Below are 72,089 nucleotides of genomic sequence, written 5' to 3'. Positions count from 1 at the left end.
ACACAAGAACCTTAATGTTGGTGTCGCACAGGCCTCGTTCCTCGTGCAGCATTAAGGGGGTCATTCCGACCCCGGCGGGCGGCGGGCACCGCCCCCCGGGCGGAAACCGCCCAAACACCGCACCGCGGTCAAATGACCGCCGCGGTGATTCTAACTTTCCCGCTGGGCCGGCGGGCGATCTCAAGAAGATCGCCCGCCGGCCCAGCGGGAAAGCCCCTGCAAAGAGGAAGCCGGCTCCGAATGGAGCCGGCGGATTTGCAGGGGTGCGACGGGTGCAGTTGCAGCCGTCGCGATTTTCAGTGTCTGCAAAGCAGACACTGAAAATCATTATGGGGCCCTGTTAGGGGGCCCCTGCACTGCCCATGCCAGTGGCATGGGCATTGCAGGGGCCCCCAGGGGCCCCACGACACCCGTTCCCGCCAGCCTCTTCCTGGCGGTGTAAACCGCCAGGAACAGGCTGGCGGGAAGGGGGTCGGAATCCCCATGGCGGCGCTGCAAGCAGCGCCGCCATGGAGGATTCCCTGGGCCAGGGGCTTTACCGCCGCGGTCAGAATTGCCCATGAAGCACCGCCAGCCTGTTGGCGGTGCTTCCGCGGCCCTCTGCCCTGGCGGTTTCAAACCGCCAGGGTCAGAATGAGGGCCTAAATGTGTCCCACTAGGAAATGCTGCCATAATGTTGTTATTTGCCTCTCTAGGAACCCGCTGGTTGCGCTGTGAGGTACTCGCCTTGTTCTCTGAGAGGTGAGATTACTTTATTGCAAGAAGAGGTCATACCAGGGCCTGCTATTGTTGAAGGGGTTCAAAAGCCACGCCCGGGTTCCAGCGATAGATAACCGCAATTTATCCCTGCTGCCCTCCTCATGCTACTCTGAAACTATCCTTAAACAAAGGTTTTATTAATAGCATCAGTGCGTCATGCTGGAACAACATAAAGAGCATTTCACATATTCAAAATAGGGAGTCCGCTTTTAAACTTTGTTGCTGCAAACCCGTCCTAATGTGTTCAGGAGGTAGCCAATGCTTAATTTGAGCCAGTGGTTATGCCAGTCCCCCACATGGTGGCGCTGCCTGTCTAATTTGAGATGAGTACAGCACAGTGGTTACTAATTCAACATAATTAAAGAATAAAAACATTAAAAAACATGCCACCCACGCCATTCTTATAACTTTGAGTGGCCTGCATTGTCACACTGGCAGGAGTGTGATGGTTAGTAGTTGCGCTGGTTCTGTCATTCGCAGCGCTGGCAGCGGCAGTGGGGAGTGCAAGCTGCCGTGGCCTCCTGGCACTTACTTTTTTTCCTTTTTTTTTGTTTTTACAAATTAATCACTGGCAGGGCCATATGATTTAGGAGATGAAATATCAAATTGCTATGGACATAAAAACGTTTTCCCGTTGAAGTTTGTTTCATTTATTGCATGTTGACATCAGGGAGTTTACATGGCACTCCTTTATAGAGACAATACACAATTGCTGCCAGAACCCAATGCTTATGACTTTCTTGTCTAATGTAAATAGGTACATGCTCTGAAACTAAACTCGCGCTGACACAATCACCCCCCCCCCCCCCCCCCCCCCCGTCAACGAAGACCTCGCAATTGCTGGCAAAATGTGTAAAACTAACCAATAAAGACGGTGTGCTGATTTGTCATGTAATCGGAAATGTAACCTAATGAAAGCGTATGTTAAGTGTGCTTCTGCTTTTTATGTATAAAAAAGACACATTCTTTTGTGAGGTGCAAACATAGCTCTGTACAAAGCTTTGTTAAAAAAAAACTATTTCTAAAACGTACCTCAAGTTGCAATAGTCTTAAAGAGGAAGCTCTGCTTTACTGTAGAATGAAAGGATATTTTAGAGACCTGCAAGTACTGATTACGTATCCCTCAGGTAAATGGTATGTATTGTGTTGATGTATATGTTCTTTTGAAGTGCGCAGTCATGCTGGGGACAGCTTCCTTTCAACACGAGCAGTGTAGGCTTTCGAAGAATGCAAGCCTCGGGGGCAATAGACAGCCTTCACCCATGTAAAACGGAAAGTTCCAGACACATGATAACATTTAGAGAGCGCCCCTTTTAATTTTTTTTACGGATATAACTCCATTGGTGCAGAGCCAGTAGTTTGCTGCAACCCAGCTAATAACATTCTGATTGAGAGTCCCTGATTTGTCAATACGATAACTGTACGCTGGACAGAAAAAGAGCGAAACTAAAGTTAAATAGTCCCTCGGGCTACCTTTTCTATAAATTAGCAACCTGTCAGGGCAGATTTGATTTCAGAAACAATACGTTTTGAGGATGGTGTAACTAAAAAAAGAAGCAGCACCGTCAAAAAAAGCAGCGCAGTTCTATAGTTTCCTACAATTAAAGTGGTGCGGTTGTGTGATTGACTACAAAGATTTATAAAATCCCCCCTTTCCATATTCAAGCCTTTACAGTTTCAGATATGACGCAAATCATAGGTGTTACATTTCAATGATTGTGGTGTTTTCCAGTTTTCCTCTTGTGCTCAATAGTTGGTCCTCGCTCTATTGTGTAAGTCACATTTCTAGGATCACTTCACCCTGGTGAAACCAGTGATTGGATTGCGCTCTAACTTGTTTTTAGCAATAAGTTGTTATATTATAATGAGTTTGGAGCTGCAGTACATTAACGCATCTTAAATCTCTGTTAAAGGCGGATTTTCAGGTGTTAGCAAGTGAGATATACTTGTCTCGTTTGAAATCGCAAAGATTGGCTGCTGCACTTAATGCTTGTACTTTTTGTTTTATGGCGCTAATAGATACTTACAAAGCCTCAAAAATATAGATGGATCTACTTGTTGCAATGATTAGACAGCAATGAAGATCAGAAATAAAGGGCTATGAATTGGCTACAATGTGAGAATGTCAGGATTATATCAGATGTAAACGAGCCGTGTTATGTGAGGGGACCATCTCAAACCAGATGTGTTCTCTAACACGTTTTTTAGGTCGAGCGCACAAGCATTCTGGCCTGTTGTACTCTGTCAGTGGGATTTTAACAACGCCCACTGCACTCCCATCACTATCACACGTTCTTGGGCTTGCCTATCAAAAATCCTTTGTTGTCATTGGTAAATGCTTTACGTTTGTTCCTTCTTGGGGCAGTTTTGTTACCGCCTTGGCTATTGACCCTGTTACATGGATAATTGCATGTTTGCTGAGAAGTTTGATTGTGAGCAAACTTCTTTTTCCTTTTGTGTCTCTACTTCTTGCTCATGCTCATGGCGGCTGTGGCACTTTGAATCAGCTTGCTTACGTCAACTGTTTTACTTTTTCAATTTTCAATTTATGTGGCAAGAAAAGCCAAGTTATGAATTTACAACACTAATAACTCTAACTCGAGCAAATGCGAGATCCATTGCCTTGCAAATGCTTGTTTTACACTGTATTCATCTTAACCCTTACACCAGGCAGGATGTGTTTTACACTGCTTTCTTAACCCTTGCATCAGGCAGAATATAGCTTTGCAGTGTTTTATTTCACAGGTAGATGTATTTTAAAATGCCCTTTGTTAGCTCTGTACAATACTGTGTATTGTTTTTTTCCCTCTGTTGGACCTGGCCCTTTTTGCAGGGGTATCCTCAAAACTTTTGCATTCTTACTCCTATTTTTTCTGACCCGTTTTTGTTGGCTTTACGACTCTCTGCACTTTACCATTTCTAACCAGTGCTAAAGTGCCTATGCTCTCTGTTCAAAATTGTGTAGGTGATTGTCTTTATTCATGATTGGCATATTCGATTTACTAGTAAGTCTTTAGTATACTGCATCATATGTGCCCAGAGCCTGGAAATGAAATGCTACTAGTGGACCTACCACACTGATTGTGCCACCCACACGAGTAGCACTGTAAACATGTCTCAGACCAGTCACTGCAGTTTCTGTGTGTGCGGTATTAAACTGCCATCTCGACATGGCAAGTGCACCCACTTGCCAGGCCCAAACCTTCCATTTTGCTGCATGCAAGTCTCCCCTAAGTTAGGCACAAAGCAGCACCATGGGCAAGCTGCAGTGTGCTTAAAATGTACAACATGTACTGGTGTGTTTTACATGTCCTGATAGTGAAATACTGCTCAATTGTTTGTTTCACGATTGCAAGGCCTATCTGTTCCATAAAGTAACATGGGGATTGCCTTGAAATATCTTTTAAGTGTAATGTCCTATTGGGAGCAGGTAGAGATTTGGAGTTTGAGGTCTCTGAACTCACAATTTAAAAATACATTGTAGGAAAGTACCCTCTTTCTTGGCATGGTTACCCCCATTTTCTGCCTCTTGTCAGTGTGTTTGGCTGTGCCCACTGGGATCCTGCTAACCAAGGACCCAAGTGGTTGTGCTCTCTCCCTTAAAACTTGTTAACAGTTATTTATTTCTCCCCACATTTGGCATTCTTGTGTCCCCATGTAAATCCCTAGTATATGATACCCAGGTATCCAAGGCACTGGGGTGCCAGGGGATCCCCATGGGCGGCAGCATGCAGTATGCCACTCATGGGGAGCCCATGCAAAATGTTCTGCAGGCCTGCGCATGCAGTCTGCGTGAAAGGGTGCATGCACCCTTATCACTACACACCCCTATTGCAGGCCCTCCTAATCCAGAGGGCAGGGTGCAAGTATCTGTGTGTGAGGGCACCCCTGCACTAGCAGAGGTGCCCCCACAAACTCCAGTTCCATTTTGCTGGACTTTGTGAGTGGAGGGACACCATTTTATGTGTGTACTGGACATAGGTCACTTCCTATGTCCAGCTACATGATGGTAATTCAAAACCTAGGAATGTTTGGTATCATACATGTTGGTATGATAGAATCATACCCCAATACCGTTGCAAGTATTGGATGTATGATCCCATGCACTCTGGGGGCTCCTTAGAGGTCCCCCAGCATTGCTAGCACCAGTCTTACATGGTTTTCTGGGCAGCCCAAGCTAATGCCCCCCCCCCCCCGCTCCAGACAGGTTTCTGCCCTCCTCTGCTTGATCTAATGAAGCTTAGGAAGGCAGAACAAAGAATTTCCTTTGGGAGTGGCGCTGTAAAGATTTTCAGCCCTCGGCAGCCAGAATGGGCCCCAAAACAGAGGGGGCCTCAAAATCCCAGACAGGGGACTCAAGCAGGAGTTTGGTAGGATGACGGAAATCCCTCCCTAAACGGAGCGTCAACAGTTGCCATGCATTGACAAAAGGAGGTCCTTAAGGGGCAGACACCGCAAGGTCGGCAGTGGAGGATTTCTTTTGGAGATCCGACTAGGCATCAGGGTTGGCCTCAACTGGTAAAGAACCCTCTCAGCTCTTCCAGTCTTCTCACGTTTCTCAGACATCTGAAGGATCATCAGCCTCAAAGGACCAGGACCTAGATCTCGGCCAACAAGAGGTTACTGGCATGGACAAGGAAGTAGGGCAGGAGGCAACAACAGAAACTACAAGGGTGACTGCCACCACAACTGCGATTGCAACGACGGCAATAGATCTTTGCCACCTAACAGTGGAAAGACAATGTGCCTGAGACAGTTGATGCAGCTTTTTCAGGCTAAAGGAGCACATTGTTCTTGCTGAATCCTGCCAAGATAAAGGTCGTCTGGCAGTAGAAAAGTAACTTTTTTTCTTCCAAGATTAAGGCAAAATAATTTCTTGAGAGCCTTGGATAACTTAAGGCATGAGGGGCTTGAAGGGTTCTTCATCTCTTAAAAGGGGAAACTAGAGTGTTGGAGGGCGGTGATCCTGAGTAAAAGTTTTGGTAATAAAACTAACTCCGAGGGCTTGATGTCTTGGGACTGCTTAACGGTAAGGATAATGATGCTACAATGTCTGTTTATTACTCTGCTGGGTTACACAATTACTAGTCATTAGGTGGATTGTAGAAGCACTTTTTAAGGGGCAGGGAACAACTTTTTTAATGAGGGGAGTTTTCTCTCGAAGCACACATCTGGGGTGAGGGGCGCACATCCATCCACTGGCCATGGTAGGTAAAATGGCCTCAATAGGGTGGTTGGAGTTCCACCAGAGGGCTTGGGGGAGGGTCGGAGGGGTGGGTGGAGGCTGGGTTGAGGGAAGGGAGGGGGAAGAGGGGGGCAGGACATGAGTGTTCTTTACGGCAGGGGAAACTGTTTGGACAACTCAGATTGCATTTTTATGAATGGCAGGATGAGGCGCTTGAGGCCATTCTGGCAGCAGTAATAAAATTATGTATGTGGAGTAAGAATACTAAATGTCTCAGAGCAAGTTGAATAACCAGGTTAACATACGCATTTGCACAATTAATACTTGCGGTTTACATGAAAGGTGCAAGAGGGGCAAAATGGCACTGAGCCTGAGAGCAATGAAATCTGATATAATCCGTGTACAGGAGACTCACATTCCGTGGGGAACAAAGAAGATGTTGGGAACATGGGGTATTCGGTCCTTTGAAATACAACCCAGGGGATGACCTCTAGGGGAGTAGCGATCCTCACTGGTAAGACTACTTACAAAGTAACCAGATGCTTGGCTGATAAATCAGGGAGATAGGTCATGCTGGAACTATGGGTAGGCTGGGAGAAGTTCACCTTATGTTCTGTATCTGGTTCTAATTTTGATAAACCCACCCTCATTGATTATCTTAACCTGGAATTGTCATCTTGGCCAGTACCCTTCATCCTATGCAGCGATTTGAATATGCATATTCCTATTAGAGGGAAAGTTGGGGGTGCAGCATATATACCGACAGGAAGCCAGCGGTGTTTAGAGCAGTCCAGAGGCTAGTTAAAGATCATGGCCTGGTCTATGTATGGGACAAATTGAAGGATACGGACTCCGGGTGTACATTTTTATCCTTTCTCCAAAACAAACTGGTGTGGCTGGATTTTTTTCTGGTGTCTGCACCAGTGGCTGGACACTTAGAAATTGAAATGTTTCGTAGGATACTATCTGACCATAAACCTTGAGTGCTTGATTGTGCAATTAATTACTTAACTAAATCATGTGGTATAGATGTTTGACAGAAAACTTCTGTTAGAAGTGGCGTATTTAGAATCCATGCGCAAATGGCTAAGGGCGTTTCCGATAGTAAATATGGGGACTGTTACTAATTAGATGGTGTGGGACTCTCTCAAGGCAGGCGTCACTTAGCTACTTAGCTTGACTGGGGGTGAATGTTTGACAATGTTCAGCATTCCGTCCATCACTTGTTGTTTTTGCATTTTTCGCCCTAAGTGGGAAGGGTATGCCCAGACGTGGGTCCCGTGCTTCCCATGCCACTGGATTCAAGCTAGCCTGGCTGATGAGGGGTGAAACCCTGAAACCGGTCCCAGGATGCTTGTTTCCAGTCCAGAGAAGACCTGGCCTAGCAGTTCGGGCTGGACTGTTCCCATGGGGAACAGGGTCAAGACTGATTTGCATATGGCTGGGTCCAAACTGGAATGGCATGGGCAGCAAAAAAACGATGGATTAAACCCAGATCTGTGACTGGGGGTGAATGTTTGACAATGTTCAGCATTCCGTCCATCACTTGTTGTTTTTGCAAGTCACTTAGCTACTCCCTTTTTAAACAGAAGCAGAGGCGTAATCAGATCCAAGGACCACAAACTGATCTTTCACTCGTTGGAGCAACACTGTGCTGAAACATGTCCAAATATCACCATATGCAAGGCTAAAATCAATCAGTATTATAGTAATAAGATAGCTGTCAAGTCTCTGAGGTACCATTCAGAATGCTATGAGTACAGGAGCATACTGGTAGGCTACTGGCACATTGCTTAAGACAGAAGGAGACAGAGGAGGGAATAGGGACTATCATGGACAAGCAAGGACAGAAGGTGGAATCTCCTGCAGATATTGGTAGAGTTTTTAAAGAATTTTATGAAGAACTTCATGCAAAAGATATTTCGCCTCAGTCAGATAGGTACACCAATTTTCTTAGCACAGTTAGCGGGAACACCTTGAGTGAGGAAGAGAGGGCTGTCCTTGATTTGGCTATTACTCCTGAAGAGGTCACTGATGAGGTTAAGTCTTTGGCAAGGGGGAAGGCTACTGGACCGGATAGGATTCCTTTGGAATTCAATAGAACCTGCCTTCCGGAGCTTGGGGAAATGATGACGGCTACCTTCCTTAGTGTACAGATGGAAAGCTAAGCTCCCCCCAATGGGAATATACAAATATTGTGGTCTTTAGGAAAAAGGGTAAACCCACTTTGGGCCCAGGGTCCTTTAGGCCTATATCTTTAATAAATGCAGACACCAAAGTGTATTCTAAAATATTAACTACAAGATTGGGTAAGGTGATCGCCAAACTGGTATCTCCCCGTCAGCATGGCTTCATCCCAGGGCGGAGAACAACTGACCATATATGTAGAGTTATCACCATATTTGACATAGCTGCCATAACAAAGATACCTATGGGGCTAATATTATTGGATGCTGAGAAGGCATTCAACCTAGAGTCTTGGGGATTCCTCTGGGAGGTTCTTAGACGGAAGAGACTCGGCCCTGGCTTTATTAAAGACATTAGGTCTCTACATCAGGCTCCTAAAACCAGGCTCCATCTGATGGGAAGGGCTCAGAGAAGAATCTTATTATGAGAGAGTCAAGGGATGACTGCCGTGCTCACCTTTATTATTTGCATTGTATAGAGACCCACTTATCGCTGAATTGGAAGACAGTGAGGGGATCCAGCCAGTCTCAGAAAGGCAAATGGATTATAAAGTCTTGGCCTGTGCTGATTATATAGCGGTGGTGACAATGGATCCCAGAAAAGCACTGGTTGTGATCGAGAGTGAGGGCAAAAACTTTGGGTCACTTGCGGGATACCATCTTAATGAGGGAAAGACTCAAGTTGTCTGCACAGAGTGGATCAAATGAGGGGACCAGAGGGGAGTGGGGACGCAATGTACCTTGGAGTGAGGATTACACCCACGTTTGACAGGCTGGTGGAACTTAACTTAGCAAACGTTTTGAAGATGTTTATTCTCCCAAAAGGTTTATACATGTTTAGGGTTATACCCCTGGAAATGAATAAAAGCTGTCTGACCAAGCTGGATTGTCTATGCTCCAGCTTTATATGGCAGTTCAAGAAGCTGTGAGGAGCTGCAATATATATGATCCTTCCAAGGAACTGAGGAAGATGAGCGGCACCCAGTTTTATGCTGTATTATTGGTCCTGCATGCTGCACCGTATAGGGGTTTTAATCAAGTGCCATACATACAATGTGACCTACACGGAGAAGCCAACTATTTATGAGCTCATTCTAGGGTCTGATTCCAAGGGGTGTTTTTTGAGAAATGTGGAAATGAGCTGCTATTGGAGGACCTGGTTTAAGACATTGGAAGGGGCCTTCAAAGGTTGGCAACTCTCTAAAAAGAAAACTAACATAACAAGCTTTAATCAATATATGCCTCTATGGAGATCCTCTGATCTAACAGTTATATTTTATGATAGATGGATGGATAAGTCCAGATTCACCAACATTTGAAGAATGAAGGTCACGATTCTTAGCTATGTGCAATATGGAGAAGGACCTATATGAATATAAAGGCCGGAAGGCTAGGAAACGAGGTAAGTTAATCGGGTCACCAGTCTCAGAGTGGATGAGGAACCCTAACAAGGGTACGTCTCTTTCAGATAGAATGTGCCCCAGTGCATCTACGGTATTTGAGCACTTTAAGGTTTTTAAAAATTGATAATGCCCTTGATTATTATATGGATTGGGTAGTTTTAGACTACTGCTGTGTTCTGGGGATTTCAGAGCACCATTTAAACGCACTTCAACACTTAGAAGGCTCAAGGCTTAATGGGAGTTTCTTAATCGTACAGGTGTTTTAGGGATAAATATATTCAGTATATGGCACTTTATCCTTCGGGACTGCTTGCCATGAATTTGTACTGTATTAAATCATTCTCTATATGTATATATATATATATATGTGTGTGTGTGTGTGTGTATTACTACAGTACAGTGTAAATGACACTAGAAAACAGTGTTCCCATTCAGAAGACACCTGGTCTGGCACTTTTGGCTAAACTGTACCTAGCCCCTAGTGTAACCTTAGCATCATGTTTATGACATTAACGTGGTGTTAAGGTGGTCATTCCCTCACGCCATATTACAATGCATGCTTTGCTCCACTTTGCAACCCCATGCGCCACATTATGCCTGTGTCAGTGTTGCACCTGGCCCTTTTTGGAGGGTCATCCCCAAACTTTTTGTCTCCTTCCTCCTATTTTTTCTGACCTGTTTTTATTGTTTGTTTATTGGCTTTCGGACTCTGGGCACTTTACCACTGCTATCCAGTGCTAAAGTGCATATGATCTCTGTCTGAATTGTATTGGTGATGGGTTTATCCATGATTGACATATATGATTTACCAGTAAGTCCCTAGTAAAGTGCATCAGACGTGCCCAGGGCCTGAAAATCAAATGCTACTAGTGGGTCTGCAGCACTGATTGTGCCACCCACCTGAGTAGCCCGGTACTGCCATGTATTTTGCTTGAATCTTTTTATTTCAGGTATAAAAACAATCACAGTTTCTATACATTTACTGCAGTGAGGAAAATTAGAAGCACAACTTTCGTTGAAACTTATGTGGTTCAATCGCGCTTACTTACAGCGAACCATACATCAATTGGCTATAAGGATTCACAACCAGAGCCAATAGAGTGGTATATCATGATTAGGAGCTATTGCCTGTCTCCAGTCTTCGGAGTACTCATCGTTATGAGGTTTATAATACACTGGAACGTGGTCTTAATGGGCAGCTGTCTCATATAGCATAGTAAAGAAGTTAAGATCCAACATTAAAATTGCATACAACAATATAGCAACAGAACAGTAACCTTAACTGGAATCCATTGTCAAAGCCCCCAAACGTCCGCCCCACAGCTCCGCATTCCCGCCAGCTCCACCAGCCAGATCCCACAACGTGCAGCCGCAGGGCCCCACCTAACTTGCCTCACCAAACACCCGGGGGGAAGGGAGGTAAGTGAGCTGCCAGGGGTGCAGCCATAATCCATTGCGCATAACTGTTCAACAGGCCGGCGTAATTTCTACATTTGTAGCGACTGCATCTTTCCCATGCCCTAGTTCTCGAACCTCAAACAACATCTTGTCCCATCCAGAAGACAAGGGATATTTACGCAATCCCAAGTTGTCTTCCCTCTGCAGCGCCACCCCTCTGCTTCTGCCCATACCACAAATGACCTCCTCCACCGAAGGGGATTCCGTAGACTTCCATCTTCTGATAATAAGGCGTTTAGCCGTCAGAAGGCCCAAATCCAGGAATCTCGTGGACGCCTTGTGTTTTTTAGCTCTTTGGAAAAGGTCCAGAATACATGCTTCCCACATGATCAAGGGTGTGCGGACCGTGCAATCTGACAGCTATGCCAACACATCAGGCCAGTAAGAGCGCAAGGAGGGCAGGACCATAACATGTGAATCAAGTCCGCCGCCACCAATGCACAGAGGCGGCAGGCTGAATCTGTGCAATAAAAATACTGATTGATTTTAGCTGGAGGAAGATAGGCTCTATGGAATATATAGAATTGAATAAGACGGAATCAAACATTACGTGGAATGTTGGTATGGCTTTTCAGTGCCATGTCCTATTCTTTATCTGTGCAGGGCCTGACCAGTTCACCCTCCTAACTGGCTTGCAAGGCAGCGCAGGTATGAACTGTGTGGGTCCGGAGCGCTTTAGTGAATCAACGCAACAAATGTCTAACCTGCTCCGTAACACGCATGTATTGTACTAGTAGATGTATTGGTGGTTCGGCGGAATTGTCTCCCCAGTGTCGGGATAATGTTGCTATCAAGGAGTTGTGCTGCAAAAACTGCCCAGGTGGCAGGCTAGTCTCCACTGCTAGTGCAGCAAATGGGGTTAGCACACCCTCGTTATACAGATCTCCCAGTGTATGTAGCCCAGCAGCATGCCAAGTTTCCATTTCTGTCTTAGTCATGAGCCACGTACCACGTGGCGTGCCCAACAAAGCTAGAGCCGGTGCATAAGGAGGGACAATTTCATCAACGCCACTCTACAGTGGCCTTAGTTTCAAATAAATTCCCTAATTCTGGATTCAAGTTCCCTAAAACATTTAGCCAGAATCTATAATGGTAAATTGGAGAAATAGAATAGCATCCGTGGGAGGAGCACCATTTTCAGAAGAGCTACTCTTCCCATCACCGAGAGCGGTAGCACTTGCAAGAAATTCATTTGGGCACGGATAGATGTTACAGCGTGCTTGAAGTTCCCATCATGCAGATCTTCCATAGCGTGATATATATTAATGCCCAAGTATCGGAACGTCCTGGGCTGCCAGGGAATGAGTACCCCAGATAGGCTAAGACCTGGATCTGGCAAATCTGGGCTAAAGTGGAATAAGCATGATTTCGTCCAATTGACCTGCAATCCTGACAGCATAGCAAATCGTTGTAGTACATCCATAACTTAATTGGGATCATTGGAGATATTTCTAAAATATAGGAGAAGATCATCTGTGTAGAAAGACATAGGTGGTCATTACAACCCTGGCGGTCGGTGTTGAAGCGGCAGTAAGACCGCCAACAGGCTGTCGGGAAAAAAATTGAATCACGACCGTGGCGGAAACCGCCAACAAAGACAGCCACTTTAACACTCAGACCGCCACGGCGGTACAAACAAACAGCGCATCGGTCACCGCCAACAGACAGGCGGGAGACAATGTACCGCCCACAGTATCACAACCTACCAATCCGCCACCTTTTCCGGGGTGGATTCACCCAAACAAAAACACAACGTAAACAGGACTTCGAAGGGAAAACGCTCACCTCTACACACCCCACGAGGAACCAGGACGCCATGGAACCAGAGCTTCACATTTTCCCTGCCCTTATCTTCTTGCTCCTCTAGCAGGAGCACGAACGCTGGCGGCGAAGACCACGGTGAGTACTGCACCTACGACACAGGGGAGGGGGAGGGAAAAAACAGGGACACACACACGCAACATGCAACACCCCCACCCTCACCCACGACAACACACACACTAATGCAGCATGATACATTACAGTTACACCCCCCAAACCCCGAAAGAATGCAAAGACAAAAGGAACTGAGTGTAACCATTGTAATATATTAAAATCCAGTACGCAAAAAAAAAAATATATATAAATATATATATATATACACTATAAACAAATATATAAACACCAAGAATAGTAGTCCAGGTATTGCTCCATTGAAGTCCGTGGAACACTGGGCCCACACTGCATGGGCGAGGCCCACACTCAGTACCCAAACATGACGGAGAGAACACTGCAGGGGCATCAGATAGAAATAAAACAGACACCTCAGGGGGAAGGGAAAGGGGGGGTACCTCAGCCGGTTGAATGCACGACACCAAATCTACAAGGGGGCCCCATGCCCACTGTGCAATCCTGGGGAGTGCAAAGCCACAGTCTCTCAAGTCTCTACAGTGGGTGGTTTTCCCACTGTTCAATCCTGGGGAGTGCAAAGCCACAGTCTCTCAAGTCTCTACAGTGGGTGGTTTGCCCACTGTGCAATTCTGGGGAGTGCAAAGCCACAGTCTCTCAAGTGGATAACAGTATCCACTGGTTCTGGAGGGGGGCTTTGTGCCCAGAATGCTTCATCCTGCCAAGGACAGAGGTAGTGGATGTAAATCTCCACTGGTTCTGGAGGGGGCTTTGTGCCCAGAGTGCTTCATCCTGCCAAGGACTGAGGTAGTGGATGTAAATCTCCACTGGTTCTGGAGGGGGCTTTGTGCCCAGAGTGCTTCATCCTGCTCGTGGCGGACTCAGTACCGTCAGTGCCCATGGCGCTCATGGGCCAGCGGTGCTTGTGGCGGCGGTGTCCTGCTCAGCGGTGTTTGTGGCGGCGGGGTCCTGTTCAGCGGTGCTTGTGGCGGAGGTGTCCTGTTCAGCGGTGCTTGTTGCGGCGGGGTCCTTGGCAGTGACTCAGCTGCTGGCGGTCCTTTCTGGCCCAGCGGGGCTGGTGCTGGTGGTCTTTTCTGGCCCAGTGGGGCTGGTGGTCTTTTCTGGCCCAGCGGGGCTGGTGCTGGTGGTCCTGTCTGGCCCAGCGGGGCTGGTGCTGGCAGTCCTTTCTGGCCCAGCGGGGCTGGTGCTGGCGGTCCTGTCTGGCCCAGCGGGGCTGGTGCTGGCGGTCCTTTCTGGCCCAGCGGGGCTGGTGCTGGCGGTCCTTTCTGGCCCAGTGGGGCTGGTGCTGGCGGTCCTTTCTGGCCCAGCGGGGCTGAGGTTGGCGCTCTTTTCTGGCCCAGCGGGGCTGGTGCTGGCGGTCTTTTCTGGCCCAGCGGGGCTGGTGCTGGTGGTCCTGTCTGGCCCAGCGGGGCTAGTGCTGGCGGTCCTTTCCTGCCCAGCTGGGCTGGTGCTGGCGGTCCTTTCTGGCCCAGCGGGGCTGGTGCTGGCGGTCCTTTCTGGCCCAGCGGGGCTGAGGTTGGCGGTCCTTTCTGGCCCAGCGGGGCTGGTGCTGGAGGTCCTTTCTGGCCCAGCGGGGCTGGTGCTGGCGGTCCGTTCTGGCCCAGTGGGGCTGGTGCTGGCGGTCCTTTCTGGCCCAGCGGGGCTGATGGCGGTGGCCTCCTGGGCAGCGGGCCTGATGGCGGTGGCCTCCTGGGCAGCGGGGCTGATGGCGGTGCCCTCCTGGGCAGCGGGGCTGATGGCAGTTGCCTTCTGAGCAGCGGGGCTGATGGCGGTGGCCTCTTGGGCAGCGGGGCTGATGGCGGTCTTCTCCGCTGTGCTGCTCTTCCCAAACTTGCTGAGTTTCTTGTGCCCCTTCCCCACTTTGGAAGGTGTCGCAGCTGACTCCACACTCCCACCTGTACCCCTGGGAGCGGCTTTGGTGGCTGGAGTCTTCCCCCTCTCCCGCTGGGCACTGGCCAACTTTTGATGCTTGACAGGTGGGGGACTGTCCGTGCTGTGGCTCCTTGCCACACTGACTGCTCTGCTGCCTGGTGCACTCCAGAATCCGGTGACTACTGGCACCACTGGTCCCGGAGATGTTGAGGCTGAGGTGCTAGGTTGGGACCTGGAGAGTCGGCCCTAGGAGACTGACGGGGTGGGGGAGGTGAGGGAAAGAGGTCAAGGGTGGACAGGAAAAGTTACTTGGGAACACTGGGACGGGTAGCTGGAGGGGGTTTGGGAGTGGAGGAAGAGGTTGTGGTTGTAGGAGGTGTACGTTTGGTGGCTTTGGGTGAAGGTGCATGCGCTGGAGGCTGTCGTGAGGTGGATGGCTGTTGAGTGGGTGTGTGCCTGCGTTTGTGTACCTTGGGAGGTGGCATCACAGACACACTGGGAGAGGACACAGGGGACCTGTGAATGGTAGTGGGGGTGGTGACTGCACGTGAGCGGGGTGTGGTGGTGTGTGTGCTGGTGATGGAAGTAGTGGCTGTAGATGTAGTGCATGCAGGTGTGAGTGGAGACGAGACTGGGAGGGAGGAGGGAGACGAGGAGGAGGGGTACACAGTGGAGGCAGTGGATGTTGGTGTGTCTTCATGTGTGTGATGCTTGCGTGAGTGCCTGTGGGATGTGTGGTGCTTATGTTTGTCTGAGTTTCCTTTGTGTGTTGAGGTGTGTGCATGCTGGTCTGATGGTGTGCTTGGGATAGGCTGAGGTAGAGGGGATTGGGTCTGGGTGGAGGAAGTTGGAGGGGGGAGGCTAGAGACAGGGACAATGGCTGCCATCAGTGCCAAGGCCAGAGTCTGAAATGCTCGCTGAAGGGCTGCCTGACCAGAATGAATGCCCTCCAGGAATGCATTGGTTTGTTGTAACTGCCTCTCTACACCCTGGATGGCATTAAAAATGGTAGACTGCCCAACAGTGAGGGACCTGAGGAAGTCAATGGCCTCCTCACTGAGGGCAGCAGGGGTGACTGGGGCAGGGCCTGAGGTGCATGGAGCGAAGGGGATGCCCACCCTCCTGGGTGAGCGGGCACGGCGCAAAGGCTGAGGGGCTGCTGGGAGGGCGGTGCTGGTAGGGGGGGGCAGCTGTACCTGTAGATGCGGGGGGAACAGATGTGGCCGCCACCACAAGGGAGCTCCCATCAGAGGACGAGTCCGTATCACTGGTGTCAGCTCCTGTCCCCGCCGTGGAGCTCCCCTCGCCCTCCGTCCCACTGGTGAATTCAGTCTCCGTAGTGTTGCCCTCCAGGGCCATGTGGGATGCAGCTCCCTTCTGCTCTGGTGCTACTGCTCCTCCACCTGATGATCCTAATGCACACAAGAACAGGGAGACCACAAAAAGGGGGGGAGACAGAAGAATGACATGTTGAGTGCATGCATTACCGCAACCGTTGGCGGACACGACAGACACAGAAGCCCCCTGCACTACGCCACGCACTTGGGGTCCACTATTCAATCCCTGGGACATGGCCTACAAGGCTATGGCCGACATCTGCACACATGGATGTCACAGGAGCCTGACTAGGTGTCGTTGGCACTGTACACAGGAGGGGTGGGGTGCCACAGGGTCTACTAGAAGAAGGGGACCTAACTAGCACACTCGCCCTGGCCTAGGGAAACCCACAGCCCACCCCCCCCACCCAGACACCTCCACTGCGCGCTGAATCAGCTGAATGAGAGTGTACTCACCCCCTTGTGGCTGCTGTGATGCCCTCAAGTGCCCATCCAACTCCGGGTACGCCACCGCCAGGATCCTGAACATCAGGGGGGTCATGGTGCGACGGGCACCCCTTCCACGTTGGGTGGCCATCCCAAGCTGGGCCTCCGCTGTCTTCTTGCTCCAGCGGCGAATGCTCTTCCATCTCTTACGGCAGTGGGTGCTCCGTCTGTGATAGACCCCCAGGGTCCGGACGTCCTTGGTGATGGCACGCCAGATGTCCTTCTTCTGGTGGGTGCTGACCTACATGAATTGTACAGGGGAAAAAGAGAAGTTATTACAAACTGCACCGTCACAGTCATTGGCCCCCATCCCTACCCTTGCCATGTGGCACAAGCACTCACCGTCATTTCATGCACGCCTCATTCTCCCTCCCCCCCATCTTTCATCCACCCCACTCCACACAGGCATAGCCCATACAGCATGCTCCCAGTGTACTCACCTGTTTGTCTGGAGGATCGTAGAGTAGCGTGTACTGGGGGAGGACCCCATCCACGAGTTTCTCCAACTCCTCTGAAGTGAAAGCAGGGGCCCTTTCCCCAGACGCACTAACCATTGTATCTTACAGACCAAGGTCACAGCAGCACTTGCAATGTAGGTCCTCTCCTGTCGAAGATCAGGTATCGAGTGATTGAACAGATAGAAAATGGCGGTCACGTCCGCGGCTGTGCGTACCGTCACCGCTGGCGTACATCGTCATTGGCTCCTGGGACTCATAGGGTCCAATATTAACCAATGCAGAATTGCACCGCAGTCTTCGACCGCCTACCGCAACAGTGTACAACGCCAGCGCAGTTACCGCACATCCCATTGTCCCACTTTACAGGTCAGGTAGCCGACATTTCAGGGGCCCACATGGCTTCATTTTTAACTGCGTCACACATACCTAGGCCTTGCCTAAACACTCATACATGCAAATTTTGGATTATGAATCGTGTTCTGTGTAAGCTGTGTATCAGTACCTCTGAGTTGGTTGACTCTGTGCTCGCTGTTGTCCTTCATAGGCACCGTCCGCTGGGACATGTGAGGAGATGCGGCATCCTCCGGTGTACAGACCGCTGGTGGACCTGTCGACAATAGAGGAAAGACATGTGATCATCACCTACAGGCTTGATCGTGCCACAATCCTGGAACTGTGTGCCCAGTTGGAGCCAGACCTGATGTCAGCTATCCGCCATCCCACAGGAATCCCCCCTCTAGTGCAGGTGCTGTCAGTACTCCATTTCCTTGCAAGTGGGTCATTTCAAACAACAGTGGCCATAGCATCAGGGATGTCCCAGCCTATGTTTTCCAACGTGTTGTCCAGAGTGTTGTCTGCCCTGCTGAAACGCATGCGGAGCTACATCGTTTTCCCTCAGGTGGAGGATTTGCCTACAGTGAAAGATGACTTCTATGCCCTGGGACATATCCCCAACATCATAGGTGCCATTGATGGGACACATGTGGCTTTGGTCCCCCCGCAGGAGTGAACAGGTGTACAGAAACCGGAAGAGTTATCATTCGATGAATGTGCAGATGGTGTGTTTGGCAGACCAGTACATCTCCCATGTGAATGCCAAATTCCCTGGCTCAGTGCATTGCATGACCCTTACATTCTGCGGAATAGCAGCATCCCTTATGTGATGGGTCAACTCCAGAGGCACTGTGTGTGGCTGTTAGGTGAGCACCTGGAAGCAAGTCAGTGGGAATGGTTGTCTGGGTCTGGGGATATCCCTACAGGTTAGTGTGTGTCTAACAGTTGTCCCTTGCCCTTTGCAGGTGACTCTGGTTACCCCAATCTGTCATGGCTACTGACCCCAGTGAGGAATTCCAGTACAAGGGCAGAGGAACGCTACAATGAGGCCCATGGGCGAACTAGGAGGATTATAGAGCGGACCTTCGGCCTCCTACAGGCCAGGTTCAGGTGCCTCCATATGACAGGTGGTTCCCTATTCTACTCACCAAAGAAGGTGTGCCAGATGATCGTGGCCTGCTGTGTGCTTCACAACTTGGCTTTGTGACGACAGGTGCCTTTTCTGCAGGAGGATGATTCAGATGGAGGTGTTGTGGCAGCTGTGGAGCCTGTGGACAGTGAAGACGGGGAAGCAGAAGAAGACGACATCGACAACAGGAACTCGGTGATCCAACAATACTTCCAGTGAGACACAGGTAAGAATACAAACCTGCCTACTACATGTACTTTAACACTACTACCTCACCACTGTCTGTCGTTTTCACCCAGTGTATGGTCACTGAGTTGTCACTTTCCCTTACGATTTCACAGATGTGGGTCCCACTGTGTTGTGTGACATCTGCTTTGTTTCCTCATGGACTAGAGCTGTGTGACATAGGTATGTTGACATTACAATTGAAAGAGAATTTGTCACTGTAATTGCTAATACACTATTTCGAAATCACAGACAGACTCCATATTGTTTTGTGCTTTAAGGGTGTTTATTTAAGTGCTCAATATTGGAGGGTGCTGTAAAATGATGAGGGGTGATTGAATGTCCATGGCAGAGTCCAGTCTATTAGTTTCACAGGTGCATTGCCCAAAGGGGCATAGGAAGTGGAGCTGGGGCAGTTTGAGGATGGACAGGGTGACAAAGTGGGACAGAAGGATGACATTCAGGGCGGTCTCATTTCTTGGCGGGGGTCTTGGCATCGTTCTCTGTCTTTGTCCTGGATCTCAGGGACCGATTGCAGGGTGGTTCTCCCTCTGTGGGGGGTGGGGTGCTGGTGTGGTGGTCCTGTGGCGGTGCCTCTTGTCCACTAGCGCCGGCGGAGGTGGTGGGCAGTTCATCGTCCAGGCTATTGTCAGGGGCCCCTTGTTGTGCCACAGTGTCCCTCCTGGTGTTGAGGACTTCCTTCAGCACCCCTACGATGGTGCCCAGAGTGGAATTGATCGATCTGAATTCCTCCTTGAAGCTCAAATACTGTTCCTCCTGCAGCCGCTGGGTCTCCTGAAACTTGGCCAGTACCGTTGCCATCGTCTCCTGGGAATGGTTGTAGGCTCCCATGATGTTGGAGAGGGCCTCGTGGAGAGTGGGTTCCCTAGGCCTGTCCTCCCCCTGTCGCACAGCAGCCCTTCCAGTTCCCCTGTGTTCCTGGGCCTCTGTCCCCTGGACGGTGTGCCCACTGCCACTGCCCCCAGGTCCCTATTGTTGTTGGGGTGGTGGGTTAGCCTGGGTTCCCTGTAGTGGTGGACACACTGCTGATTGACGTGTCCTGGAGACAGAGGTATGGGCCCGCTGGGTGGGTGCTGTGCTGGTGTTTCCAGAGGGGGGAAGCTCTGTGGTGGCCTGTGCCAGTGTGAGGGGAACTGACTGTCCCGAGGTTCCAGATGGGCTGGGCTGGTCATCTAGATCCAGTTGGACAGAGCTGCTGTCATCACTGTGGGCCTCTTCTGTTGGTGGTGTGGACATGTGTGGACCCTCCTGTCCGGTGACGTTGGGTAGGGGTCCTGCAGGGGTATAAAAGGATGTTTATTATCCGTGTGTGCCATTGTGTGCAATGGGTGGGTGACCTTGTACCCCAGTGCTTGCATTCCTGTGTGGGACCTTGTGTGATGGTGTTTTAGGGGGGTGTATGGGTATGTGCAGTGTCCATGCTTTGGTGATGGGTGTCCATGCTTTGTTGTTGCATGCAGGGCTTGGTGTTGGGATGTGTGGTTTTGTGATATTGGAACATTTGTGAGGAGTTGGAGTGATGGGGGTGAGGGCGAGGGTGGGGATATGTGAAAGCATGCAGGAAGGGTGGGGGATGTAATAGTTAAGATTTGACTTACCAGAGTACATTTCTCCATCTACTCCTGCGAGGCCCTCAGGATGCAGAATTGCCAAGACTTGCTCCTCCCATGTTGTTAGTTGTGGGGGAGGAGGTGGGGGTCCGCCGCCAGTACTTTGTACCGCAATGTGGTGTCTTGAGACCACGGAACGCACCTTCCCCCGTAGGTCGTTCCACCTCTTCCTGATGTCATCCCTATTTCTTGGGTGCTGTCCCACTGAGTTGACCCTGTCCACTATTCTTCACCATAGCTCCATCTTCCTAGCTACGGAGGTGTGCTGCACCTGTGATCCGAATAGCTGTGGCTCTACCTGGACGATTTCCTCTACCATGACCCTGAGCTCCTCCTCAGAGAACCTGGGGTGTCTTTGCCGTGCCATGGGGTGGTGTGGGTGATGTGTGGGTTGGTGTGTGTGGTGATGTGTGGGGTGATATTTAGTGGTGTGTAGTTTGAGGTGCGTGGAAGTTATGTGGGTGATGGTATTGTGTGCCTGTGGATGCTTGGTAGTAGTTTGTAGTGTCTCTCTCTGGCCTTCTTTTGGTATTTTGGTCGTAGGGGTTTGTGGGTGATGTGGGTGTGTGTTTTATATTGTATTGGGTGTGTGGGAGTGGTGTGTGTATCAGGTGTGTGTATTTCGATTTGTCCAATGTGGCTGTGTTTTGTAAGAGTGTGTGTATTTTGAGCGCAGCGGTGTGTACCGCCAATGAAATACCGCGGTTGAAAGACCGCTGCGTGGATTCGTGGGTCGTGATAGTGTGGGCGTATTTCTGTTGGCGTGACGGTGGAGGTTTTGTTTTCGCCAGTTTATCACTGACCTTTGGTGTGGCGGACTTGTGTGGGTGTCTCAATTTTGGTGGATTCCGAGCAGTGGGTCATAATGACCGTGGCGGAATTCCACTGCCGCAGCGGTGTGTTGGCGGTCTTCTGCACGGCGGTAAGCGGCTTTTGCCGCCAATGTTATAATGAGGGCCATGGTATGTCGATCATCTCCTAGCGGGATACTCCAGGCCTCCCCCAGTCGGCAAAGTTCCACTACCAAGGGCTCCATCGTCAGCGAGAACAGCAGCAGGGAAAGGGGGAAGCCCTCACGAGTCCCTCTGCCCACCATGATTGGCTCAGAGATAGCCGTACCACCCTGAGCTGAGGTTGAATATATAACAATTTCACCAACCGTGAGAAGCTGGGGCCAAGGCCCAAAAGGCATAGTACCTCAAACAAGAAAGGCCATTCCAAAGAATCAAAGGCCTTTTCCAGATCCAATTTTTGGCAGCCTGCCCCCGGCCAGACCTCCATCGAGTACTTAATGACCCGTAATTAGCACCCAATATTTAAGGAATTGCTGTGTGCCGGCACAGAGCAGCTCTGATCAGGGTGGATTAACTGAGGTAGCAGGGGCACCAGCCATGTTGCCAGAATTTTTGCCAGAATTTTATAATCTGTGTTGAGCATCACCAGTGGTCTATGGGAACACAGCTCCACTGGATTTTTACCAGGTTGAGGAAGAGAGTTCAATAGCGTCTCCCACTATGATGCAGTCAGGGATGCTGCTGATAGGGCCTCCTCATACAGTAACAGCAGACGTGGCGCAATCATAGAGGAGTATGTTTTATAAAATTCCGACGGGAAGCCGCCAGGACCTGGGGTTCTGCCAGCTGACAAAGCTTGTATACTGTCTTGTATCTCAGGTAGCATTAATAGCTCATCCAGTTGCATGGCTGCTCCTCTGTGGATTTGTGCATGCTCCATTGTGTACCCAGACAGTGCCTTTTTATCGAAATCGTGAACGCATCCCACTCCATTAGTCCGGACAATGCAGTCCCATCATAATGCTAAAAAAAATTCAGAGATGGCTGTACCCAGTGATGCCCTAAAGGGTGCATCTTCCAACATCTCAGGCTGCAACTGCCAAGTGGGGACTGGAGGGGGGATGTGTCCCACCCTAGTTGTAGGAACTGGGGATTATGATCAGAGTAAGTGCGGCCTAGGTAGTCGGTCTGTAACACCGCGGAGCTCAAGTTAACTGTGCAAAGTATTCTATCAAGTCGCACATGCAACTGATGCGGAGCTGAAAAAAACAAGTAGACTCTTGCCACAGCATTGCGTTGGCACCATGGGCCTAACTGTTGCCAGTTCTGGAGCCACTCTTGCAGCGAGCGCACAGCTGCCACTGTGGGTGCAGTAGGTAATGGCAGGAAGGAACGGTCAAAGTCTGGGTCTAGAACACTATTAAAATCCCCTCCCACAAGCCATGGGAGGCTACTCCAAGGAGAAAGGGTGCCAGATAGCCGAAAGAGGCCTGGTCCGTGTTTGGTGCATAGATGGACCCCAACAGCAGTGTGCACCCATCTAAGCGTCCGCGCACAAATACATAACGGCCTTCGGTGATAACATCACATTCTTCTGCCATAAGAGGGGTACCTAGCTGGATCCAAATAAGAGCCCCCTGGCATATGAGGAGAAATTGGTTGCTAACAGTTGTCCCCACTAGCGCTGCTGCTGCCTAGCAATCTCTGGCAGTGCAAGGTGTGTTTGCTGCAGAAGTGCTATGCGGATCATGTGTTTCTTCGTGTATAAGTAGATGGAATATCTGCATGCAGGCATGTGTGTGCCCCTCACATTCCATGTAAGGATATTAGTGGGAGTGATAGGCGGTTAACGGGGTAACAGTCCTTTAGAGCGCCACTCCTTAAGATATGTAGCGCTACATAACAGAGAGGCAAGCCATGGGAGAGAGGGGAATAGAGGGAAACCAGACTCCATTCAATTACAAACAAATGCAGCATAAAACAAGCAACTGCAACAGAGTTGAAACAGTAGAATACCATCAGAGCAGAGGGACAACCGGTGTCTGCCCAAACCACCTAACCTGCCTGTCCGGCATAACTGGTGTGGGGAAAGAAGGTACCCACAAGCAAGAAAGGGACGGATTTGTTTCACCAAGGATGCCCAGTGGTGAATGCCCCCAGTACATTGTATACGTGGACAGAAGCCATGCATGCGCCATAATGCACCTCTTAGCTGCCTAGCAGGCCACTCACAGATCCATCACCTGCAACGCTGCTAGAAAAGAAAGGGGCAGCACAAGTGACAAATTAAATGGAAAGCAAGCTAAACCAAAATGTTCAGTATAGCTGTCAGTGTGCAGTGCAGCCTGAGCTCACAACTATCTATAACAACGGTACCATGCGCCTGAGCTGTACTGAGAATTAGCATACAGCACCACTACCGGTTCAAATCACATCATCCGCCATCTGAGATGTCACAGCAGTGAGAGCCATGGACCCAGTGTCTGAAAGATCTCCACCAAGAGTCATCTTCTCCACCAAAGTCACTGAGTTCTTTTTCAGTGTCTGCAGTAGCTGCTGACTCTCTGATAGCCGCTGCAGTCTGCAGTGTGCAGCGCTGCTCCTGTATGATCTGCTCTAAGTCAGGAGCATGACCCAGTCACACAGGGGGTGTTTCACGATGCCTACGATTCCTGCATCTGTGGGGTCTTGAGTCCCACAACCCCCCGGTCCACCGTCATTTCCTGTTGGTTAACCAACCACTCCCATACAGCATCCAGGGTGTCAAAAAAGCGTGCCTATCCTTGGGCGACAACTCGCAGTTTTGGCAGTTTGGCAGGGAAGAGGAGGGAGCATGTCAAATTAAGGGTTCGCAGCTTGCGTTTAACGGATAAGGAGCCCCTCTGTCTTTGCACAGCAATGGTCTAGTCCGGGAACATCATTACTTTGGCATTGTCCACCTGGAGGGCCGGGAGTGATCTCACCACGTGCAGAATGGCATCTCTGTCAACATAGTGTAGCAGTCGAAACATGAAGGGTCGCAGGCCCGATCCTGGCGGGTTGGGCCGTGCCAGAACACAATGGGCGCACTCAACTGAGAAAAATTTAGTAAGTGATCCTGCTGGGACTAGCTCACAAATCCATTTCTCTACATAAGAAACAGCATCTGCACTTTCCGTTCCCTACGCAAAACCCACAACTCGGATATTATTCCTCTCAGTGCATCTTTCTGCGTTGTCTGCACGACGCTCCAACGCTGTGACCCTGTCAAGTAATGTCTGCATTAAGGCTTCCAATTGGCTAGTCTTTGGAGCGAGGTCGTTTAAATACACTCCAGCAAGTGAGCCTTGTCTGCCAGTTTGCGGTGTCAGCATGGAGCAGGGTGAGGTCGCTAGTCAACTTATTGCTTTTGCTCTCCAGAGATGTTCATGTCTGATCAAGGGATGCACCAATGCGCTCCACCTCTGTCAGTACCGCGTCCAGTTTATGGCTATTTGAGGCCAAGGTTTTAGGTTTTAGCACCTGTGGGTTGCCCCTCCGTCCCGGAGCGGAGATGGCCCATTTTGCTGGCCTTGGGGTCCTAGCGGCCAGGGTCCAATGGGGTTATCAGAATTACAGTGCAACAGCCATCAGCCCACAGTGACCTGGGCCTCAGTGTCCCATCCACTTCAGGCCCATCAGTCGATGACCTCCGTTCAGTTGTGGGCGATCACTCGTGTGGCCGCTCAGTTGCGCGTACCGCAGGCACATATTCAGCCACTTTGGCAGGGGGTCCAGGCACATGGGGGGCCTGCGTGCTTGTGCATTGTGACAACCAGGGAGGTGCAGCAGCATGAGCAGCCCCCCCTCACCAGAGGTGACAGCTTCAGGTCAATGAGGCAAGTTTCCACGTGGCCCGTCTCACATGGACCCTCCGCCGCTATGCAGCGTACATCCCGCTCGCCACCTGAAAGGCCCCCGTCTTGGCCACGCACAACACAGCCTCCGTGTCCTGCGCGGTGATCCCTCCAATCTATGAGGCCTTGGAGAAATGACCTCTCATGGATCCAGGACCCACTGTCCACACCCAGGGTCCACTTCTGGGTGTCCAATTAAGCAGGGGGGGAAAGGTGTAGGTGAGGGCCAGGCTCCGGTCTCTTAAGGCACGGGCAACCGTGTTACTTTCGGCCAGGCAGTGGGTCCAGTGTTCCCCCCACTGTTAGGGCCCAAGGGGGAGGCACAAGGATCGCGCCGGGACCAGGAGGGTGCTCTCCAGTCCCAGCTAGGCCTTGGGACATGGATCCCCGACCTCTTACCACACATTGCTGCCCCCATCTGCAGGCTCACTCACTGCTGCTTGCCCGCCCTTCCTTATGTTGCAATTCTCTCTGCCCAGGTGGATCCCAGTTAGGGCCAAATCAGGGTCACAACCGGAAGCAGCCACAAACAGGCCACCCACTGCGGGCCCCGCCAACCTCTGGCCCTGTCTACTCCGGTGTTAGGAACTCCGGCTCCTCTCCTGTTATCAGCACCCAGCCACCGATCCTTTTGACCAGTGCCGTCCAAGACCCCCAGGCTCTGCTGTGCCAGCTCTCTGTACTGCTGTGCCCGGTCTCGTGTCTGATGTCAGATAAAAAATGGATTATTGGGGCTTCACCACAGAGCCTTGCTAAGCCGCGTCTGTCATCTTGGCTGTTCAAGCCACGCCCCTCTGTCTCAGACCTGCCACTGCAGTGTCTGTGTGTACAGCCTTGCACTGCCAATTCGACCTGGGAAGTGTACCTGCTTTCCAGGCTTAAACCTTCCCTTTTACTGCATGTAAGTCACCCCTAAGGTAGGACCTAGGAAGCCCCCTGGGCAGGGTGCAGTGTGTTTAAAAGGTAGGACATGTACTGTTGTGTTTTACATGTCCTGATAGTGAAATGCACCCAAATTTGGATTTCACTACTGCAAGGCCTATCCCTCCCATAGGTTAATATGGGGATTGGCTCTAAAAGTGCAGTTTCCCATTTGAAGTAGATAGAGATTTGGAGTCTGGGGTCTCTGAACTCACAATTTAAAAATACATATTTTTGTGAAGTTGGTTTTCTGATTGTTTTAAAATGCCACACCTAGAATGCAGGCATTTTCTTGCTTAATCATTCTGTGCCTCTGCCTGGCTGCTGATTACATGTCTGGGTCAGATTGACAGTTGGGCTGTTTGTGAATTCACTCTAGACAGTAACACAAATGGAGTTGAGGTGTGCCCTGCATATCCTGATGGGTCTTGCTGGGCCAGTGTGGAGGGAGGAGCTGACACTTGCACCTGAGCAGCGCTGTGCCTGTCCTTACACAATGCAGTCTCCAACCCCCTGGAGTGTGTCTGGGGGCAGGACAGGGAGAGGCCCGGTCTTGTGCACTACAAAGACTTTTCTTTGAAGTTTGCCTACTCCAAAGCCAAAATAAGTATACGTATTGGACTGCTGACCCCACAACTTCAGATTACTTCTGGATCAAGAGGAACCTCTGCCAAGGAGAAGAACTTGATGCTGAGGAGGACTTGCCACTCTGACTGTTGCTTTGCTGTGCTGGCCTCCTGCTGCTGCTTCTGCTTAAGAGGGAAAGGACTGGACTTTGCTTTCTAAAACCCTGCTTGTGAAGTTTCTCCAAGAGCTTGGACTGAACTTGCCTCCTGTTATGAAGTCTCATGGGCTTCAAAGACTTTCACCTACCACACTCTGCGTTTGCTTTCTGTGGACCCTAACTCACCAGGCAGTGCCCTTTCCTGTCTCCGGGCTTTTGGGAGTGAAAGCTGACCTAAAAACAAGAAGAACCATATGTACCAACTCCGGACGACTCCGAGATTGATGCCACTGCCTGACTCCCTGAAGCCACCTGAACCCGAAGCCGTGGTCCCCGCTGGAGTGCGATGACCGCGACTAACGCCGCAGGCCCGATGCCACCACAGACCCGCTGAAGTCCTGCAATATTATGAATCCATCACGGCAACTGTAGCGTGACCGCAACCTGGTGAGGTTGCTCAATGCGCCTTTACCCACCTCACACCGACGCCGCATCATGTGAGAAGCTGGCCTGGTTCCTAGTGGGTACCGGAGGTGCTTACACCTTATACAAGGTCCAGTGATCCACCTTAGTGAAATGCAGGCAGTGTCTAGCAGCATAGGCTGTCTAGGGGTAGCTGTAGCAGAGCTGCCAAGGCTGAACTAGGAGACATGCAAAACTCTTGCCATACCACTATAGGCACACAGTACTTATACACAATAAAAGAAAAAACTCAGTGTTACCAAAAATACAGGTTCTTTATTTTAGTGGCACAAGGTCAAAAATATATTAGAGGCAACACTCCTTCTGGAGGTAAATTTTATACACAATATATACACTAGTAACCAAAATCAGTTAAGTAAACAGTCATAGAATACTGCAAACAGTGAAAAACACAATAGATTGCAATGGGCCTAGGGGCAAAACAAACCATATACTAAAATAATGGAATGCGAATGTCGGTTTCCCCCCTAGGCAAGTATAGTCTGTAGAGGGGTGCTGGGAGTGTAAGAAAACACCAAAGGTGAGTAAAATACCCTACCCCAGAGCCAAGGGAAACAGGAGTAAAGCACAGCAACACACTAGAAGTTGTGGTAAAGGATTATGCAAAGACGAAGCAAGACTGCAAGAAACCAACGATGGATTCCTGGACCTGAAGACCTGTAGAGAGAGGAGACCAAGTCAGAAGTCAATGAAGAGTCAGAAGAACAGGGGGCCCTGCCAACCTGAATAAAAGGTGCAAAAGTGAATTCTCAGGTTAAAAGAAAAGTACAGAAATGCACCAAAGAAGCCAGCTGCGGGTTACTGCTTGGTGCAAGAGATGTCCCATGTCGAGTTGTTGGATGGAGGCTGTTTTCGTCACTGAATTCCGGCAACAAGCCTTGGTTCACGCAAGCATGCGTTTTGCATCAAAGAGGCATTGCCCGGCCCAGGAGGGACCTGGGGTTCTCGACTCAGACTGAGGAGACGGGGGTCCTCAGCACTTCAGAGAGCCCTCAGAAGACCAGGCAGCACCCACAGGATTCCCAGAACACGGGGACAAATGAGTTATAAAATGCGGTCGTCGCAGCACTACCCAAAGGGATGCTACCCCGCCAGAGGACAACTCAGAGAGCTGTGCATCGCAGGACGGAGGGTTGGGGACCTGAGCTACGCCATGCACAAAGAACTTTTGGAAGTAGTACACAGAAGCCCAAGGAGCTGCAGAAGACGTGATACACAGGGGTACTGTTTGGCATGGGGAGGCAAGCTCTTAACTCCACCAAATTTGGACAGCTGGACCTTTGGACAGTCAGGGTCACTTTGGTCTACCACCTGTGTTCCAGGGATCGTGCTCGTCGACAGGAGAGGAGTTCCAGAGTACCGGTTGTCATCTCAGAGACGTGCCGGCTGAAGCAGGGAAGTGACTCCATCACTCCACAGGAGATTCCTTCGGTCCTTCTGGTGCAGAATGATGACAGGCAGTCCTGAGAGCGTGCACAACCTGGAAACTGTTGCAGTTGCTGGCTGGACTTTGTTGCAGTTACAGTGGTTCCTGGACCAGCCTGCGGTTGATCCGACGGTCAGGAGCTGAAGCAGAGGATGCAGAGGAGTCCCGTTGGAGTCTTACAAACCGAATCCGAGGAAACACCCAGAGGAAAGACCCTAAATAGCCCTGAGAGGGGGACTGGCTACCTACCCAGGTATGCACCTATCAGGAGGGGTCTCTGACGTCACCTGCTGCCACTGGCCACTCAGATGCTCCCAGATGGTCCCCACACTTTGGAATCCAAGATGGCTAACACCAGGGACACTCTGGAGGAGCTCTGGGCACCACTCCCCTTTCCTTTGTCCAGTTTCACGTCAGAGCAGGGACTGGGGGTCCCTGAACTGGTGAAGACTGGATTATGCAAGGAGGGCACCGTTTGTGGCCTTCAAAGCATATCCAGAGGCTCTGGGGGATACCCTTCCCATGCCTGTAACACCTATTTCCAATTGGAGAGGGTGTACCATCCCTCTCCTAAAGGAAATGCATTGTTCTGCCTTCCAGAGATTGAGCTGCTCAATCCCCAGGAGAGCAGAAACCTGTCTGTGAGGTGGCAGCAGCTGGGGTTGCAGTGGAGACCTCAGAGAGCTGGTTTGGCAATACTGGGGATCCATGGTGGAGCCCCAAGGGTGCATGGAATTGGCCCTGAGATACCAGATTTGGATTGAGGGTTTAATTTCCCAATCTTATACACCTCACATGCCCATATTCAGAGTTACCATTGTGAAGCTACATATATGTATTGACATATATGTAGTGCACGCTTATAATGGTATCCCCGCACTCACTAAGTCCGGGAAATTAGTCCTGGACAACGTGGGGGCACCTTTGCTAGTGCAAGGGTGCCCTCACACACAGTTACTTTGCACCTAGCGTTCAGTAACTGAAGGCTAAACATATAATTGACTTATAAGTTACCTGGTGCAGTAAAAATGGCTGTGAAATAGTGTGTGCACTATTTCACTCAGGCTGCAGTGGCAGTCCTGTTTGTATGAGCTCCTTATGGCTGGCAAAAGAAATGCTGCAGCCCATAAGGATCTCCTGGAACCCCAATGCCCTGGGTACCTATGTACCATATACTGGGTACTTATAAGAGGGGGGGTCCAGTGTGCCAATCTGAATTGGAATATGGAGTCACTAAACTATAGTTTCAAATTTGGTGAACAGAGAGAGCATAAGCACTGGAGTTCTGGTTAGCAGAACTCCAGTGACACAGTCAAACATACTGACAACACATATAGACACAAACTATGAGCACTGGGGACCTGACTAGCAGGATCCCAGTGAGACAGTAAAAACACACTGGCAAACAGCCAGAAATTGGGGGTAACATGCCAAAAAAGATGGTACTTTCCTACACAACTCCCCTCCCCAAACGAGAGACAATAAGGCTAACCTTGCCAAGATGAGTCTTCATTGTCTAAGTGGAAATATCTGGAGAGTCCATCTGCATTGGAGTGGTTACTCCCAGTTCCACTTTAAAGTCCATCCCCTGTATGGAAATGGACCACCTCAACAATTTGGTGTTTTCTCCTTTCATCTGTTTTAACCATAAGAGAGGTTTGTGGTCTGTCTGAACTATGAAGTGAGTCCCAAATAAGTATGGTCTCAGCTTCTTCAGGGCCCAGAACACAGCAAAGGCCTCCGTCACTATGGCTTACCAACGCTTTTCTCTAGGGGTCAACCTCCTACTGATAGAAGCAACAGGTTGATCCTGGCCCTCTAGGTTTAGTTGTAAAAGCACTGCCCTAACCCCTAGTTCAGATGCATCTGTCTGGACAAAGAATCTTTTAAAGTAGTTTGGGCTTTTTGGGACAGGTGCAGTACACATAGCCTGCTTAAGCTCCTCAAAAGCTCTTTGACAGCTGGCTGTCCATAATACCTTTTTAGAGGTGAGGTCCTTAAGAGGGGCAACAATGGAGCCATAGTTTTTATTGAACCTCCTGTAATACCCAGTGAGACCAATAAAGGCTCTGACCTGGGTCTGAGTAGTAGGGGGAGCCCAGTCCAAAATTGTTGGAATCTTCCCCTGTAGTGGTTCAATCTGTTCCCCATCAACTAGGTGTCCCAGATAAACCACTTTCCCTGCCCTATCTGGCATTTAGAAGCCTTGATATTGAGGCCTGCCTTTTGCAGGGCCTCCAAAATTTCCACAGATGGACCAGGTGGTCATCCCAGGTGGAGCTAAATACAGCAATATCATCCAGATATGCTGCACTAAATGCATCCAGACCTTGGAGGACTGTGTTCATCAGCCTTTGGAAAGTGGCAGGTGCATTTTTCAGACCAAATGGCATAACTGTGAATTGATAATCCCCTCCAATGGTTGAAAATGCAGTTTTTGGTTTAGCATCCTCTGATAATTTGATCTGCCAATACCCTGCAGTCAAACCAAGGTGCTTAGATACTTGGCAGATGCCAGTGTATCTATTGCTCATCTGCCCTGGGTATAGGGTGAGCATCTGCTTTTGTAACTGTATTGAGCTCATTTGCCTCTTTCCATCTTGACTATGTGGTTTGGGGACAAGTACCACTGGGCTGGCCCAGGGGCTGTCTGAGTGCTCAGTAACAACTAGGTCCAACATTTTCTGAACCTCAGATTTAATACAGTCTCTGACATGGTCAGACTGCCTATAAATCTTACTTTTGACAGGCAAACTGTCTCCAGTATCAATAGTATGTTCACAACAACTAGTCTGACCAGGTGTGAATAAAAGAGTTCTGAAAATTGGCCTAGGAGGTTCTTGCCATCCTCCTTTTGCTCTGCAGTAAGGCAGTCTGCAAGGACAATCCCGTCCACTGAGCCTTCAGCTGCAGTGTTGGAGAAGAGGTCAGGGAGAGGGTCACTCTATTCTTCCTGCCCCTCTCCTGTGGCCATGAGTAGGGTCAGATCTGCCCTATCATAGTAGGGTTTAAGGCAGTTGACATGAAGTACCCTGAGGGGACTTCTTACAGTGCCAAGGTCTACCAAATAGGTGACCTCATCTTTCCTTTCCACAATAAGATGTGGTCCACTCTATTTGTCTTGGAGTGCTCTTGGTGCCACAGGCTGCAAAACCTAGACCTTCTGTCCTGGGTAGTACTCAGTCAGGACGGCCTTCTGGTCATGTCATTGCTTTTGAAGCTCTTGGCTGGCCTGAAGGTTCTTAGTGGCATTTTGCATGTACTCAGCCATTCTTGATCTTAGGCCAAGCACATAATCCAAAAATGTCTTGTTTAGGGGGCTTCAAGGGTTGCTCCCACCACTCTTTGACAAGTGCTAGTTGACCCCTAATAAGGTGACCACTAGACGTTCAAAGGAGCTGTAGCCTACTCCTTTTTGGGGTACCTCCCTGTAGGAAAAAAGAAGGCATGACAGGAGGACATCCCATCTCTTTCTGAGTTTTTCAGAGAGTCCCATGATCATGCCTTTGAGAGTTTTATTAAATCTCTCAACCAGTCCATTTGTTTGTAGATGATAGGGTGTGGTGAATTTATAGGTTACACCACATTCCTTACACATTGCTTTTAAGTATACAGACATGAAGTTACTACCCCTGTCTGATACTACCTCTTTAGGAAAGACCACCCTGGAAACTATTCCCAGGAGGGCCTTTGCCACTGCAGGAGCTGTAGTGGTCCTTAATGGGGATTGCTTCTGGTATCTTGTGGCATGGTCCACTACCACTAAGATAAATCTGTTTCCAGGAGCAGTTGGAGGGTCAAGGGGGCCAACAATATCAACCCCTACCCTTTTAAATGGCACCCCAACGCAGGCAGTGGGATTAAGGGGGCTTTAGGGGTGCCACCGGTTTTGCCTCTGGTCTGGCAAGTGACACAAGAGTGATAGAACTCTTTTGTGTCCTCTGACATGTGAGGCCAGTGATAGTGAGGGACAACTCTGTCCCAGGTTTTACTTTGCCCCAGATGTCCAGCCAGGGGAATATCATGTGCAAGAGTTAGGAGGAATTCCCTGTACTTCAAGGGAATGGCCAGTCTCCTGGTAGCACCAGGCTTTGGGTCCCTTGCCTCTGTATAAAGGAGCTTGTTCTCCCAATAAACTCTATATGAGTCACTGATATCCCCAGCTTGCTGCTTGACAGCTTGCTGTCTTAGACCCTCTAGTGTGGGACAGGTCTGCTGTGCCACACTCAATTACTCCACGGCAGGCCCCCTGCACCCAAGAGCTCAGCTGTGTCAGCCTGAAGCTCCTCTGGTGTAGGTTCTGCACAAGGAGTTGACTCCTCCTCATCAAAAGGGGAATCTTCTGTAGAGGGAGGGATAGCGGACAATGGTTTGCCCTTTCTACCCCTAGTTTTGGGGGCACTTGGTCCATTGTTCCAGGGTCCAAGTTTCCCTTTTCTCTTTTCTTCTTGGCCTGAGCCTTAGTAAGATCAAACATGTGCCCTGGAATGTCCAGCATGCCTGCATGGGCCTCCAACTCTACTTTAGCCCAAGCTGAAGTTTCCAAATCATTGCCCAATAGACACTTTACAGGTAAGTCAGTGGATACCACAACCTTTTTAGGACCAGTAACCCCCGCTCCCCCAGTTGATATTCACAACAGCCATGGGGTGACTAACAGTGTTGTTATGGGTGTCAGTAACTTGGTACTGATGACCAAATAGGTGTTGCTCTGGGGCAACCAGTTTCTCCATCACCATAGTGACACTGGCACCTGTGTCCCAATAGGCATCAACCTGAACACCATTTATTACGGGTAGTTGTTTGTACTTATGCATATTAAGGGGACAAGCAACTAAGGTGGCAAGATCAATGCCACAAAACAGCCTCAGTGGTCTCCCTAACTAGACCAACCCCCACCACATTACCAAAAGTGAGCTCAGCTACACCCTTTGTTTGGCTATTTGTAGACTTTTCCTACCATCACTGCTATTACTAGGGGCACTTGTGGAAGCAGTGGGGATTGTGGTGGTGGGAGGTTTGGTGTTTCTCTTAGGACAAGTGAGATCACTTGCCCAATGGCTTTTGATTTTACACAAATAATACCAAGGCATTTGGATCTCCTGGAACCCCAATGCCCTGGGTACCTACATACCATATACTGGCGACTTATACGGGGGTCCAGTGTGCCAATCTGAATTGGAATATGGCGTCACTAAACTATAGTGACACATTTGATAAACCGAGAGAGCATAAGCACTGGAGTTCTGGTTAGAAGAACTCCAGTGACACAGTCAAGCATACTGACAACACATATTAGCCACAAACTATGAGCACTGGGGTCCTGACTAGCAGGTACCTGGGGCCCATGTGACTCTGTAACTGGTGACGCCTTCCCCGTGAGTGGCGTTGGACTGTTGGAAACGACTCCGTCAACGACATCTACCGCCATGGACAGGCTGGCGGTAAGGGGAGTCAAAATTCCCAGGGCAGCGCTGCAAGCAGCACTGCCCTGGCAGATTCTGACTGCCGGGACATCCATGGTGGTAAACCGCCAGTCCTGGCGGTGTGACCGCGGCGCTACTCCTGCGGTCATAATATGGCGATTCATACCGCAAGCCTGTTGGCGGTACGAATACCACTTCGACCGCCGGGGTTGTAATGAGGCCCTTAATCTTTTAAAATTCATATTTCTACTTGTGCATGTTGGATTTGTGTCATATTGGTCTTTTTTTGATTTAGATAAATATTGGGTATTTCTCTAAACTGGTGTGGAGTCCTTTTGTGATATTTTCACTGTGTTACTGTGTGTGTTTTTACAAATACTTTACACATTTCCTCTGAGATAAGCCTGACTACTTATGCCAAGCTACCAAGGGGGTGAGGAGGGGTTATCTGAGCTGTGTATTTTGCTTACCCAGACTAGAGTGTCCCTACTTGGACAGGGTGCAAACTGACTGCCAACTAGAGACCCCATTTGTAACATGCATAATGTATGCAAGGTGGGACAATCCCACACAGGGAGGCCCAATGAAATGGCGCAGTGAAATTTACAAGATTTCTTTGCGCCATTTTTTCGTCATTTTTTAACACCTGTTCAGGGCAGGAGTTAAAGTGACGCACCCATAATAATCTATGGGCCTTCCTGTTGCTTCGATGCACCATCGTCAAAACTTTTGACCCTAATACAGAAAAGCGCCACAACATCAAAAAAATTTGACACTGTTGTGATAACGGCGGCCATGATGCACCGTATAATATAGCGCAACCATGGTGTCATTAGAGGGGCAAGGGGGACGCAAGACACTGTCTTGTAAATCTGCCCCAAGTCTAATGTGCCTAAGGCCAGTCTTTGAATTGGCATGGTGGGAAACCATGATGGACAGGGATACAGTCTAAGTAATTACTTGTGGCTGAGATTAATTCATGCATTCTACCCATCAGCATTTTAATTTCTTCAGTAATGTATCACAGAATTCATAATACAATGACTTGACAGAAAAATAACTAACTCGCAATACTTATTTCGTGATTTTTCTCACAATCCATGGATTTAACCTGTTTTTGTTCTGATTCTGGATAAGTACTTTTGTTTATGAGTACTAAACAGACAAATCAACATGCATTAAACCATAATTTCAGATGTGCAGTGATATGTTGTTCACAATAACTGTTGAGGAAGGGAAGGGCAGTATGACTCATAAGGCATTTCCTCCCAAGAGGTACACTCAATGGTGATGATAACTAGCATATTACATTCTTCTGTAGACACTTCTGTCTATTACAAAGCACACGCACATATTCACACAAACATTTGTTCATGAATCAACATCTTTCGACGTGCTCACTTATACACAAGACATGGGACCATACTTGTTCTTCTTCTTCAAAGGCATACAGTGATGTTACAATATTTGGTAACTATCCACCCATCAGTACTACCTCCCCCGGACAAGATCCTGGAAATGGGAGTCAACGTCCAGCTTTTTTCCATCTTGGAAAGTATAGATTTCATGGCCCTTTACAGGCAGAAGTTTCTTCTACATATGGTACTGAGACAAAATAGGTACATTCTTTGACAATCTCCCTTCATTTCTGGACACCAATTGTGCCATGCTATCATTCTTTTTATATTTGTGAGCCACTTTCAGCAACATATATTGTACTAAGCTTTTCTCCAGACTGCAGGGGCTGGGAATTAGGACCATGGTCGTGGCATGGTTTTTGTCTTTTCTTCAGTACTGCTTTCAAGCTGTGCTCCTTCCTCTATTCCAATCTGCTGCTTTCCAGCTTCGATGCAAAGCCTCGCAGGGCTATTCTCTCAGCCCTACTATTTTTACCATTTCTGTTGCATAGTTAGCCCCCTTTATTCTTTCTTAATGTTTTGCCTTTTATTCCTGCACTGATGACACCTAGATTATTAACCATTTACAAAAAATCAGTTCCACCTTTGCATGAACACCATTGCTACATGGATGACAGGTAACACTTTGAAGCTGAGCTCGTGCTTTCAAGGATCAGATGGTATAAGGCGCTGAATATCAGTACTTGTTTTATCTGACAGAGAGAGTATAAGCACTTCAGTACAGAAATGCTTAATTAACAGTGGAAGAGTAGCAGCGCTTCACAGTGCATTTCCATTTCAGAAACTGATGTCAACACAGACAAGACTGAAGTTCTAATCTTACAACGCTCTACATCAGTTTGGTCATACACTTGGTGGTGTAATGCTCTTGAAGTCTCTTCTCAACCTACAGACATGGGGCCAGATATATGAAAAAAGCCTTTTGCGAATCGGAAATAGCGATTTTTAAGAAATCGCTATTTCTGATTCGCAAAATGCAATGTATCAGATTTGCGATTCGGTAATAGCGGCGGCCATTCTGTTCTCCATTCGGCACCCCAACTCTGGAAATATCTTTCTCTCACTCTCAATAGTAATTAGTCCATGTTTACGAACCTTCTCAAGATGGGATAGTTCAAAAGGACATCCTTTCTGTGTCATAAGCAAAGAATATTCAGAGACTAGATACAAAGATACCTGACTACCTGAATTTGGTCAGATTGATAAATATAACAAGGCAAGAAAAGTACTTTCCTGGTGGTTTAGAGGGTTAAACTGCCAAACTAATAACAGGCATGTGCCCCTGGGGTGTTTGTCATAGTGCCAGGAGTACTGGATCAATATCATATTTTCAGGATAGCAAATAGTTATATAAACTTGTTTCAATTAAATCCACTCTATGCACAATTATCTTTTGTGATTGTCCTGATAATATGGCATGGATCCAACCCTTCTTGACACACATTGGACGTTCCTGTGGGTGGTTGATTATTTGTGTACTCCATACCTACCATTATATAACGGTCCATTGCTAGGCGTTATAAGAACGTACCGGTGCTCTGCAGGGGATGGTGGATGTTTTTTTTAATTTACAGATCTACCCCACCCTACGACATGGCTGTTTCCCGGGGTGGTGATGCATTGGTAGTTCTCCTGTATGGCCTGCCACATCTCAGAGAAAGCGTGAGATCACGCTGATTATAGAAAACAAGACTCATATGTACACAAAGACTTTGTAGTGAGGAACTAATTTAAAATACTAGCTTTTCATCGAATTATTTAATAGTTTCTAAAAACATTGTTTTCCAAAAATTGTGGTATGTTGATAGGTAATGGGCGAAGGATATGGGGACAGGTAAATGAAGGATTCCCTCACCTTACCTTGCAGTGGGGCTCCCTTAGATTATGGTATGCCACTTCTCAGTGGTGGGGTCCCATGCTTGTGATTGTACAGTGCCTTTATCAGAATTGACTTCTTTTTTAATTCCCCTTGGTTTGCTATATTTGTTCATATTTCCAGATCTAATCTTTGCCTCGCCTCTCTCTTTCTACAATGGAGTTGGAGCTGAACAACAGTGACAATCTCAAGTTGACAGAGCTGAAGAAGCTCTGCAAGGAGAGAGGACTGAATGTGGTAAAGACAGCCCTCAGAGCCTTTGAGGAAGTGTTCAGAATGCACGCTGCAACAGAGAAGCAGCAGCAGGGTGACCCTGATGATGAAAAGGTGGACATGGAGGATGAGAATGAGGAAGGAAATGGTCTGGCCACAGGACCTGAGCTGCAGCCGTAATAGTTTTCAGGGGAAGGCCCCCAAAGGATTTCTCAGGGGAAGGATTCCTAGCCCACTCCTTACAAGAAGAAGGGAGGGACCTATGGGCAGAAGCCTTCAGGTGCTTCTAGTGCTTTGAGTGCTACAGGTACGGGCATTCAAAGAGGTACTCCAGCTGCCTGAAAAAGCATCAGCCCCCACTGCTCGGCAGGCCCTGGGAATAGCAAGTGTAGTGCTCATGGGAGAGGTTGCCCCAGTTAGTGTGGGGGGTAATGGAGAGGTTGCCCTAGTGTCCCTGGGTAATAGGGAGAGGGTACCCAATACTCACATGCCTAAGAACGCTAAAATGTATAGGGAGTGGGTCACCATCAATGATCAGAGGGGGAAGGCTGAGACACACAGGATCCAGCAAGACTACTGTTAGATTTCTCACAAAAAGAGAGGGACTGGGAGGATGTTGGTCCAGTGTACAGTCTCCCAAAACTCATGAATACAATAAATGTAGTACACTGTTCCATAGACTAAATACACACAGGGCTAAGGAAAGTCAGTAGTTAAGGAGAGCCCTCACACACCCAATAGGATGTCAAGCTTCATCACTGGGCAGTCTCCTCGTCAGACCAGTGCTGCAATGTCTGGAGGGCCACCCCTGTTATGGTGGTGGTACTTAACCGGAGATCGTATTACCGAGTTTGGTTAGGCCTGAGATGAATACTGACTATTGGAAAATGCAGGAGAGAAAGAAAAGGTTAAAATTAGCTCTGAACCATAAACATCACATTTAATGAATCAGGGATAGGTTTAGGCCAAGATTAAAAGAAAAAACGGGGGAGTGTAAACGGGGATAATGTCCCACTACACTCCACACAAGGGAAAAAGGTGGTGTCCCAAATCCTAGAAAAATATGGTAACATGTTTCGCATCTAAGTGGTCGTGATGATCCTGTGACGCTTCTTCAGGACCGTTGCTAATACTTCTCCTATACTAATGTGCAAAAATAAGTGCTGGATGGTCACCTACTTAATGAAGACTGTCCGTAAGAGTAAAATTGGTCAGCCAGTCACCCTGCGTGAAAGTGAGAACATGGAGGTTCATTAGTGAAAAGATAGTGAAAGATTAAAACAGTGGTAAAATCAATAAAAACCAAGGTCCCAAGTGTAGCACGTAAGGAAGTAACAAAATTGGCTTACCATCCCATAGTAGAGTATGGACTTCATAAGAACGCGCAAGCCTCAAACCAAAGGAGTATTACTAGATACAAAAACAGTATGGCAGTACAAAAATTTAATGTACAGTGACAGGATACCACCTGGAGGTGCCATTGAGAAATAACATTCATAACAAATTAATAAGTAATGCATCTCCTAAATCAAATATAGACAGTTATTAAGAGGGTAAAAATCTGTCCCATTATAAACAATATAGGTGGATCTGATCACTGTCAGACCACAATCCCATTCACAAGATTACAGGTTCAATAATCAGGGGAAAAAAAAGGTTAATAAAGTAATATGACGATCGTCCTCTGAATTCTAAGTGTAAGTGGTCCTTAACAAAAATAAGGCAAGAAATGACTCACGTTGTGTCGTCCCTGGTCTCAGCAAAGACCTACCCTCGTCCGCGCGCCTGGAGACAATGAGGGGGTGCGATGGAGCTCCTAATAAAGGAAGGTACAGAGGCACGATCACTCGCGTTGATACCAGGAAGTGCTGTAACACACAGGAAGTGATAAGCATCAGTCCGACGTTGTGCCGTAGTCGGGTCAGGAAGGAACAATGAATATAGAAGATGGGCTCGCGTATAAACAATGCACAGCGGCCATCTTGGTGGTACGAACATGGTAACGCTAAACACAACAATGGATACTTGTGTGGGCAATATACGGTGGCCATCTTAGTGGTATTGAAGGGATGTTAATAGACTCAACAGTGGTCTATTGTACAAAAAAGTATACAAACAGTATGCCCCAATCCAAGTTTTGGTTGCAAAGTAGTGATAAATATGGTCAATGATTAACTCAATAACCAATTAGCCATTCAAATAAAAAACAGCATTGATGGAAGGGCTGTTAAAAGGGGGATTCCAAAAAATGTCAGCTGTCAGGATTCAATGTGACTAAGTACAATTAAGGTGTTAAAGTGCACCAAGGAATCTCATCATTCAGAGCCTCACTGGATGTCTTTAGTTTGAACACCCAACGTTGTTCCGTTCTAAACAAGTATTTAGGGTCATTATCGATATGTCTAGGAACTTGTAGGACAATCCACCATAAGTCGTCAGGACCATGGTTGGCTTCCGAAAAATGGGAGCTCAATTTAGTAGTAATACGAGAGCACCTAATGTTGCTCCGATGTTTATTAATCCTCTGTTTCACAGGTCTAGTTGTCATACCAATATAGTGTAAATCACAGGGACAGGTAATCATGTAGATGCATTGTCGTGTGTTACAGTTGGTATGTCTATTCAGGTGCCAAGTGCAATGTATTTCAAGTCCAATCTGTCTAGTCGTTTTGTGAGGGGGCAGACGTTACAAGAACCACAAGGGTAATGCCCAGTGACCTGAAGGAGATTCCATAGAGTGGTCTGTCCCGACAGGTCCCGTTTCTTGCAGGGACGTGTATGAACTACCAAGTCTTTGATGTTGGGCGACCTTTTAAATCCAAAGAGGGGCCTAGGGATCTGTGTACCGCTGCTCTGTAAGATGGTCCAACGTTTGTTGATAAGTTTTTTAACAGTATTGGACAAGAGGGTGCATGTTGATACACAAGTCAGACGAGTATCTGGTTCCTTGACCACTGGTGCCAATAGTGCATCCCTATGGTTGTTACGAGCCCTCTTACAGGCAGGGTTAATGACGCTCTCGGGGTAATGTCTGTTGTGTAGTTTACGCTTGAGGTCTTGGGCCTGAATGTCGAATAATTGTACCGAGCTACAATTGCGACGTAGCCTCAAAAACTGGCCAAAAGGAAGGTTATCACGCAGGGCCTTGGGATGATGACTGTCATAGAGTAGCAGGCTATTGCGGTCGGTACTCTTATGATAAGTATCGGTGACGAGCTTACCATTATCAATTTTAATCACTAAGTCCAAGAAGGAGACCTGTGTAGGTGAAGTGTGGGCAGTGAATCTCAAAAAGGGGTCCAAAGTATTGACCCAATTAGTTAAGAGATCCACATCCTGAAGGGAACCCTGCCATACGATGAGGATATCATCAATATATCTCTGCCATAGTTTGATCCTGTAGGAAGTTGGCTCTGTATGTACTATTTCAAAGTAAGAAATAGCATGCACAGAGTCCAAGGGTTCCCCCTTAGAGGTAAGATAGTGGCAAAAAGAGATCATTCTAATGCTCTATTTTGTGGTAGTGTGGTCGAGCAGTAGGCTTATCAGAGGAGTAGTGTTAAGCATTTGTTGTACACACACAGGCAATAAATGAGGAACACACACTCAGAGACAATTCCAGGCCAATAGGTTTTTGTATAGAAAAATATATTTTCTTAGTTTATTTTAAGAACCACAGGTTCAAGATTTACAAGTAATACTTCAAATGAAAGGTATTTCAGGTAGGTACTTTAGGAACTTTGAATTAGCAAAATAGCATATACAGTTTCCACATAAATGACATACAGCTATTTTAAAACTAGACAGTGCAATTTTCAATAGTTCCTGGGGGAGGTAAGTGTTTGTTAGTTTTTGCAGGTAAGTAAACCACCTACAGGGTTCAAGTTTGGGTCCAAGTTAGCCCACCGTTGGGGGCTCAGAGCAACCTCAAAGTTACCACACCAGCAGCTCAGGGCAGGTCAGGTGCTGTGGTACTGAAAATTCTGGACCCGCGTTATAAACATCATTGTATCACAACGATTTTGGTATCAGCAGACCGGGAATGATCAGAATAGTATGCACAAGTATTGTATTCATATTCGGGTAACGAAATCACCCGAATATCAGAGTTTCCGTCTTGAACCCTCGTGTTCCATTTAAACGACAGCCATTTTGTGATTGCCCTCACATAGGCCAATGTCTAATGCTGAAAACGAGTCTGAAGGACACGTACACCTTTGCTGACTCCTCTGTGACCTGGGCAAGCTGACTCCACTGCTTGAAGCCAAACCTGTTCGGCCAGTTTCTTTCCCAGTGGCCGAATGAGATTAGTATCAAGGCACAACACATCATAAACCTTTCATCACACACAAACCATGCCTAATCTTACACACACCTGTCCCTGTTTCTTTCTTTATGACTTGCTTTACAAGGAGGAGGAGCCCGTTTATATTGGGGGGTCCGTCGATATCTGATGAAAGTACTAAGCCTTTCCGGGTAATTGATTGAGGGCTGGACAAACTGAAATATGGGCTTGTCATTATAAACCTGCTATTACTTTGTAGTGAAAATATGTGAATGGTCAACTGTAAAATAAGGAATGTTTGCCTAAAGCATAATATTTTGTATAAAAGAGAAGGTTAGCTTTGCAAAGAGCAGCAGTCTCCTGAGAATATACACTGTGTTGTACTTCTAGGATACCTGTTACTGGCTGCACCAATAAACAAGATCTTTGACTTCACCAAGAAGACTCTGTGTTTCTGTAGTCTGAAACAGGAAGGACTCGAAGTCTTAGGGTGTGTTCCCTGGCACTGCTGGGTTCTGAAAAACCCAGTACTTCAGTTGGCGCCCAACGTGGGGCGATTTCAGCGGTACCAGTCCAAGCCAGAGGTTCGTGAGGAGCTTCGTGTGAAAATTCTGGAGGGAGGCCGCCACTTCATCGACCCCTGTATGTCGACGTGGTCCGAAAGACTTTGCAGCGAGGTTCCCCGCTTTCCGACGGCTACGAAGGACTGCTGCCCTGACTATCGCCCTGTTTTGGACCCTTGATGATTTGGTAGAGCGAAACGATAAACGAGTCTTCTGGTGACGTCATCGATACCTCAGTTAAGTATAAGTGGAGCGTCCTCCAGTCCTTAGTTTGGTTCTTAGTTTGGTCTCCCCTTGGGATCTTTGATTTGGAACTTGCAAGTACCAAAGCCGAGGGATTCGTGTATTCACGAGACTATCGTATTCGATAATCCTTTGAAGTTTGAAGCTAGACTAGAGAGCGAAGATGCCTGGTCTTAGCAGATATGGAAATTTGTTTTGTCTTGGTTATAATAGGGATTCCCGATTGGAGGACTCGTGTCCGGTTCCTCCGATTGGAACTCCAACCTATGAACTATATGTGAAACATGGCATAGGCCCCCTCACATATAATGAAGTATGGATCCGATACACCAGGAAAGATGGAGTTTTGAAATGACCCCAATATGGTAGTTTTGACACAGAGATTCTGAATAATCTGGAGGTTAAACTTTTTAAGAAGAAAGCCCGGCCGGCGATGTTTGACTCTTTCCGCCTATGGCGTTAGGAAGCCAAACAGAAGGAAATTAAATTAGCAAAGAGAAATAAGAGGGAAGAGGGTATCTCGATAATGCAAGCTGCCATTAAAGATGATGAAGAAGAACAGATGAATGAGCAGTTGCACAGGCAACGTAAAATGGTGATCGATAAATGTTATCCAGTTCTTCCGCTTCTTCAGCAAGATGCAGCAAAAGAACTTGAGAAAGATCCTTTAATGTCACACTTGTTGAGTTCGCCACCCCCTTATGCGCAGAATGCTACAGCACCTCCGCAACCTTTAGCTGTGCAACCTCCGGTTATTGTGCCTCAGGTTCTTCCACAGCCGCCAGCTCCTTTTCAGTTGGCTCCTACTACTATGGCGCAGCCCCTTCAAGGGCCGCCGACTTCGCTACCTGCTCCATCTGTACCTCCTGCGACTTTATGTACTACGTCGACTGCCTCTTCTGGTGTTCTTCCTGATACTGCCTCTGCGTCTGCTTCTGCGTCTGCCTTGCCTCCCTCTGTTTTTCCTCCTGTTCTTTCATCAACTTCTCCTTCTGTCCGACAGAGAATGACAGATACTGTTGCCAGCCTTATATTTCCTCTCTTTGGGTCGTCTGGTGTGACCCCAGATTCGGAGCGTAAGCAGTCGCGTAGTCAACTGCCTAATTCACAAGAGAGAGAAATGTTTGACCGTATGGCGTGTAAATGGGTTGTTTACCCTTTAAGATACGATGTAGAGTCTGTTATGGATGTCTTCCGTCAATGGGAAGCACCAAAACAAAGATACGTTTTTGAGAAAATGTGTGCTTTCCTTTGTGAGGAATTGGAAGATAATGATTTGGAAACAAATCCGCCTGATTTGTGCCGTGTACGGTTTGAGTTTGCAAAGGGCACGATTGTGGGTCCCGATGTTGAGACGGCAGTTGCAACGTTGTTGTCCTTTAGGAATAAGGATCCTTCTCAGTCATTGTTCCAACATGACTCCTCTGTTAAAAAAAAGGTGCGACAGTACCCAATGAGAGAAGTCCCTCCGGTATGGAAGGACGCTGTTGAGGCTGATGATGCTAATCACATTGATGCTGTCCCAGCTCATTTTCAGCGTGTTTGGGTACATGTTCCGTGGAAGCGAGCTGAAGTTTTAGCCCTTAAGCAGACTTTGCCTGATCCCCGTAAAAACCCTGCAGGGTATTATAAGGAATTATCACAGACTGCAGACTCATGCATTATGAATTTAGCCGACATAGACATGTTATTTGGGAATGTTGTTCCACAGCCTTTGTGGGGATTGATTCGCCATACAGATCATGCACAAGAGTTAGGTGACTCATGGGCTAATATTAGTGCTGCAAATGATAGACAAGTTGGTGGTGCCAAGCCTGAGCCTATGGTAGCAGAACTGCCTGCTAGGATCATTACTTACATGAAGACTTTAATGCCTGCAATGCGTGTGAATTGGGATAAATTGTCTGCGTGTAAGCAGAAGAAAGATGAAACAGTATCTGATTTCTTCACCAGGTTTGAGGAAACGTTTATCGACCACAGTGGTCAAGATATGAGTACAGAAGGTGGTCAACGGTTGTTCGTCGACAAGTTTGTGCACAATTTGCTTGCCAAGCTGTGTAAGAAATTGAAGGATTCAGAGAGTTCTTGGGCTGTTTCCTCTTCAGCACAAATATTGGCTACTGCACAGTACTACGAAAATAGGGATAAAGATGAGAAGGATAGAGCAGACAAGAAAACTAAAGAATTAAAGACGAAGGTTCTTTTACAACAGGCATATCCGCCACGTGGTGGTCAGAGTAACTATCAGCAACCTCAACAGTTCCAGAGAAACTCGCAAAGGTTTGAGTTTTCTCAACCACGTGTTGCTGTAGGTCCCAATCAGTGTTCATATTGTAAAGAAGAGGGTCATTTCAAGTATAGTTGTCCTATTTTGTTACAGCGTACGAATGGTGCTTCGGGCGCAAGAGGTCGAGGTGTTCAACAAGCTCCTAGAGGTAGAGGACGTGGAAGTTTCCCCCAGAACACGCGTTCCTTTCCGTCTCAAAACTCAATGAATAGTTTTGACCAGCAACATAATGTGTCTGGTAGGATGGCTCAGTACTATGCTGACGACTACTATGGAGAAGATGAGAACTTGGAAGGTAATAATTGCTAGGACAGCCATAGACGAAGAGAGGGAGTTTTTTTTAGTTCCAGTGGATCAGAATGGACCTTATGTTAAGGTGATTACCTCAGGTGTGTCGGAGCCTTTTCTGTTGGATACTGGTGCTACAAAGAGTTCTATTATGCACTCAAAACTCCCTGGCGCACCTTTGTCTGGCGAGATGAATGTTTCAGTAGGTTTTTCTGGCGCCCCGGTTAGGAACCCGATTTATAGTCCTTTGTCCCTTTCTGTTGGACCTTGTGAATTGGAAGCACCCCTTATTCTGACGACAGGTTGTGGTGAGAACTTGTTAGGATTGGATTTGTTGAAAAGATTGTATGCGACATTATATTGTTCTCCTTCGGGAGTACAACTTACACTGGGTAGGAAAATGGTCTCTCCAATGAATTTGTCGAAGGATAAACTTCCGACCGAATTGTCGTTTCTTCCTGATATCATTTGGGCTACTGGTCCTAATGATGTGGGTCTGTTGGAAATACTGCCTTATGTTGTGACATTGAAAGCCAATGTTAAATTACCACGCATTCAACAATACAAGATCTCTAGTGAAGGTGAAAAGGCGTTGCTAGCGATCGTTTATGATTTAATTGAAAAAGATGAAATTGAAGAGACAAGAGGCAACGTTTGTAATAGTCCTGTTTTGCCTGTTTTGAAACGTACTGACCCCTCTAAGCCACCTGTTTACAGGCTCGTGATTGATCTTAGAGAGGTAAATAAAATAGTTGTGCCACAGTTTCCAGTTGTTCCTGATATCACTGCCATATTGACTAAGATTCCAGCTTCCGCCACCTGGTTCTCGGTGATTGACTTAAAGAATGCTTTCTTTAGCATCCCGATTGCAAAGGAGAGCAGGGATATTTTTGGATTCAGTTTAGGAGGCCGAAGTTTCCGCTTTAAACGCGCTCCACAAGGCTACTGTGAAAGTCCATCAATATATAGTCAGGCTTTAAAAACACAGCTTGATGCAATTGTTTTACCTGACGGCGCTACCCTTATTCAGTACATTGATTATTTGCTAGTCGCTACAGATACTGAAGAGATTTGTAAAGAAGCCACCTTGTTGTTGTTGCGTCATTTGTCTGATTTACATCACAAACTGTCCCTTTCAAAACTGCAATATTGTCGACAAGAAGTGACCTACTTAGGTCATCTCTTATCGAAGGAGGGAAGGAAACTGACCACAGAAAGAATTCAGGCAATTGCAAAATTGAGTGTGCCAAGGACACAGAGAGAAGTACGTGCTTTCTTGGGCATTACATCATACTGCAGACAATGGATACCAAATTTTTCTTTGCTGGCCAAACCTTTGGTAGCATTGACCTATAAAGATACACCAAACCCCGTTCCGTGGTCTGAAGATTGTCAGAAAAGCTTTTCCGAATTGCATAATGCATTGTGTTCGGCTCCTGTGTTGGGTACCCCCGACTACAGTAAACCCTTTACACTGTATGTCCATGAGAAAGAGGGTTGTGCATTGTCAGTGCTGACACAGTCTTTTGGAGACAAGCAGCGCCCATGCGCATATTTTTCATCAACTTTGGATCCGGTAGCTAAAGCATTGCCGAGTTGCTTGAGAGCCACAGTGGCAGCAGCTGTTTCTATTCGACAGTCTGCTGGGTTAGTGATGAATAATATGTTGATTGTGATGGTTCCACATGCAGTGGACACGTTGTTAAACAGGACCAAGACACAGCATTTAACTAGTGCTCGATTGTCAGGTTACGAGTTGACACTGTTAGCGAGTCATGTGCACATAAAGAGGTGCAATACGTTGAATCCAGCCACGTTATTGCCAATTTCAGTAGAAACAGATGATGTTGAACAACATGATTGTTTTCTTAGGACAGAAGAAGAAACGAAAGGGAGAGTAGATCTTAAAGATACTCCTCTTGTAAAGTGTGATGGTACCTTATGGGTGGATGGTTCATGCTTCAAGCTTCCGAATGGTGATACGACTGCAGCATATGCTGTCACAACTTTGCATACGATTGTTGAAGCTGCACGTATACCACATAATTCAGCTCAAGCAGCAGAGCTGATTGCACTTACGAGAGCGTGTGCGTTATCGAAAGGAATGAAAGTGACCATATATACCGACAGCCAGTATGCGTTTGGTGTGGCCCATAGTTTTGGACGATTGTGGAAAGAACGTGGATTCCTGACTTCGCATGGAGCTAAAATTCAGCATGGTCAGTTGGTGAATGAGCTTCTTGAGTCACTGACCTTGCCATTACAAGTAGCGATTGTGAAATGCAGTGCACACAAGAAGGTTACTGATGATGTCGGTCGTGGCAATGCATTTGCTGACGAAATCGCAAAAGAAACAGCAAAAGATGTGATGAATCGAATGTATGTTGCAGGCCCCGCATGGGTTGGTGACGTTGGAATATGTGAAGATACGATAGAGGGTGTGAAGTCTATTCAAGCTGGAGCTTCAGAGAAAGAATTGAGCGTGTGGAAAGAGAGTACGGGTAAATTGGATGAAAATGGTTGTTGGGTTGACTTGTCAGAACATCAGCGATGGTTGTTACCCGATGCGTATGTGCTTGCAGTGGTGACAATGGCTCATGGAATGGCCCATATCAGTGTGAAAGGGATTTGTAAGTTGTTGGCTCCAGTATGGCAAAATGCTGGAATTCCTAAATGTGCAGAGAATGTGGTCAAGAATTGCATGGTGTGTCTGAAATACAATCCTGGTAGGGGAACCCCAACTCCAGCTGGTCATTTTGCGCCTCCAACGTATCCGTTCGAGGTTTTGCAGCTAGATTTCATCCACATGGAAAGGTGCAACAATCTGAAATACGTACTCGTTGTTGTTTGTGCTTTTTCAAGATGGGTAGAAGCATATCCCTTAAAAGACAACACTGCCTTATCCACAGCTAAAGCCCTTGTCAAAGAATTCTTCCCTAGGTTTGGAATGCCAAGAATGGTCTGGAGTGATAATGGGAGTGAATTTGTGGGTCGAGTGATGAAAAAGTATGTGAAGGGCTAGGTATCCAGCAAAAATTCCATGCTGCAAATCACCCCCAATCAGCTGGACTAGTAGAGTGCTATAATGGCACACTAAAACTGAAGTTGGCAAAGATACAAGCGAGCTCTGGTCTTAAATGGCCTGACGCTCTGCCTCTAGCACTCCTATCAACAAGAATGACTGTGCATTCGCGAGTGGGATTTAGTCCCTATGAAATTGTGTTTGGCCGCCCGGCCAACATATGGGGAGTGCCAAGACCAACAAAATTCAGTGAGATCGAACACCCTGTACTGCTTGATTATTTGTATGAATTGACGGCTAAATTGCGTGTTCTACACCAACAGGTTCACGATACTCTGCCTCAGGTCTCTGAAGCTCCAGGACATCTTATCGATCCTAGATCATGGGTGCTGGTCAAGAACTTCCAGCGGACAAAGAATGACCAGCCCCGTTGGACCGGCCCCTACCTCGTCCTTCTCTCAACAAGATCAGCTGTTCGAGTGGAAGGGAAAAAGAACTGGATCCACGGCGTACACTGCAAGAGGGTCCCTTTTCCTCTACCGCACGACCGATGGGTCCAGGAGGGGATCGCTGACTCTGAGACTGAGACTGTGCCTCGTTTTTTGCCAATTAGAGATGCACGTGTAAAAGGAACAATTTCTGAACGAGAAAGTGACAATAATTTGCAAGAAGCTGTGCCACCGTCAATTCGATTGAACACTACAGAGCCTGAACTCTTGTTCCAGAACCAGACAGTACCTGGAAAAAGCCGTTATAATTTGAGACCAAGAACTAAGGACAAATAATTTTTTTCCCGTTCCTTTGCTATTTTTTTGAAAGTGCGGCTCTCTCATCTGAGAAACTTTCTTATTTTTGTTTTTTTCTTTTCGAACCGCCATCCGGGTTCAGCTGTAGGGCAGTGGTTGCCCAAGTCTTTGGAGTGCAGCTGAAGACGTTAGGTCGACAGTTCTGGTCGGTCTAAGGGAGTTGCCCTGGACTGACAGAAGCATTCCCTAGCATAGAACACCCTACCACCACGAGCAGCCATTAGAGAGGATGGAGTTTTTCAAGAATGAGAGACCTGCCAGACAGATGGACTTTAAAGCCAGAATGGGTATAATAATGACAAAGAAACGATTTTTGATATTATGTATTTTCATGTTGCTTAGTGTAATGACGTTTTTAATAGGATATGTTTTATTCTCTTTTCAAGTGACATTTGCACCCATTACACAGTCCATACCTCCTTCTACTGTTTCCTCGCATTCTTTTCACCCCCTGCCTGAACACGAGTCTGCCAGAAGATTAGAATTTGTCAACAATTCATTCATTCAGCTTCTACACCAACACCAATTAGTAGTGAACACAACTAACTGTTGGGTGTGTGGTCTTATGCCTCATACTACTGATAAAGGTATCCCTTATCTGGTCCTGCCTTTCAGCCATAATGGTTCTGTATGGGCATATAGAACGGTGTTCATATACGCGCATGAAGCCAACCCCCTACGTTCTGTGAAAGATAATCCTAAGAATAGTGCTCTAGCTAAGGGTATAGTAGATATGATTAGGGAAGATATTTCCTATGAGACTATCCCGAGAGATGAGACACTAGCATATATTGGATGGAACATAACAGGATATGGGGTTACTTTGAGTGGGAACCAGCGAGCAAAGAGATCCTCCCCGATTTGGATTGTACCCCATCAGGGTCACCTATGTCTGCAAGGTAATGGCAAGAATCCCAGAGCTCAGTTAGGGAAAAGTATCTGCACTGAAACATATGTTTTTGCGTCTCAGACTTCTCCTTCGTTCTTAGCAGCTAAGGGTACCTATTTCATCTGCCGTAATAGAGCCTATACATGGTTGCCCCCTGACTTCTCAGGCACATGTTTTGTTTTGTTCCTGTTACCTCCCACCTACACGGCCGCGGCAGATTACCATAAGACAAGGATAGTTCGAGGTGTCATAAGTAAAGAAGACACTACAGGACAAGAATTTGGAGATTTCACAAAGGGTTTTCTGCCGTTTTGGGGCCCTATGGTTAACAGCAGGAACATAAGGCAATTGACAAAGGTGGTTGAATCCACGGTAGTTGAAACCGCCGGTGCCCTTGGTAATTTGACTGCTGAGCTCCAGTCGGATCGCCTTATGACTCTTCAGAACAGGGTCGCATTAGACGTCATACTTGCAGACCGAGGTGGGGTATGTAAAGTGATCCAATCAAGTTGCTGTGTTTTCATCCCAGATAACGCTCCGACAGTCTACCAGGCCATTTCCAAACTGCATAAGATCTCCGAATCTATTCACGTGGATAGAGGAGATTGGTCATTGATGGGGTGGTTTTGGGAGCTGATATCCGCCTGGGGATGGAAGACTCTGGTAGTCATTGGGATGATCTTAGCCATTCTTTTCCTGTCCTGTCTGTGTGTACAGTGTGCTCCTGCAATATGTGGCCTCTGTGCTACATCGTGTGTAAGGAAACCTGTATCAAGGGACGAGCTAAGTAATAGGATGATGCTACAGCAACATCTCAACGACTTTATGAATATAGACCTGGACTCAGATTAGCGTGAGTATAGGTTATTGCCTATGTAAGGGCAAAAGGAGGGTCTGTGGTACTGAAAATTCTGGACCCGCGTTATAAACATCGTCGTATCACAACGATTTTGGTATCAGCAGACCGGGAATGATCAGAATAGTATGCACAAGTATTGTATTCATATTCGGGTAACAAAATCACCCGAATATCAGAGTTTCCGTCTTGAACCCTCGTGTTCCATTTAAACGACAGCCATTTTGTGATTGCCCTCACATAGGCCAATGTCTAATGATGAAAACGAGTCTGAAGGACACGTACACCTTTGCTGACTCCTCTGTGACCTGGGCAAGCTGACTCCACTGCCTGAAGCCAAACCTGTTCGGCCAGTTTTTTTCCCAGTGGCCGAATGAGATTAGTATCAAGGCACAACACATCATAAACCTTTCATCACACACAAACCATGCTTAATCTTACACACACCTGTCCCTGTTTCTTTCTTTATGACTTGCTTTACAAGGAGGAGGTGCCCGTTTATATTGGGGGTCCGTCGATATCTGATGAAAGTACTAAGCCTTTCCGGGTAATTGATTGAGGGCTGGACAAACTGAAATATGGGCTTGTCATTATAAACCTGCTATTACTTTGTAGTGAAAATATGTGAATGGTCAACTGTAAAATAAGGAATGTTTGCCTAAAGCATAATATTTTGTATAAAAGAGAAGGTTAGCTTTGCAAAGAGCAGCAGTCTCCTGAGAATATACACTGTGTTGTACTTCTAGGATACCTGTTACTGGCTGCAGCCAATAAACAAGATCTTTGACTTCACCAAGAAGACTCTGTGTTTCTGTAGTCTGAAGCAGGAAGGACTCGAAGTCTTAGGGTGTGTTCCCTGGCACCGCTGGGTTCTGAAAAACCCAGTACTTCAGTACAGGAACACGTTATCACGCAGGGCCTTGGGATGATGACTGTCATAGAGTAGCAGGCTATTGCGGTCGGTACTCTTATGATAAGTATCGGTGACGAGCTTACCATTATCAATTTTAATCACTAAGTCCAAGAAGGAGACCTGTGTAGGTGAAATGTGGGCAGTGAATCTCAAAAAGGGGTCCAAAGTATTGACCCAATTAGTTAAGGGATCCACATCCTGAAGGGAACCCTGCCATACGATGAGGATATCATCAATATATCTCCGCCATAGTTTGATCCTGTAGGAAGTTGGCTCTGTATGTACTATTTCAAAGTAAGAAATAGCATGCACAGAGTCCAAGGGTTCCCCTTAGAGGTAAGATAGTGGCAAAAAGAGATCATTCTAATGCTCTATTTTGTGGTAGTGTGGTCGAGCAGTAGGCTTATCAGAGGAGTAGTGTTAAGCATTTGTTGTACACACACAGGCAATAAATGAGGAACACACACTCAGAGACAATTCCAGGCCAATAGGTTTTTGTATAGAAAAATATATTTTCTTAGTTTATTTTAAGAACCACAGGTTCAAGATTTACAAGTAATACTTCAAATGAAAGGTATTTCAGGTAGGTACTTTAGGAACTTTGAATTAGCAAAATAGCATATACAGTTTCCACATAAATGACATATAGCTATTTTAAAACTAGACAGTGCAATTTTCAATAGTTCCTGGGGGAGGTAAGTGTTTGTTAGTTTTTGCAGGTAAGTAAACCACCTACGGGGTTCAAGTTTGGGTCCAAGGTAGCCCACCGTTGGGGGCTCAGAGCAACCCCAAAGTTACCACACCAGCAGCTCAGGGCCGGTCAGGTGCAGAGGTCAAAGTGGTGCCCAAAACACATAGGCTTCGATGGAGAAGGGGGTGCCCCGGTTCCAGTCTGCCAGCAGGTAAGTACCCGCGTCTTCGGAGGGCAGACCAGGGGGGTTTTGTAGGGCACCGGGGGTGACACAAGTCAGCACAGAAAGTACACCCTCAGCGGCACGGGGGCGGCCGGGTGCAGTGTGTAAACAAGCGTCGGGTTCGCAATAGAAATCAATGGGAGACCAAGGGGTCTCTTCAGCGATGCAGGCAGGCAAGGGGAGGGCTCCTCGGGGTAGCCACCACCTGGGCAAGGGAGAGGGCCACCTGGGGGTCGCTCCTGCACTGGAGGTCGGATCCTTCAGGTCCTGGGGGCTGCGGGTGCAGTGTCTTTACCAGGCGTTGGGTCTTTGAAGCAGGCAGTCGCGGTCAGGGGGAGCCTCGGGATTCCCTCTGCAGGCGTCGCTGTGGGGGCTCAGGGGGGTCAACTCTGGCTACTCACTGTCTTGTAGTCGCCGGGGAGTCCTCCCTGTGGTGTTTGTTCTCCACAAGTCGAGCCGGGGGCATCGGGTGCAGAGTGCAAAGTCTCACGCTTCCGGCAGGAAACGTGTGTTGTTTCAAAGTTGCTGCTTTGTTGCAAAGATGCAGTCTTTGGGGAACAGAGCCGATGTCCTCTGGAGTTTTTGGTCCTTCTAGATTCAGGGTAGTCCTCTGAGGCTTCAGAGGTTGCTGGACCCTGGGAACGTGTCGCTGGAGCAGTATCTTTAGAAGTGGGGAGACAGGCCGGTAGAGCTGGGGCCAAAGCAGTTGGTGTCTCCGTCTTCTCTGCAGGTTTTTCAGTTCAGCAGTCCTCTTCTTCTTAGGTTGCAGGAATCTGAGTTCCTAGGTTCTGGGGAGCCCCTAAATACTGAATTTAGGGGTGTGTTTAGGTCTGGGGGGTTAGTAGCCAATGGCTACTAGCCCTGAGGGTGGATACACCCTCTTTGTGCCTCCTCCCTGAGGGGAGGGGGGCACATCCCTAATCCTATTGGGGGAATCCTCCATCTGCAAGATGGAGGATTTCTAAAAGTTAGAGTCACCTCAGCTCAGGACACCTTAGGGGCTGTCCTGACTGGCCAGTGACTCCTCCTTGTTTTTCTCATTATCTCCTCCGGCCTTGCCGCCAAAAGTGGGGCCGTGGCCGGAGGGGGCGGGCAACTCCACTAGCTGGAGTGCCCTGGGGTGCTCTAACAAAGGGTGTGAGCCTTTGAGGCTCACCTCCAGGTGTTACAGTTCCTGCAGGGGGTGGTGTGAAGCACCTCCACCCAGTACAGGCTTTGTTACTAGCCACAGAGTGACAAAGGCACTCTCCCCATGTGGCCAGCAACATGTCTGGTGTGTGGCAGGCTGCTAAAACCAGTCAGCCTACACGGGTAGTCGGTTAAGGTTTCAGGGGGCACCTCTAAGGTGCCCTCTGGGGTGTATGTTAAAATAAAATGTCCACTAGTATCAGTGTGCATTTATTGTGCTGAGGAGTTTGATACCAAACTTCCCCGTTTTCAGTGTAGCCATTATGGTGCTGTGGAGTTTGTGCATGACAGACTCCCAGACCATATACTCATATGGCTACCCTGCACTTACAATGTCTAAGGTTTTGCTTAGACACTGTAGGTGCATAGTGCTCATGCACTTATGCCCTCATCTATGGTATAGTGCACCCTGCCTTAGGGCTGTAAGGCCTGCTAGAGGGGTGACTTATCTATGCCACAGGCAGTGTGAGGTTCGCATGGCACCCGGAGGGGAGTGCCATGTCGACTTAGTCGTTTTGTCCTCACTAGCACACACAAGCTGGCAAGCAGTGTGTCTGTGCTGAGTGAGGGGTCCCCAGGGTGGCATAAGACATGCTGTAGCCCTTAGAGACCTTCCCTGGCATCAGGGCCCTTGGTACCAGGGGTACCAGTTACAAGGGACTTACCTGGATGCCAGGGTGTGCCAATTGTGGAAACAAAAGTACAGGTTAGGGAAAGAACACTGGTGCTGGGGCCTGATTAGCAGGCCTCAGCACACTTTCAAATCAAAACTTAGCATCAGCAAAGGCAAAAAATCAGGGGGTAACCATGCCAAGGAGGCATTTCCTTACAGATCCTTTCATGAAAGGAATTAGATGTTGGTAAAATGAACATTCTCTTGAAATCGTACATGTAAAGGCAGGCCAGACTTGGTGCGAATGTGCTGCCCATAGATGTACCCCGAATTTAGTGGAAAAGAGAATCCTCAAATTGGAAAAAGTTCCTTGTCATGGCTAATGTGGCGCATTGCATCACAAAATGTACTGGAGTTGGGGAAGTCCATAGGCTCTGGAGATGAGCAGACTCCACAACTTGTAGGGTAGCTTCCTGAGGGATATTGGTATAAAGGGCCTCTACATCCAAGGCAATTAAAGCCTGGACCTCAGTAGTGCAATTAATAGTTTAAATCAAGTTGAGGACGTCCTTGGTATCTTTTAAGAAAGTACTGGAACTCTTCACTAGGGGTTGGAGAAAGAAGTCGCAAAAAGTAGACAAAGGTTCTAGCACTGAACCAATTCCTGATACAATTGGGTGCCCGGGGGGGGGGGGGGGGGGGAGTGCCCTTATGCATTTTGGGAAGGCAATAAACGTGGTACTAGACTTTTGTGTCCCTGTGGCTCTGGACAGGAGGCCAGCAAACTAAACCTAGTGAGTCGATTGAGAGGTCCTAGGACAGCTGAAGATCCATACTTTGCACCTAGGTAGAAGGTAGCAGAGCAGCAAGACATGGCAGCAATCCAGCAGGGCCGTAGTCCTTCAGAGCAGCAGTCCAGCAGAGTGCCAGTTTTTCCAGCAGCACAACAGTCCTTCCTCCTGGGAGAGGTTCCACAGCTCTACAATAGAAGTGCACTGAAGAGTGGGTCTGAAGGCCCTTTTTTTTATACCCTGGTGCCCTTCTTCTGTAAGGCGGGAGAAGCTTCTGAAAAGGTGTTTTGATGTACATGGAATTTCCTGCCTCCCCTGCCCTGGCTTCAAGCTGGCTGTAGTGACAATGGGTAGATAGTAGGCCCTTTGTGTGATGGCAGAACATACCCTGTTTAGTTGTAAGTGGGGCTGTGCTGAGCTCCGCCAACCCCATCTTGCCAGCAGATGACCCATTGAGACACACCTCATCTCTCTATTATGTGAGTGTCTGGGAGGAATTCACAAAGTCTGTCAGCCACACCCAATCATGTGACCCAAGATAGGCTGCAGTCACAAAAGGCAAAGGGCTAAGAAATGCCAACTTTCTAAAAGTGATATTTTCAAAATTGTAATTAAAAATCAGACTTTATCATTAAAGAGGGTTTATCATTACAATTCAATAGATATCAAGCATGAAATAGCTACCTGCTTCCAATTGGAAATTACAGCTTAAAAACTTAATAAGTAACTCCCAGTGGTATCCTATGCAAGGGGTAGGCCTCACAATAGTGCAAAACAAATGTAACAGTTTTCCACTACCAGGACATGTAAAACTTAAAAGTATGTCCCTGAGATTTTAATTAGCCAGCACCCTGCCCTATGGGCTACCCAGGGCCTTTAGGGGTAACATATGTAATAAATGGGGAGTTTCAGGCTTGGCAAAGGGGTTTAAGTGCCAAGTCCACATGGCAGTTTAAACTACATTCAGGCTGCAGTTCCCACATGTTTTAAGGTACTAGTGAAATGGGTGGCACAATAACTGCTGGAGGCCCACTGGTAGGATTTAATTTACAGGCCCTCAGTATATGGTATACTACTCTACAAGGGACTTATACGTAAATTAAATATGCCAATCAGATGTAGACCAATCAAACCATGTTTACGGGAAAGAGCACAAGCATGTTAGCAGTGGTAAGGTGGACAAAGTCCCAAGGCCAACAAAAATGAATTCAGTAAAAAGTGGAGGATAAAAGGCAAAACATTTAGGGGTGACCCTGCAGAGAGGGCTAGGACCCACAAATTCCACCAGGTCGTGATAGCTGACAATTGTGAGAGTCACTACCCCATGGCTCTGGTTGCCTTTGAATGGGGGGTGAAGTCTCGGGTTCCTGAAGGGTAATACATCTCTATCTTGATCTACACTAAGCACAGAGATCTGATTGTTCCTGTATGTCACAGATTGTAATCACAGTTTGGTAGCCTGCATGGTTAGTTGACTAGCTGATTATGGGGGAATTCAAGCAGTTCCAACACACTCTTTTGTCCTTCTATGGTTAACACTGTGTGTAAGGTCATAGTGAGAGCTGTTTCAACCAAACCTGGATGCCGACTAAATTTAGCCTAAATCTATTTTAAATGATTTTTTCTTAATTTGCTGCAACTGATAAGGAGGGGCCCATGTATAGTTAACATGCCCCTCTTTCCCCCCTGCCCCTGCCCTCCACACTTCCAATTTGCAACAACCTGAAAGCGTCCCTCCCAATATTAGATAGTTGAAAGGGAGAAATAACAATTGGAGTGATGAAGTGAAAGTGGCTCCAGTCACCTACTAAAATGTATTTGTTATTAATGGATGGTTATGTTGGTCGAAAAACATAAAATATATTTCATATATTTATCTGTGTTATTACTACAGCATAGTGTAAACGACTACCTCATGGCTCTGGTTGCCTTTGAATGGGGCAGGTGGAGTCTCATGTTCCATAGGGTAGCTTTGAGTCCAGCTATGCTAGTAGATTGTCTGCTTGGTAATGACATGGAGCACATCATCTGGAAGTTGTGGAGTTCAGGTTCCCCTTGGAGATGCTAGGGTTGCCTGAGTGGTTGTGCTGACCACATGGCCCATGGATGCTGGAAAAGGAAGTGAAAAGGACCGGGGATCTGGAAAATTTCCCAGGTTCCTGCCAAGGACAGGAAGGAAAGTGGGGTGGTATTCTCACCCCTGAGATTCCCACAGACTAGTAAGAAGCTGAACTTGATGAGGAGGCCCCCGACCATACAAGGGAAGACATTGCTGCCCCGGATATCCTACCCGAGTTGGCCAACTGGGACATTGAAGGGGGCCATCCCAGGCACCGGGCAGAGTTCTGCCAAGCGCAGAGAGAGTGCCCTACTTTCAAGGGCCTATGGCGGCAGGCCAAGGTCCAGGAAGCTGGTGACACCTCTGGTGATCACCTGATCTATTGGGAGAATGATTTCCTGTAGAGTGAGGCTAAAGTTCCTGAGCATCGAGCAACCTGTGTGTTGGTGGTCCCCCAATGCTACAGGGTCTTCCCACTGGGTTTGGCTCATGACTTACTATTGGCAGGTCATCTAGGGCAGGCCCAAACCTTTGCAAGGTTGGTTAGCCACTTTTATGGCCCTGGATGAGAACAACCTTAGATTCGTTCTTCAGGCTTTGTCCCACCTGCCAGGTCAGTGAGAAGTCACTGTAGCCTTAATCAGCAGGAGGCTACTTCCCAGGGAACAGAGGGAGAGAGTGTTATTAAAAGAGAAGCCTTTGCTGTGGTCTGGGCACTGAATAGTAGAGACCATACTTGTTTAAGACTCACTTCCGAGTTTAGACAGGCCACAGACCCCTTTCATGGCTAATGCAGATGATGAGGGGTGAGAACCCCAAACTGATGAGGTGATCCCTCTTCTTACAGGGAATGAACTTTACGGTGGAACATCGCCCTCGGACTGATCACGCCAATGCTGATGGTCTTTCCAGGTTTTTCCGCCTTACCAATGTAAACTCCTATGAGGGTTGGTAGTTCTCCCTGCTTTTAGCCTGGGGAGGGCACATGTTAGACCTGACATCTTTGGTGTGATATTCCCCCAAACATTTTGCCTTCACTCCTAACGTGCTGAACTTGTTTTTGTTGGCATTAGGAGTCTGTGCACTTTACCCCTACTAACTAGTGCTAAAGTGCTTGTGCTCTCTCCATAAAACATAGTACAATTGGCCTACACAATATTTGCACACTTAATTTATTTGTAAGTCCCTAGTAAATGGAACAACCTTTACCAGGAGCAGGTACATGAATGCTTCTAGTGAGCAGCAGTGCCCATTGTGCCTTATACCAATGTAGCCCTTTAAAACTAATCTCAGAACAATTACTGCAGCCCAGAGTGCAGTTTTGAACTGCCATTTTAACCTGGCAGAATCTATTGCCAAGTCTAAGCCTTCCTGTTTAATACTTTTAAGTCACCCTTAATGAAGGCCCTAAAAGCTTATATGATAGGCTGCATGGTATTTAAAATATAGAAGCGGTGAGTTTAGGTTGTGTATGTCCTGAAAGTGAAAAACTCACAAAGTTGTTTTTCACTGTTGCAAGGCCTATCTCTCCCATAGACTAACACTGGATTACCTTATTACATTTAATAAGTGCTATCTTCATATTGGGAGCAGATAGAGCTATGCAGTTGAGCAATTTAAAAATTCATTTTAATGGTGAAGTTAGATTTTAAGTCACAATTTAAAAAATTGCAATTTTTGAAACTTGGCATTTTCCTGTCCCAAATAACCGTTCCTTTCTGTCAGTGTCCTGGGTCACATGACTGTGAATGGCTCTGTTGTTGGGGTTTGTGCATTGCTTCCAGACTGTGAGACAAAGGAGACCCAGGTGTGAGGGAAGAGGGCCTTTCTGACTGGATGGCTGGGGAGGAGCTGTTCCCTGATCTGGTTACATTTCAAAGGGTCCTGCCTGCAGCACATACAAAGGGACCTGACTCGAGGCCTGCCCTGCCTTTTGGCATCCTAGACAGTTTGGAGCCAGTAGAAGGGGAAAACTGACTAGAACCAGATTTGTGGATAGGAGAGGGAACTCCCCCACGCAAAGCCTGGCACCAGGTTTAAACATGAAAGCTTCAGAACCACTCAGCAGAATATTCCTGGACCTGAGAAGATTCCTCTGCTGCTGGACGGGCTGCCTTGCTGTCTGAAGAAGGAATATTGGACTTGCTTGCTTTGATTGCCTTCCTCCCAGTCTGCTCAGAGTGACTCCAAGGGTCTGTTGGCTGATCTTCGGTATAAGCTACCGGAACACATCAAGCTTCCAAAGGCCTCTCTGCAACTGCCCAGCTGCCAGCACCAACTGGTCCTGCCTGGACCTGACTCAGGGCTGGGAAACATCCTGAACAACTAGGTCTAAACCACTACTTGCCTGAACCACTACTGCTAAACAACTAAAAAGTCTCCACAACTAAGTACTGAACAACTACTGTCTAAACAACAATTGTGCCTGAATAACAATTGCCTGAACAACTAATTTTAAGGTAAGTTTTTATTTTTGTTTTTTATGGTTTATTAGTTGTTTAGAATATATATATATATATATATTAGTTGTTCAGGCAATTGTTATTCAGGCACAATTGTTGTTTAGACAGTAGCTGTTCAGTACTTAGTTGTATATACTTTTTAGTTGTTTAGCAGTAGTGGCTTAGGCTATAGTTGTTTAGGACCTAGTTGTTCTGTCACATATTCCTGAGGGCTGCCTGAGCCCTGCCACTGGCCTCTGCTGAAGTGAGTCCTGATCCCCAAGATGTGTCCCCCAGGTCCTAAACTTTTGGCTTGCATCAGTGAGAGCACCTCCTGAAGTAAATGGTGAAAATCCATAAGATTGGGCTGCTTGCGACCGCAAACAGATTTGTTCACACCACAACTCCACTGGCCGTGTCAACTGCACTCCACCTGCTCTTCATGCTGAAAGCCTACTCCTCGCTGCCCCTCCAATATGACAGAACTGTTTGCGATGTACTTGAGAAGGTAACTCTTCAGTGAGACTAGCCAGGTTCAAACCGTGCTATATTGCGTCGGCCTGTACTTGTGACTTGTCCCTGGTTTAGCACTGCCAGTTAACCGCAAGTTGATCTTTCCCCTTCTTTGTGCTATTTTCACTTTAAAGTTTCAAAATCACATCTCCGGCTCAGCTGATCGAATTTTTCTCATTCTGGTATCATTTTATTTATCAAAAACTACTCTATTTTTAGAAATTGGTTTGGGACTTTTTTGTGTCATATTTTCTATTTATTACGTTTTATGTGGTGCATGAAACATTTACCCATTGCCTCTAAGTTAACCCTGACTGCTTTTGTGCCAAGCAACAAGAAGGTTAAGCGAAGGTTAATTTAGTGATTTTTGTGGTTCACCCTGACTAGGATTATGTTTATTATTTGGGTGGGGTTTCTACCCCTCTCAACTAACAACACAATTTCTTACACCAATCAATTAGTCTCCAGGAAGAGTGGTAGTCACTTTCTCTCTTCCAGAAGAACCAAGTAAAGACCGCCCTAAATGGACAATACTGACAGAGTATTTACGGGCTACTGCTGCCCTTAACGGACTCTTGGTTTCCAACGAACCACACATTTTTTGAAAGGATAAAACATTATGCAGCAACTGGTGTAAAACTGTGTGGCAATACATCAGCCATGGACTCATTTTGATCAACACAGTAAAGAGACTTTTGAATGCATTACTGACAAAAACTCTTATAGAGGATAAAGCTTTAAAAATTCTATCCAATTAACTCAGTATAAAAAACGTTTGACAGAAATTAATGCAGAGATAAATGAGAACAAAGAGTTCCTCACACAACAAAAGATTTCACAACTTCAAAAGGGCATTAAAAAGTTCATCTTCGAGAAACTATGTGCCTCATTATGACCCTAACGACCGGGGTAAGCAGCAGTGCTGCCCTGGGGATTACGAGTCCCCGGCCGCCAGCCTGGCCACGGCAGTAAACACCGCCATGGAAAGGCTGGCGGCAAGGTGGACTTTGGGTGCCTCTGGGGACCTCTGCACTGCCCATGCATTTGGCATGGGCAGTGCAGGGGCACCCTGGCATAGCCCCATCGCTCATTTCACTGCCCGAATTTCGGGCAGTGAAATGCACAACAGGTGCTACTGCATCCGCTGTACTTCAGCATTGCCGTTGGCTCTATTACGAGCCGGCAGCAATGTTGATGTGACTTTTCCGCTGGGCCAGCGGACGGTAACACTGTTACCATCCGCTAGCCCAGCGGGAAAGTCGAAACAGGGAGCCAGAAATACCACCAACACTGGTGGTATTCTGGCGCCCGCTGCCTCGGCGGTCTTCTGAGAAGACCGCCAAGGTTGTAATGAGGGCCTATATCCTTACATTTGGGAAGACTATCAAGCAGTCCTCTGATCCATAACTAATGAGGAATCATCCAACCAAAGAAAGCAAACTAAATCATACTGATGGACTTCCAGCTTGGAAAACTGGAGCAGTGGCAATGAATAATCAGGATCAGCAAGACCATATGAATATTAGATGGAACCATATCTCTACCACCCTCAACCACCAATGCAGCAACATACAATAGGGGGATTCCCTAATGATTACCAGAATATTTTTACCAGTCTTTTTTGGAAGAGGCCAGGGAAAGCAAAGAGCAAGACAAAGAGGAAGGTTGCAATATATCCAATGGAGCATGGAAGAACCCCAGATAATGTCAAAAAGCAATGGAAAAGAAAAGAATAAGACAGCTTGATTATCAACCTGCCATAGAGACCTCTAACTGAAGTTGAAGAGAGGGTTACCAACAAAGGTTTAGGATTTGTACCAAGAACAATAGAAGATCCTTTAAAAATGCAATGTGAACATTTTTTTAAATGTGATTACAATACTTTTTAAGGACAAACCGGACAACAACGGAGATGCCAACACTGGGAAAAACAATCACCTTTGAACAAGCTGTTCTTAAGGATGTGAAAGAATTAAGCTCTAACAAGAGCTTTCACAATACTTCAAAAGAAGATGGAGTGGCAATACAATCCCTCTAAGAAGACAAGACCATTACTATTAAATCTACATACAAAGGGGTAACCATGGTCATAATGCCTTCAAGTGACTACAGATGAGAATGTCTCCGCCTTCTAGGAAGCACCAACTGTTACAGAGTCCTCAACAAAGACCCTACACCTGACTTTGCCCAGAGGATAAAGATAATAATCTGTGAAGCTAAGCCTATGGGATGGATTGTTTTTGCTGAATTTATGCCCTGAAATCCCTTATTTCAATATTCTTCCTAAAATACCTAAAGAAAGAATACACCCTCTTGGTAGACCCATCATATCCGGGATTGATTTGATTTTGGAACATTGTCTAAATTCTGCAACCATTTTCTAAGACCAATAGTAGGGAACACTCATACTTTCCTGTGGGCACCAAGGATGTCTTGAGTTTGATAAACACAATCAACCTGGAAGGAACCACATTTCTTTCAATCATATTTGATGTAGAAGCCCTCTACGCAAGTATTCCACAAGTGCCACTTTTACTGTGATTGAAGACCTGATGAAAGCTACACATTGGAATTCCATTACTTCCACCCATTTTGTAATGAAGTGTACCACATTTAATTCAAAAGATGTTTTTTCAATTTGAAAATTCCCTGTACCTACAAATCTAATGTGGATCAATAGGCAACCCTTTCGCCTTAAGCCTAGCATGCCTGCATGAGCACAAGTTTAAACAAACCTTCAGTAACACAGGTGCCAATCCCTTCAAGGCAGAGATCAGCCTTTGGCATTGGAATATCAAGGACATCCATATCAAAGCAACATCTGTAAATGTTTTCATTTGTATTGCCAGGCTTAATCTGTATTTGAGGTTCTCGCATACAAGCTCAGACCAAGAACTCTTGTTTCTAGTTCTCACTATTAAAATTGATATGTTTTTTAAAAACAAAAATATACCACAAAAAATCTAATTGTAAAAGTGTGTTATGTTATGCCAGTCACCATGCAAGAGTATGTAGGATGAATCTTTCATGTGGTCAATATCTAACAGTGAGTAGGAAATGCAGTAAGATCTATAAGTATGAAAAGCCATCTAAGGACCTAGCCAACACACTCAGAAAAAAACATTACCAAGAGATCATTCTACAGAAAACCAAAACGAAGCCACGTAATAACAACAGAGAATCTCTTCTTGAAATGACTTGGCAAGGTGATTAACACAAAGTGACCTATGTTACAAATTTCACTCTATTGTCTAAAAGAATTAAAACATTTATAAATAACAGGTGGTATAGTTCAACAATGGCGATCTATCCATTTCAAAACTTTATTTTGTCTTTAAACGATCAAATAATTTAAAGGACCACCTTGTATATACCATACCAAGAAAAGAGCCATCTACAGAGTCAATTACCAAAATTTGGAAACTTCCACCTCTAACTGGACACTATGCGTGCAGTAACTGTAATGTCTGCCATTTCATTGTGCAAACTAAAGAGTTTGCCATTGAGTTTTCAAGAATATGGCAAGTTCTGAACCACACCAACTGCAATATGAATAATTACGTTTATCTCATCACCTGCACTTGCCAACTACAACATACAGGTATGACGACAGGACCAGTTAGAATATGGATAAACAAGCAATGGAGCGCCATCCGGTGCAAATGTTCAAATATAAAACTGACTAATCATTGTGAGTAACAGTAACACACTCTGAATGACTTGACCTGGATGGTCTGGAGAAACTCCACAAAAGACCAGACATCCAGGAGTGCTTCTTCAACAAAGAACAGAGATGGATTTACAAATTAAAGACACATGAACAATGAGATCTCATAGTCTCTACTAAACAGAAAGCAAGACAGCACCTAGCATCCCACAATTTGCAAATGTTCTCATATGATTATATTTTTATATATTTTTTGTTGTTGTACACATGAAACAAATCTAACAGAGATATTCTCTATTGTTTACTAGTGAGAATGAGATAGCCCGTAGTGCTATTCAACAATTTTTTCACTTATAGTTTATTTTTTCTCTTATGCTTGAAACAAGCACGATAGTCATTCCCTCTAATTTTTATCTTTACAAAACATATGGCAACCTTCCATCATATATTAACATTATACTTTATATGAGCCTACTCCATTTGCCAATCTGTTACACCGTTCGTTTCTTACAGTGATAATTTATTGGTATAACTCCCTTCAGACATATTGTACATAGTTAATCACCCACCCGTTATAAATATATCATGTTCCCAAATTATTACATTTCTCTCTCAGATTTTACAGACAGCTATCAACATAAAGATAACATATTGTCTTCCTCCGTATTTTATTTTGCGTTTCAATTATTTATTACATTTTTATAGATACAAAAACAAATGCAAAATGTTCTTTAACAATATAAAATTATACAATAAGTATATTGAAAAGAATAAAAGAGAAAATAGAAGAAAAGAGAAGAGAAAAAAAAAAGAAAATCCAGTGTACTTTTTATAAAATAAAAAAACAAAGAAAGAGAAACAGGTAGGTACCTTCCATAACAATTCTATATTAGATATGTTCTATATGAAACTAATAAAAGTATCAATGGACAAGAAATATATTATTACAAAATATTTAGGCAAATCGTCATTGCATTACACAATCCTATAACACATCAAAACAATGAGATAAACAGGGATCGATAATTGATTAAACAATTGTAAACAAGTATTGGGATTGAAGAAAGTATATTTAAGAAAAACATTTTTCCCATTGATCTTTGTATAAGATGAAAAGGAGGCGGAGGAATTCAATTGTTTAAAAAAGTATTCCAAATGTGTTCGAACTGTTGTAGGTTATCATTTAGTTTACATATCATTCTTTCGAATTGTGCAATCTCAAACATGTCTTTTAACCAAGTTTGGACAGTTGGCAAAGCATTTGATTTCCAAATAAGTAGTATGTTAATTTTTGCTACACCGATCGCTGTAGACAACCATCTAAACATCTGTGAGGAGAGCTTTCCCAGGCCATGAGTGTCATGTAGTAAGATTAAGCGAGATGACTGAGATGTAATATTAGGGACATTTTTCCTCAGATATTGTAATATTTGTAACCAAAATTGTTGTATTTCAGTACATTCCCATAAGATATGTACGATATCGCAGTTGGATTGGTAGCATCTCCAGCAATCAGAGTTATTACCGAGTTTGGCAGAGCATAATTTAGAAGGTGACCAGTGCCATCGATGTAGAATTTTAAAATAGTTAAATTTCAGCCTTGTATCAGGCCCTGATTGTAATTTTCCAGTACTTTAGACCATTCTTTGTCTGAGTAAGTAATATTAAGTCTTGTAGACCACCATAATTTAAAATTTTTAGATGTATCATCTGAAAAAGATTTATCAATTAATAATGAATATAAGTCAGATACCATACCTTTGAAGTTTTTCCACATGTAGATATAACGGGCAATGGATGAGTGTATCATAGAATCTGTATTCAGGTTTGTTATAGGATTAAGAATTGACATTAATACTACATAATTATTAAATTGTGATTGCAGTAGTTTATACGTATCTTGAAGTTGTGAGAATGGTTTCAAGGAATTATTCTGTGTGTATATGTCTGTTAGATTATTAATTTTATGACTTTTCCAGCCAAACCAATTAATTTCTTTACCTTTGTACATAATTGCTGAGATATTCCATATTGGAGCATTTAAATGTATATGACTATTACAGTTTATAATTTTATGTGCTTTTTGCCAAGCCACTTGGGAGGAGTAAATGATTGGATTGGAGAATTGTGAGAATTTGGGACACTTAGTGTAATAGATAGCCATGGGGGTAGTGGTTTTCAGTAAGAATTGTTCCACTTTCACCCATATGGGTGTGTTTTCGTTCATGGATATCATATAAGTTGTGTGTGATAGTTGTTGTGCTATCCAATAGTTTTCTAAGTGGGGAAGTCTAAGGCCTCCTTTTTTAAAGAAGATGAATGCAATTTTGAACCACTGAATCAAGGGTTTTTTCCTCCCCAAATAAAGCGAGTTATCAATGATGTTGTATGTTTGAAAATGTTTGAAGTAATAGGAAGTGATAACATACCGAAGACGTAATTAAATTTTGGAATTGTATTCATTTTAATAATCTGTATTCTTCCCCATAATGATAGATTCAATTGAGACCATCTAATGAAATCTCTTTTAAGCCTATCTACTATGGGGTTCAAATTATCCATCATAATATTCTTTAACCCTGTATTAAGTAGAATCCCAAGATATTTTAGATGTGATGATTTCCATTTAAAAGAGAAATCGCTTAATACAGATGGAGTAGTATGATTGTTCATTGGCAAAGCTTCACATTTTGACCAATTAATCTTATAACCAGAAAATGTCGAGAATTGATTTAATAAATTAATCAGGTTTTTGACTGAGGAGTTCGGGTTGGATAATGTAAGTAAAATATCATCTGCATAGTAAAAAGCTTTAACCTCGCCTGTTGAAGTAGCAATACCTTGTATGTTAGCATTTTGTCTAATTGCTATGGCTAAGGGTTCTAATGCAATAAGAAATAACAAAGGGGATAGTGGACATCCTTGCCGGGTGCCTCGTGAAATTTTAAAATAAGGAGATGTAAAACCATTACATGTGATCGCGGCTGTTGGAAGATGATACATTCCCTTAGTTAATGTAATGAAGTCAGAACCAATACCCATTCTATTCATGGTTTGAAATAAATATCCCCATTCTACTCTGTCAAAAGCCTTTTCAGCATCTAAGGATAATACAATATTTTCTTCTATTTTATTACATTGTTGCCATAATAAATGTAGAATTGTTCGAAGATGATTTGAGGAGGATCGAGATGGAACAAAATCTACTTGCGAGGGATGAATAAGTGTTATGATGACTGAATTTAATCTTGTCGCAAGTATTTTAACCAAAACTTTAATATCAGAGTTTATTAAAGAAATGGGTCGATAACTGGAACATTCCAGTGGGTCTTTATCCGGTTTGAGAATTACTGTAATACGTGCTTGTAGAAATTCTGGGGGAAAGTGACCCTTTTTTAAAGCTTCATTAAAGAAGGATTGTAACAATGGGATAATTTGGGCTTTTGTGACTTTATAAAATTCGATGGGAAAGCCGTCTTCTCCAGGGGCTTTGTTTGTAGCTAAACAATCAATAGCTGTTGCTATCTCTAATGTTGATAAGGGTCCTTCTAGTCTTAATTTTTGTTCTTGAGTTAGTCTTGGAATCTTTAGATTAGTGAAAAAATCATCTTCCTCCTTTGTATCTTCGCAGTTCAATGATGTATAAAGTGTTTCATAATAAGTTTGGAATTGTGTAATAATGTCTGTTGGTAAAGTAAATAAGTCATTTGAAGAATTTTTTATATTAGGTATCACTCTGGATGATTCCTTTTGGCATAGTTGATAGGCTAAAAGACGTCCTGCTTTCTCCCCTCTTTCATAGTGACATTGTCGAATTAGGAATAAACATTTTTCAGCTTGAGAGGTATATAGATTATTAAGTCTGAATTTAACTGATAACAGATTTTTTAGAATCTCAGATGATTCAGATTTGTTATAATCTTTTGAGAGTGATATAACCTCTTTTTCTAGTAAATTCCTCTCATTATTAAATTTTTTTTTAGGAGATATGAATCTCTCATAATCATTCCTCTAATGACTGCTTTGCCTGCTCCCGACAATATACTAGCATCTGTAACTGAATCTCTATTCTCTATTAAGAATTGGTCAACATGTTGGCAAAGATTCAATTTAGCTTGAGGTGTCTTATACATAGAAGTATTAAATCTCCAATTAGCTTTGGGGGATTGTATTAATCCAATATTAATATGTAAATTTATTAAGTCATGATCTGAGAGGCTACAAGGAACAATTTCTGCAGCTGTTATTGATTGTATCATTGCGGGTGCGGTTAAAAAATAATCTATTATGGAACGAATTGAGTGTGCACAGGATGTAAAGGTATAATCTCTGTCATTTGGGTGTAAAGGTCGCCATGGTTCTTGTAATGCAAAATCATCTATAAGATCTTTTAAGATAAATCTATCATTTGAATGATGAGTGTCTGGTTTGCCAGACTTATCAATAAATGGGTCCATAGTAACATTCCAATCTCCCCAGTCAATACTTTTGTGGGCCCAAAGGAAGATAATAATCTACTAATCTTTGAAATGAATATCGTTTTGGAATCATTGGGTGCATATATCGTGCCTATAATCAGAAAAGAATTTCTAATACAAATTTTAACAAATGCATACCTGCCTTCATCATCTAACCATGTTTGAATAATTTTATATGGTAAATTTTTATGAAAAAGAATAGCTACTCCACGTTTACGAATAGGTGTGTCATCGTTATTAGAATTATTTTGCATTATGCTAGCATGTATAACTTGAACAACCCAGTCTCTTTTCAATTTTCCACTTTCTGATTCATTAAGATGTGTTTCTTGTATTAAAGCTATATCTGTTTTTTGTTGCCAAGAAAATTAACTATCTTCTTTCTCTTGATAAAATGTGTCAAACCATTAACATTCAAAGAAATAACATTTAAAGGTTTTAACTTGCTAATGGGCATGTGAAAACTAACAAAGTAATATCAATCAAATTTCTAATAAAAAAAGGAAGAAAGAGAAAGAATATAAATAAATGAATAAGAAAATGAATAATAAAAAAGAGAAATAGAGAAAGAAGAAATGTAATATAAATTATAAAGTTTTAAATGTGTCAATAAGTAATTATATTATAGATGAGTTTTTAAATCAGTATGTCTTTTATATTAATTTAGCGAAAGGAAAGTATTACTTGTTAAAATTGTCAAATATCAAATAAATTGTCCAACACAAGTGAAAAGACAATTTTGTACACTTAACACCTAAACGTTTATCTGGGGATATAAGCCAAAGAGTCAAGAAGAAGAGAATAGAGAAGGGAGAAAATAAAGCCATTTCAAATATACAATATGAAATATCCTACATCATAAATAAATATGATCTTGTAATGAGAAGTAAATTGAATAAAGAGTAGATAGAATAATAATATTTCCACTCTATTCAAGTTTTTAAATGAGATCTAGATTTATCTGTCGGTTGATATTTTTTCCATGCTTTAAATTTACCACCATGTGTCCATTGTCGTTGAACAGTCTCCCATTCTCCTTGATCTGTGTCCTCTGGAGTGGTAGGAGATGAGAATTCTTTAGTTGTTGAGGGTGAAGAAGTCTTATGCTCCAACTCGGAATCTTTGTCATCTAAGTCATTCAAAAAGGATTCCAAGTCATGTGGTTCTGAATATTCTTTGGTTTTCCCTTGAAAAGTCACAATCATAATAGCAGGATCCAAAAGACCATATTTTATATCTCTTTTCTTTAATCTGTTGCGTAGATTTAAGAATTGTTTCCCATTGAGATTTGTAGGTGCTGAATAATCTGCTGTTATTATTATCTGAGATGTTTCATATTCATATGGACCATGTTTTTTGGCAGCCATGATAATCTGAGGGGCTTGTTGATGGCGGAAACAGCAAGCTAAAATTTGTCTATGTCTTGTGGATTGGATTATTCCACGTGTGCGAATACGATGAGCTCTCTGAAATTCTAATGGTACTGTAAAAGTAACATTCATCAGAGTTGGGAGAAAATTTGTAAAAAAATCTAGGATATTGTCTTTCTCTATTTGCTCTGGAAGACCAATAATTCTAAGATTATTCCTTCTACTCCGGTCCACTAAATCGGGAATTTTTGGCTGAAGATACAAAATATCTTGACTATTATCAGGTGTCTTATCTATGTGGATTTCAATAGCTGTCAATCGATTGTCCATTGATTGCATATGAGATTGAAACTTGACCACTTTGTTTCTCAAGCCTTGAACTTCCATAGTGTTAGTAGACACTGTATTTTCCAAAGAAGTAATGGAAGATTTTATGGCTAATAGTTCTTTTAAAATAGTATCCATAGCAGTTGGAGGTGGTTCAGTAGGGTCAGCCATTATGTGTTTGGTTTCAGTGATAACTGGTATAGATTGCAAGGCTGCACTATAGGACAGTTGTCTTATAACTTTAGGATCTGACATTGGAGAGTTGTTACATTATGTCATTTCTCCAGGAATTGTAGAGCAATTGGAACATGGATTATAAGTCCAACATAAGTTTTTCCTAGTTTTATGAAGGCTATGTTGTCGGAGAAGTAACTTTTGGCTCGATTCTTCAACTCCGTTTCATTCAGCTTTTTAGGGAGAGTTGTCAAATTCCGCGACGTTGATTCACTTACACCGTTTCTAAAGGAGATGCAGAGCGAGTGTATTGCGGATTATAGATCCAGAAACATCCATTAGATTTCCGATGAAGTATTTTCTAGCTTTTGAAGGCTTTACTGACATGGAAGTAACATGGAAGTAACATGTGGTTCGATTCCCCCTCTCCGTTCCATTCAATTTTAAGGGAGCGTCTTCAAATTCCCCGGCGTTTAGCTCTACGCGCTTCTAATGGAGATGCAGAGCGGATGCATTGCAGATTATAAATCCAGTAGCATCCGTTAAATTTCCGATTAAGTATTTTCTAGTTTTTACACCTTTTATTTCTTCATTATTTTTTTTGAAGATTTTGCTGTCTTTGAAATAACTTTTGGCTCGATTCTTCATCTCTGTTTCATTCGGCTTTTAAGGAAGGTTTGTCAAACTCCGTGACGTTGGTTCATTTACAACGCTTCTAAAGGAGGTGCAGAGCGAGTGTATTGCGGGTTCCCAGGCCAGTAACACCCATTAAGTTTCCGATGAAGTATTGTCTAGCTTTTCGAGGACTTTGCTGTCATGGAAGTAACTTTTGGCTCGATTCCCCCTCTCCGTTCTATCCAGTTTTAAGGGAGCGTCGTCAGATTCCGAAGCGTTTGGCTCTACTCGCTTCTAATACGGAGCGAAAGGATTACGGATTCCAGGTCCAGTAACATCCGTTAGGTTTCCGATGAAGTAATTTCTAGGTTTTTTGTTGGAGGATTTTGCTGTCGTTGGAGTAACTTTTACCTCGATTCTTCGTCTTCGTTTCATTCGACTTTCAAGGGAGAGTAGCCAAATTTGACTACGTTAGTCCACTTACGTCGCTTCTAAAGGAGATGCAGAGCGAATGGGTTCTGGACTTTAAGACCAGTAACATCCATTAGGTTTCCGATGAAGTATTTTCTGTTTTTTTGAAGACTTTGCTGTCATGGAAGTAACTTTTGGCTCGATTCCCCGTCTCCGTTCCATCCAGCTTTTAAGGGAGCATCGTCAAATTCCACGGCATTCGGCTCACTCTCCTCTATATCGTTTCTAAAGGAGTTGCAGGGCAAGTGGATCGCGACTTATAGTTTTAGAAGTATCCGTTAGGTTTCCGATGGAGTATTTTCCCCTTTTCTGAAGGTTTTGATGTTGGAGAAGTAACTTTTGGCTTGATTCCCCGTCTCCATTCTGCTCGGCTCTAAGGAAGAGCCGCCATCTTCCACGGCGCTTGGCTCCTCCCCCCTTCCTCCGTATTTTAAATGGCATCCTCTTTTGCATTGAGAAGGGTGTTTGCTTTCATACCCAAGATGGCACCCGAATGTCCCGGTCTAGTTTTTCAGAGAGATTCTTTTTCTTACACCTGTGACATGTTACACACATTTAATAATCCAGCAAAACTGGCGCAGAAGCCCCTTCAATTTGACTGACGTCAGTTACACCTTTCACATTCGGGATGATGAATATGATTAGGCAAACTCTGGGGCCTCATTTTTTTTTTCAGTTTCTGCATTGTTCCTCCTTGTGACAGTTATTTTATTAAAATATCACAGTGTATAGCGTGCTTTGTTGTTCAGTGCTCATGATGACACCTACTATGCATGTGTACGGGTGTTTT

The sequence above is a fragment of the Pleurodeles waltl genome, chromosome 3_1 (assembly GCF_031143425.1).
Source record: "Pleurodeles waltl isolate 20211129_DDA chromosome 3_1, aPleWal1.hap1.20221129, whole genome shotgun sequence".
NCBI classification, from domain to species: Eukaryota; Metazoa; Chordata; class Amphibia; order Caudata; family Salamandridae; genus Pleurodeles; species Pleurodeles waltl.
This window is presented reverse-complemented; position numbering follows the sequence as displayed.